The 72,089-nt window shown below is 40.7% G+C and overlaps 1 protein-coding gene and 1 pseudogene across 1 annotated transcript; both read right to left on the reverse strand.

Moving 5' to 3' along the window:
* Positions 1 to 21,432: 21,432 nt before the first annotated feature.
* On the reverse strand, positions 21,433 to 55,606 carry LOC146698167 (uncharacterized; annotated as a pseudogene).
* Positions 21,665 to 27,958, reverse strand: LOC146698168 (uncharacterized). The gene is made up of 4 exons (XM_085472763.1): positions 26,998 to 27,958; positions 26,803 to 26,926; positions 25,522 to 26,741; positions 21,665 to 21,713 (listed from the first exon to the last, which is right to left on the reverse strand). The coding sequence occupies exons 1-4, from the start codon at positions 27,387 to 27,389 to the stop codon at positions 21,665 to 21,667; spliced, it is 1,785 nt and encodes a 594-aa protein (XP_085328889.1). The 5' UTR covers positions 27,390 to 27,958.
* Positions 55,607 to 72,089: the final 16,483 nt, after the last annotated feature.

The following is a 72,089-nucleotide window of genomic DNA, read 5'->3' on the forward strand; positions in this document are numbered from 1 at the left end:
CTCGGTAGTCAGGCGGTAGATAGCATTAGCCGCCTGGCTAACCTCGAAACGGGCGTAGAACCGATTCAGCTCGTTCGTGAATGCAGAGTCGGCGTTGATCGGCGCAGTGTCCCTGGCTTTGTAGTCCATAATGGTGCGTAGTCCGTGCCACATACTCCGTGTGTCGCCCTGGTGGAAGCGGGACTCCACACGTTCCCGGTACCGGCGTTTGGCATCTCTCACCGCGCGCCGCACGCCGTATGAGGCCGCTTTGTAGGCGCTCATATCGCCAGTGGCGAGACCCGCGTTGTAGGAGGCGGTCCTGGCGTTTACTGCAGTGCGGATCGATCTGTCCATCCACGGTTTCTGGTTTGGGAATGTGGTGACTTGTCGGAAGTCAGTTAAATAAAAAAAGAAAAAAGAAAAAAACCAGCGGCTGACAGCGCTGTAAACAATGGTAGACTGGTGGTTAATAAGCAAGCGAATAATGCAGAAAACAGAGATTTTTAGATGGAGTACACAGAGAGACAGAGAAAGAGCTGTACGTGAAGTGTCATTTTATCGTGGTGGAAGCAACAGCAAAAGTAAGAGGGAATTCATGACAATGTTTATGTGAACCGAAATGTGAAGCGCAGTTTGGATCTTCTTTTGCTGCTGGTTCAGTCAATATTGTTTGGAGAGTCTTGAAACCTGGAGCTTCCGAATCTAGTGCAAAAAAGACGTAAACACAAAGCGCAGACCCGGCAACACATCAGAATCTGTGAGCTGTCGGCTTTTAGCCCCGACAGCGTATCCGTGTGAGAAAGCCAACATCTCACTGATGGTGATGCGTCACCGGGTCCGCACTTTGTGTTTATGTCTTTGGTGGTTGTTGGAATTTTGTGAGGTTTGACCTGGTTTCTGTAGATTCTGGAGTTTTGGGCAAAATAATTTTATATTTAAAAATTGATTCAGGATTTTAATGAATCGATATCGAGTTATTCATGCTCAAATCGATTTTGCTTGGTGAATTGGTAAATTATCCAGATATCTGGCAGACTAGTTCAGAACTCAAATTCAGACTCTTCCTCTACAAACAAGAAGTCCTGACATAAAGCCAGATGGTCTATCCTTCAAGCTCAGGTCCTTTACCAGAGGCCCAGGCACTTGAGGGTCCTGTGAAGTTTCTCAGCTGTTCGTAGGACTGCGCTCCTCTGATGTTCGTGGGATCTGCTGGAGCCACTCACCTAGTTTGGGAGTCACTGCACCTAGTGCTCCAATTACCACTGGGACCACTGTTACCTTCACACTCCAGATCTTCTTGAGCTCTTCTCTGAGCCCTTAGTATGTCTCCAGCTTCTCCTGTTCCTTCATCCTGATGTTGCTGTCATTCAGTATCACTACATCTATCACTGCTGCCGTCTTCCTCTGCTTGTCTTTCACTACTATATCTGGTTGGTTAGCCATCACCATTTTATCCGTCTGTATCTGGAAGTCAATTTTAACCACCCTAGGGGGCGTCTCCCATTTTGACCTTGGGATTTCCAGGCAATACTCAGCACAGATATTTCTGTATACTATGGCATTCCATGTATGCCCTGCCTGTTAATATCTTGCACTCTGCTGTTATGTGTTGGATTGTCTCAGGGGCATCTTTACACAGCCTCTATGGATCTTGTGTTCAAAGCTTGTTTCTGTGCTGACATGATTAACACCTCTGTGCTGTCTTTCATTCCAGCTTTGTCCAGCCACTGGTAGGACTTCTGGATATCAGCCACTTCCTCTATCTGCCATTGTTGCATACTGTGCAGGGGCCTGTCCTTCCATGATCATTCCTCCTCTTGCTCCTCTTTCTTGGGTTTCTGTTGCCTGAGGTATTCACTGAGCATGTGGTCAGTTGGGGCCATCTTCCTGATGTATTTGTGGATGTTTGTTCTCTCATCCTGGACCGTAGTGCTGACACTCACCAGTTCCCGGCCTCCTTCCTTATCATACAGCCTCAGGGTGCTGGACTTGGGGTGAAACCCTCCATGCAGGGTCAGAAGCTTCCTGGTCTTGATGTCAGTCACTTCTTTCTCTTTCTTTGGCCAGCTTATTATCCCAGCAGGGTACCTGATCATGGGCAGGGCATGGGTGTTGATACCCCAGATCATGTTCTCACTGTTCAGTTGATTTCTCAGGACTTGCCTGACCCTCTGCAGGTAATTAGTGGTTTTAGCTTTCCTAGCGGCCTCTTCATGGTTCCCATTTGGCTGTGGGATTCCCAGGTACTTGTAGCTGTCCTCTATGTCTCCAGTGTTGCCTTCTGGCAGTGCAATCCCTTCAGTTCTGACTACCTGTATATCTGTATATCCTGGTGGTGTGGATCAGTGAATTGATGTCTAGTTGACTCTTGGCATACAGCTTGATGTCATCCATGTAGAGGAGGTGGCTTGCACAGAATCCATAATCAGTCTTGTCAAAGATCTCACTGAGAGGCTTCAGGCCTATTCAGAACAGCAGTGGGGACAGAGCATCTCCTTGGTATATCCCACACTGGATGGTGATGCATGGCGCATGGGTTGGTGAGCTTGGTATTGCAGTCTCAGACAACAACTGCTATGTCTACCAGGAGATGGTGTTTCAAACCCTTAGCCTTCTCTCAGTGAGCTTCATGATGTTGTCACCTGAAATGGTTTTCACTTCACAGGTTTGCCTTGTCAGGGTTCATTTGCGGAATTTCTTGCCTTGTTAATGGGGCTGGGACCATCGGTTGTGTTGTGCAGAAGTCAGGTTGGTACACAGCTGACAGCCCTATTTGACAACTGTTAGAATTTATATTATGGCAAGAACCAATCAGCTAAGAGAAGTGAAACGACAGTCTATCATTACTTTAAAAACTGAAGGTCGGTTAGTCTGGAAATTTGCTAAAACTTTGAATGTGTCCCCAACTGTAGTTCCAAAAACCACCAAGCGCTACGATAAAACTGGCTCACATGAGGACCACCCCAGGAAAAGAAGACCAAGATTCACCTTTGCTGCTGAGGATAAATTCATCCGAGTCACCAGCCTCAGAAATTTCAAGTTAACAGCACCTCAGATTAGAGCCCCGATAAATGCCACACAGAGTTACAGTAGAGGGCACATCTCTACATCAATTGTCGAGAAGAGACTGCACTTTTGTGGTCAAATACCCGCCAAGAAACCACTACTAAAACCAAGCAACAAGCAGAAGAGATTTGTTTGGGCAAAAAAAAAAAAAAACCCCACAAGGAATGGACATTAGGCCAGTGGAAATCTGTACTTAGGTCTAATGAGTCCAAATTTGAGATCTTCGGTTCTACCCGCCGTGTTTTTGTGTGACGCAGAAAAGGTGAACGATGGTCCCACCGTAAAGCATGGAGGAGGAGGTGATGGTGTGGAAGTGGTTGATGGTTGTACTGTTGGGGATTTTTTCAAAATTGAAGGCACACTGAACCAGCATGGCTACCACAGCATTCTGCACTGACATGCCATCCCATCCGGTTTGAGTTTAGTTTAGTGATTTTTTCATCAGGACAGTGACCCCAAACACACCTCCAGGCTGTGTAAGAGCTGTTTGACCAAGAAGGAGAGTGATGGAGTGCTGCTCCAGATGGCCTGGCCTTCACAGTCACCTCATCATCATCATCATCATCATCATCATCATCATCATCATCATCATCATTTATTTATATTAGCACTTTAAAAACACACCTGGTAGACCAAAGTGCTGTACAATACAAATATGCATATAGTAATAAGATAGCAGAAACCAGACATAGCAATAAAATTAATTTTAAAAAAAAGAGAAAAATGTCAGTTACCCACAGAGTTAAACGCCAAGATCAACATCTGGAGTGTGAGAAAAACGATCCGATCATTAAAATTTAAAAAGTTTTTTGCCATCCATGCTTTAACATCAATAAGGCAGTCAAGCAGAGGTCCAGTTGGGAGACTATCAGAATGACTAAAAGGTAAATGAAGCTGGCAGCAGTCATCTGCATATAGATGGAATGGCACTTTATGTTTTCGGGAATTCGTGCCAAGAGGCAAAAGGTACAGTGTTAAGCAATAATGGCCCAAGAATAGATCCCTGTGGCGCACCCGAAAGCAGAGGGGCCACAGAGGATGAAGACGACTCCAACTTAACACAAAAGGTCCTATTTAAGAGATAGGACTTTAACCACAAAAGTGCCGAACCAGAAATTCCCACACAGTGCTGTAAGCGGGAGATCAGCAAATCGTGATCCATTGTGTCAAATGCAGCGGTCATGTCCAACCAGACCAGCACTGCATATTTACCACGGTCTGTCGCTATCAGGATGTCATTCATAACTTTTACGAGGGCTGTCTCGGTACTGTGAAATGGCTTAAAGCCGGACTGAAAGATTTCTGACAAATTAGAGTCATTCAAGTAGTCCATCAACTGAGTATAAACAATCCTTTCCAGAATCTTACTAAGAAAGGGAAGCTTAGAGATCGGTCTAAAATTTGATATGACTGAACTATCTAAGCCTGGTTTCTTAAGTAAAGGATGTATGACTGCATGCTTAAATTCCCTAGGTACTTGACCAGACAAAAGACTAGTATTAATAATGTTCAAAATTTTTGGTACGATGGTAGGAAATACCTTTTTAAGAAAATGGGGAGGAACAACGTCATTTGGAGAGCCACACAGTTTAGCATTCAACACAAGTTTCTCTAAATCAGATAAAACAATTGGTAGAAAAGCAGAGAACAGACTTGAGCAAGAACCATGCATGGTTGGGTCAGCAATAGATAGAGTCGGAGGTCTCAAACTAGCAACCTTGTCCACAAAATAATTAAGAAACTTATTCCACATAACCGCAGAAGAGTGCAAAAGAATATAGCCTTCCGTATTAAGTACAGAATTTATAGTGTTACATAGAACATGAGGGTTATGCAAGCTGGCAGCAATAAGTTGGGAAAAATAGGAGTGCTTGGCAGCCTTTACTGCTCTCTGATAGACTTTCCAGCTAGTCTTAAGAGCTTCCAGAGAGACATGCAGCCTATCTTTTTTCCACCGTCTTTCACATCTTCTACATTCTTTTCTAGCGGCTCTGGTAAAATCAGTTAGCCAAGGACTAGACTTTGGCTTATACTGTCTGATTCTAAAAGGAGCGACAACGTCGAGGACAGATTTACAAGCAGAATCCAAATAAGAAAGTAATCCATCTGAGGTGGACAACTCAGGAGGATAAGAAATAAGTTGGTCAAACAATATGGAAAACCGCTCGGCAGTATCTGAGCCAAAAGCATGATAGCATCGAGCAGGTACAGCTCGCTTAACAACAGGATTAAAAAGAACAATGTCACATAAAATAGACATATGGTCAGAAAACACAACATCCTCGATGAGTAGGTTACGGACAGATAAACCATGTGATAAAACCAAGTCCAGTGTGTGACCACGTTCTTGAGTGGCACCTTTAGCAGACTGAACAAAATTAAAATAGTTCAGTCCAGAAAGTCCTTAGCCAGGGGCTTCCCGGGCAGCAGACGTGCATTTTAAAATCACCAAGCAAAAGGATCTGGTCATACCGTGATGCACAGTTAGCAAGAAACTCTGAGAACTCGGATAAAAACTCCTTATTATATTTTGGGGGCCGATAAACAATCAAACACAACACCGAAGACGAGTGGCCCAGTTTGCACAAACACAGTTCAAAACTGGTGTGGCGTGTCGATGGGGATAGCTGCTTAAAGTCAAGATGTGCCTTAAAAACAAAAGCTAGCCCTCCTCCGCGACCAGAAACTCTCGGAACACTAAAGAAGGCACAGCCAGCCGGCAATAATTCAGAAAAGGCACTTAACTCACCGGGTGGAATCCAAGTTTTTAGCCAAGCAAAGAAAATCCAGCGCATGGGAAGAGAAAAATTCCTTCAAAATGAATGTCTTATTTGCCACTGGCCATCTGTTATTAATTAAACCCAACCTGAGAGGAATTGGCTTGGGAGCTTCCAAGGCGTTAACAACCAGATCCACAGGTCGGAGGTTTGTTCGGTCCACTCCACGCCAACGCAGATGTCGGAGAGGAGGGGATTTTGCAGAACCCTTCTCGAGAGATCCCACAAGAGGAACCAAGCAGGAGTCCACTGGGTCCAAAGCATGCAACAGCACCAAGAGTTGCGGGCCGGATTGACAAATGGAGCGAAGCTCATGAGGAAAACAAGAAATCTTGAGTCTCAGTTTGACGAGGCAACCTCCACGGTTACCCCGTCTCCTGCGTCGCTTCCGCACATCCAGTGGCAGTGGTAAGGAACGCCAGTGTGGTGGTGTTACTTCCAAATCGGGAGGCAGAAAGCCTTGGTTGTCATTTCCAAACCGAACTAAAGCTTGGGTAGATAAGCCTATTTCCAATAATGTCTGGCAATCATAAAACAATGTAGGGCTGACATGTTGCACAAAATTGACTAAAAGCAATAAAATAAAACAAATAAAAGAGAGCGATAGATGGCATGCCAAACACACAGGTGCCATGTTGGCCACCTGACCTAAGCCTAATCGAGATGGAGAGCAGAGTGAAGGCATGCATTGCATGCAAATAAATAAACATGTTCAGTGTAATATATCTATTTTTCTGTAATATTGTTTAATTTATATAGCAAGACTCTTACCAGGTTGATAGTCTAAATGCTTTACTGCACACTAAGTATACAAAAAAGACTTATATTCACACAAACAGGCACAGAACCATCAGTACTAGGTCAAGGATGACAGCAGGCAGATGAAGAGGCACTTAGGAGACCTTTCTCTTGTCTTTATTCTGTTCCCTTTAAGAGCTCTATACTCAGTGAGCCTATTGATAGGAAATAAATGATGGCTTGCAGTTGTTGGAAAATGAATAATTTGGCTTGATTATAAGTATAAAAGTATTAATAAATACGTTACGGTATAAAATCAGAATCACAAGATTAGTGATGTTGAGTGTCCTTTTAATCAAGTTTAAATTTGAAAATTTAATAAAACATAAAGAAAGAAGAAACGTCATGCAGAAACAAGAGAAAAAGAAAACTGAAAGGCACAATGTGATCTGAATATGTATAAAAAATAAAAAATGCCAGCACATACAGTGCAAAAAATTTAAATGAAAAAACTGAATCATTGTTTAATACCATCATAAAACCAACATCCAATTGCATGCAATGTACATAATATGCACCCAGTGGACAATGAGTATGCAATGAGTCAGAAGTGAATGCTTTATATCATCAGTGCTTAAAGGCAGGTTTGGAGATTCCTTGTCTGTTCAATATTGTTGATTCTGCTCTATGGAGGAGGCCTATCACCTCTAAAAGCCCCAGAGAGCCACTGGTTCAGCACAGATAATAAATATGCATGGCAATCAATACATATTTGGTGGTGGGGGACAGAAAAATAGAGGAAAACACAAGAAAAGAGCAGAGGGTCTGGAATGTTCATCTTCATTTATTCTTCCCTATGCGGCACATGTACACAGGCACACATCACTGCCTTTACAAGCACGCACACAGTCACAGGTTCTGGTATGGAGACACTATGCATGCACAGCAAGAGAGATGAGGAAAGGAATATGCCCTGATCAGCAAATTATCCATTCCTTTCTTTTCAACTGTCCCTGTGGGAATGTGCAGTGTGTAATGGCAAATGCACTCCTCTTATGATTTGCTGGTTCCTATAGTCATTCCATTGACTCCCACCTGAGACATAGGAACAAACTCCTCAATTTATGCTGAATAAGATTATTTATTAAGCTATTGAAATGCAAACTACACAATTTGGGTTAAAATGTATTACAAGTCTTAAACAAGGATGTTTTACCTGCCATATTATCTTCAGTTTCAGCAGTTTCAGGACTGTAATTATGGCAAAATTTCAAGCAACTTCCCACAACAGCTATATACAATGTATATTAGATACATATTTAAAATGTCTAACATGGAATGGCAATCCTCTTAAACTATGTATTTTCTTTCTTCATGCCTAATTAATAGCTAGTGAAGGACTGATTTATTTTCTTAGTCACTTATCCCATTAAGGTTTCCAAGGGAGCCTTTTCCAGCTGTCATACCACTGTACCCTACAGGTCATCACAGGAATAACATAACTTGCTTTTCCAGAGTGCAGATTAGTAGACTGTATGGTAATAAGATGATTTCATAGCTAAGTTGATGCTGGTATTGTTCAAAAGCATATTCCATAATGGAAGAAATAGGCTCAGAACAGAACATCTTCAGTACTTTCTCAGGGCTCTGACTGTAAAATATGGAAAGCAACTGATTCTTTAACTTCGAAATTATTCACCAAAATAATACAAATATATTTATTCTTCTGCACAAATGTGTGCAAAGAGATCTGTGAGCTGTGAAACTGCATTTTGTAGCCATCACTGTGAAATACTGTTGACCCAAAAGGAAACATCTTAGGCTCCTTCATCATTTTTTGGTGCAGACTTGGCTGCATTACAGTTCATCAAATGCCTCAACACATACTCAAAGTACACCCAAATGACCTCCATGTAACATTAACATTTGACAAAACACAGTATAAATGTATGTTGGTGATATTACAACTTATCTTTGTTTAGTAATTGGTGTCACTGGGTGGATATAATATAGCCCAAGGGGTCATTTGACACTGTAATGATAGCAGGTTGTCATAGCAGGTGGATGATTGTCACTCTTTGCTCTCAGTATTTCTTTCATAGTGGAGTAAATGGAACTTCAGACTGTCTCTTCTGAGAATGTTTTTCATGTAGGCAAAAAAAAGACAATTGCGTGTGCACTGTTTCATCGAAAAAGTGATGACACAAATGATCAGTAACTTTCACAACCGCATCCATACAAAATCAAAGGCAATGACCTACAGGCCAAAGATCACTGGTAAATGGAAGAAACTGCAATTTCTAAACCCAAAATTGTCACATAAGGTCTGAGCACAACCAGTACCCTGCTTGTCATTTTTTCAACATTTATGGGGTTTTGCACCATAAAATCATCCCCCACAGGCAGTCAGTTAGGAATTCTACTGTAACATCCCAAGGCATCTGAGGTAGAGGGGAAATAGAGCTATTGTGTGTGCCATCTTGTGCCAGTACACCCTGAAAGGGGCCTTTCAAAAAGAACGTGAAAACAGCAATCCTGGAAACTGTCTAAATGTATACAAGATGACCCTCATGAACAAAAGGTCAAATTTATAAAATAATATGTGTGTTCGAGTCTCTTTTTCCCACTTTTTTCTCTTCTTTCCCATTTTATATTATTCAGTTCTTGCCTCTTTCTTTCAGTTTGTATTTGTCTTTTCCCCTTTCTTTATTTTTCTTGAAGCCCTATTTTCCTCATTTTGGTCTCCTACTATCCACTCGTTTTCTCCTTCTCTGGCATCTTAATAAGCCCTAACATGCAGGCCATTATCAAGTACTCCATATAGACCAAACAGGTGCATCATTAATCTAAGCTTTTTTCACAGCTAGCTGGGTGTAATGGTAACTGGATAACACATTGTTTCCTATGTGAGCCAGGGCATCCATATTATCTAGCATCACTCCCTAATAAATTTTACCTGGAGATGTGGCATTTTGTCTCGTTGTGCCAAGGCATTGTGTTACTGGGTGTCCCTAGTGTATGAGAATGAATATAATACAGTGTTCTCTAATTAGCCCTTCCTCTCTCTTGCTAACACCCACACATTCTCTCTGTTTTCTGTCTTCAGGTTTTTATTTGCTTATAAATGTATAACACATTTGTTAAGATGTGGAAAATGTGCATTTTTGCAAAATGATACATTAAGGAAAACAGGATTCTGTGCAGTCTACAAATATTTATTATTTGGTAAATTAATAAACACAGACAAATAACAAATAATTTCCCAGGATTTTACGAAATATATCCATGTCAGGGTTCCTGGGTCGGTGACCCAGTGTTTTCAGTTTTGTTCATGTTCAGTTTATTTTGCCACTTCCATGTGCTCACTTCCTGCTTTTCCTGTGTCAGCTCGTCTTGTGTCATTAGCCAGATTATGTTCAGCTGTGTACTCACCGGTCTCTCATTATAATCCTCATCAGTCTGTGTATTTAAGCCCTCTGTTTCTACTCGTTCACTGTCGTGTCATTGATGTTATGTTGTCCTTCCCGTGTGTTCCCTCAGTTCAGTCAGCCGTTCAGTTGTCCAGCCAGTCAGTGTCCGTTCACCCTCTGTTCACCCACTCCCTATAATAAACCTTCACCTACCTGCCAGTCCTGCGTTTGGGTTCCTTCTTCCTCGCCTCCACACAACGCCCGACAATCCATCCTTTTCTGCAAGGCACTTTCAGCCAGCACCTGCTGTTTAAAATGTGCCACTGACATACAAATTATTGGACTTAATACTACAGAAAATTATATGACTTGAGTGGTATTATTAATTTTGTACTGTCCAAAATAAAACTTTAGCAATCAGATGCATCTGGCAAACTGTCACCAAATGCCTTCTCATGATGCCATGACACTGTATTAAGATTATTTACAACACATTTAATAAAACAGTAACAACTGCAAGAACAATTGTTTATATTTGAACAAGATCTACTTTCATCATCTGTTGACCTGAAGTATATTGTAGAGTAGAGTGCTGTTAAGGCAAATTCAACATTTCCTGTAAGGATTTCATTTTAAAAGCAACATAGCTCTTAATTTGACAGAAAACCTAGACAGTCTTACACTTTGGGACAAGCTGACACTGCATAACACTGTCTCAAAAAGTGTTGGAGAATTTGGACTCTTTAACAGAAAGCTGCAGAAGACTCCTCAGGCATAGCTGGAGATTCAGCTCTTGCAACAAACAATGATCCTTTACTTGAAATTTTTAATAAAGAAGTTAATGCCTGGATGTGTTTGCCCACAAAATCTTGGGAGTCTGGCACGGCACAGAATGCCCAGTGTGATTTTATCCAAAATACATTTGATATGGTATTTAAAAGAATTGCAACAGAATTAAACAGACTTAAATTCATAATATGTACTTAAAACACATACACAGTGGAATCACAGTAAAACAGTTGTGCTCTGTCAAAAAAATGTATCTTACAATCTATCTTACAAAAAACAAAACTTAATCTGTTTATGAGCAGAGTGTTACTAATGTGTTAAACACTTTCCATGAATCATCTGTGTTTTGGTCAGGTAGGTACATAGAAAGCCACTGGCTCTAGCCTGGTTGTTGAATACTGAACCTCTGATCCATGTCAGTGATACCAAATATAAAGTGTGAAATCTTCTGTTTTTATGTAGTAAAAGCACAGCAGAATTTCTGAGAGTATCTACTTTGGGTAACTTGTATCTTCAGTCTTTACCTCGTTAGAGTTGTTAATTTGTCCCACAAAATATTCTAACCGAGCCTGTCATCTAACAGTATCATACCAGTGAATAAGTAATAATGATAATGATAGATTTTCTATCACTTATCTGCCTTCTCTGAATAAACTTATCTAAATTTCCACTATGCTCAAATTAAAGAACATTGCTGTATTTAAAAGCAAAAGGCACCCTATGCTTTCATTTATATGGGGTTTAATAAAACATTGGATGTATCCATGAGAGATCCAAGATGGCGTTGCTGTTTATTAATCTCTGTCAGATACACAGTTTTCTGAACAAGTTTTTTCAACTGAGAATGAGGAAAACAATTAGCCATTTATCAAAGTTGCTGTATATGTACTACTGATTGACTGATGGTGAGACATAACTGTTCCGCTAGCAAAGTACACACGAGAAAAAGGTTCTATGGTATTTCCATGGCACACACACACACATGCACAACCTCAAGTCAACCATAATATTCCATTCCAGGCAATTATTTTATCTCATGAGCCAGAGCTTACTGTCTGTAAGGCCCTATACCACATACACGCACACGCACGCACGCACGCACGCACACACACACACACACACACACACACACACACACACACACACACACACACACACACACACACAATTTTTTGTACTTGGTCCAAATCCAGGGATAGCCCGAGGGTGGGCACCAGTTGGCTCCCACATTTGGCTGGTTCCACACCGTTAGTCAGATATCGGCTCCATTGTACAGGGGGAATTGTCTTTCAAATGATACCTAGCCCACAGTCTGTTTATGTCTTCACATCTTTGTGCACTCCATTCAAATGTGAAATGCATGCATATGTGCATATGTGTATGTAAAGGACTATGGCAGTGCAAGCATTTGCTTCTGTCATTATTTGATATGTTTTTTTTTCTTCTAAACACAAGCAAGCTGTCCTGTCCAACTGGTCCATTACGCCTTCTAGTGAAAATGTGTGTACTCAAGCAGGCTTAATTTCCTGACTCTCACTTTTTCTCCTTTACCACATATTTTTGTAATTTGTCTGTCTATCTGTGCAAAGAAAATAAAAATGTGTGTTAATGTTTACCGCTTTGCAGCTACCAGCATCATTAGTGAAATCTAATGTGTTGTTAAAACATTGTTAGGCCCACAGCATGCTAACATCATCACATTTTACCTTGCTTGCCTGTCACTACAGTTTTTTTTAAACTGTAGTGACAGGCCAGATGCATCCTTGGTCTTGATCACACTTTATGCTCGTTATTATTTTTATTAATAATAATAATAATAACAATAATAATAAATACTCATTTTATAAATAAATAATGCTATTTTAGCCTCCTTTCTCAGATTATTATTTGACCTTGAATTATTTAAATTGGTATTTTAAAATCACTTGTCATGAGAAATGGTTTACTGCATGCTAAAATAATTCTGCAATTCATAATATTTCACATTTAATATTTACTTAGTGTAATGATATTTTTAAAACATTTTTTTTTAGCATCTCTTCTTTTAAATATATACGTTCACATTCTTTTTTAAATATTCTTTGGGCTATTTATTGCAAAATACTTTAAGAGGAAGGCACTTAATTGTCCCATTTAGAAAGCTTGACCTTGGAAGAATCTAATTAATTAGTGTGGTATGAAGGTTAATTAGTAACAAAGGATGTCCATGCATCATAAAGCCCCTTGTCTTAACCCACAGTGGCAGTCAGGCAGAAAAACAGTCATCAGTCATCCCCTCGGTGAGAGAACTCTGAAGTGATATTCATACCTTTAGTTCATTTCTGACCAGCTCTTGATCGCTGACCCTTTTTGCCATGAAAGGCAAAGGATCCACCTGCTGGGATTCTGTATTTGAATAAGCAATGAGTTAATGGGATGTCCCATTCTCTTTGATGAATGAGATTTGTGATGTAAAAGGTGAACGTTGCAGCCATCTTCACTGCCTCAAGCCATATGAATGCAAATTTTAACAGTAAGAGTTTGGCATTTCTAAATAACTAGGGGATAAAAAACTGAAACTGTTTGTGCTAGAGAGTTGCACTCTGTTTTATTGACATCTATTCAAGTCAGTAATTTCTTTGCTGTTATATGAACTGCAGCCAGGATTTTGTTAGCTCATTGGAGTAGATGTACTTAAAGTGCTGTTAATGTGCAGTGGTGATTCTAGTGTCTGTTGGGGTCCTGACTCTAACTGCTGGCCATGCAGAGCTGGACACACTAAACCCCTCTGCTAGCTAAGTTAACCAATGTAAAAAAAAACAAAGAAAGAAAGAAATGATGTGATTCTAGTGGAAGTTACATTGCTCAAGTGTCACTCCCCTACTGTTAAGGCTAGCAGCATTTAGATATTAACATATTTAATCCTTATCTACTCCACTCACCTTGGTCTTGCTTTATTTATCCTCTCTCTCCCCCCCCCCCCCTTTTTTTTCCTTTCTCTTTTCTCTCCTCTCAAATTTTGCTGAGCTTCAATGTTGTCATTAGGTTTGGTTAAACACTATCATGCAGGGAGGTTAAGTCTCTCCTTTTTTAAAATGGCACTGCTGTAGTTTAAAGTCTGTCAGGCCTTAGGGGTCTCCCAGTGGCCTGGGGCCTATAAGCAGTTGTCTGCTGTGCCTGATGGCAAGCAATGCCTCTGTATATGCAGTATTATTTATCAACTTATTTAAAAAAGCATGGGGAAACATTGACATGGCATTCTCTGACTTATAGAGGAAGATAACCATTCACACCTCCACCTACAACCTATTTAGACTCAAAAAATTAACCCACATTGCATGTCTTGGACTACGGAAAGAAGTGAAGTAGCCACTTCCACACAGAAACACAAAGAAATCAATAAGAAAGTAGTTCATATGACTATGAATTTTTAATTTAAGTTAGCTTTCTATACAATCATTGAGATGACACTGAAATAGAAAATACATTCACAGTATACTTATGTTATACAAAATTATACTGAAGACTGTCTTTCAGGGTGGTAAATATTTATAGACATTGTCAACAACTCACAAGTTGATATGTTTACAATGGCCTCAATAACTTGAATAGTGCTAAATTTAAATAAAAAAAAATCATATGGAAGGAAGGTTCTGTGATTCCAAGTCCCTGGTTCTCTGAGTCTGAACATTAGGAACCTCATAACTCTGCCAGGAAACAAACACTCTCTCAGAGCTCCACTGGGTCGTCTTAAGCATAGGAATAGGCACATTAGAAATTTTGTTCAAGTTACCAGAAACAAAGACTCAAAGAGCGGTCCCACAGACACTACTACAGTTAGCCAACACTGAGGTGTAGACTGAAGGTCAGGTCCGAGCTTAAATAGCAGCCGGCTGATTGCCTTGCGATCCACAGGTGTTTGATTGATTCAGGTGTGGCCAGGAAAGGGTGGAGCTCCACACACACACACACACACACACACATACACACACACACACACACACACACACACACACACACACACTGTAACAGTTGCTATCGTAATGCAGTGTATCACCACATGGCGGCGCCTCCTGTCTCACGACTGGTGTCACCCCCTTTTTTGTTCTTCTTCGCACTCCTCCTGTAATGGATGCTCCCGTGTGTACGCGGACTAGTGTGCTCTTCAGTAATGTGTGGTAGAGGTAGCACTTATTTTTGATATTGTAAATAAATGAGTACTTTTTGGAAAGTCAGAAGCTGTTGCTCATTCGCTATCCACCTGCACACCTCCGCGGCTGGCTTCATCTCCACCGCACGTTACAACACACACACACACACACACACACACACACACACACACACACACACACACACACACACAGAGTAGTCAGCACGTAAACAGAATAAGAGAGAGAGGGAGAGAGAGGGAAAACAAAGGAGAGAGAGAAACGGTGGAGACACAAAGGAGGACTGGAGGACCATGACATGATTTCGTATTTTAATAATGTGAAATGTTCACATGCCACAATTTTAAAGCTAGTAACAAAATACTTTGCTACCCTTAAACCTACCCCTAAATTTTACACATACCAGGCATTTTCACTAGAAGCGAGCCTTTATTAATTTTTCTATTTCTTTTCCATTTAAATCTTAAGTTGAATCAGTCTTTCAGTTCCTGTGTAACAAGCACACATGCTGTTTTTGTGAAACAAATCTTGAAATGTAGTTTCTCTAGCACACAGACACACACACGCACACAGAGCAAAAAAGCAGAGTGAGTGAGAGAGAAAAAGAGCCTTTTCTTTCTTAACTCTCTCTCCTTGTTATGTTCAGTTAGGACTTAAGGGCAGCCATTTGTATGCTCTTATATTCCACAGGGAGCTGTCCTCAAAAGCCACTATCTCAAGCTTTTCATATGATTTTGCAATCAAAACCTTGGGAAATACTTGAGCAGAGGTGGCTCTCAGAGTGCTGAGATGTGCAGTTTTCCATCTATCTGTAGAGTGGTAATTGACAGGAAAGGTAGGTGAGAGGAAAGCAAAAGGAAGGGTGCTGCAGATCAGTCGCTGAGTCTGCACAGGGAGTCTGTGATTGGAGCAATTCCACTTAGGGAATTTGATATTGGAGGCCATATGGATGGATTGTCTGTCTGTCATGGCATCTATGCAGCACTTGCTGGATCTCTGATTGGAGAATTTCAAATAGCACCAAAGATTTAGAATGGTATGACAAGGACAATTTGTCAAGTATCACAACCGAGTGTTCCTTTTGTGTAGCTTGTACATTTGTCTCATATTTTCTGGGTATAGACAGAGGAAATAAAATACCCAGCCCATCCTCAAACTCTCAGCACTCCTGTAAAGTAATTTCAGAGACAACAAATGTGATTTAAATGTGTTTTTTCATTGTGTAAGAGTATCCAAGTGCTATTGTGATTGCACATACAGGTGCACACTTGCACATATTGTAGGCGTCAGTCCTTGTAAATACACAGTGTTTGGGCATATGCATGCACTTACACAAGACATGAAGAAAAGGAGGTATATGTGTTGTCTGTGTAGGTGTAAAATAGAGGTAAGCTGAGAAATTGCAGAGGACTTGCAAGTCTTGCATGGTAATGAGAAAAGGGACACTAATTCTTTCATTTGATGCTCTGTAATTATGGCATCCATGGCCCAGTCTGGCACACCAACTAGATTTATGGTCTCCCTTGGTATGAAACTGTGTGTTCATGTGTGTGTGAGGAAGAAAGACAGTGGAGGTGAGGCAAGATAGAGAGCAGAGAGCGAGAAGCTAACAGGCAATTGGACAAAGGGGAGGGAAGGCAGAGTGAGAAAAAAAATTAAAGAGTGTTATAAAACACAGTCTCCTATCTTAAATCACAAGTTTTGCCCAAGTGAAGTGTAGGCTGTGATTACTATGATAAAAGGTCATGGCTGAATACATTTACATCTTCTCAATGACAAATTGACCTTGTTGGAGTGCAAGCCAAGAGGATGTACCTACATCTGTTTGTATTGTGTATATTTATTTATTTTTTAAATCTCCAATCGAATAAAGATTTTGTTGCAGTTTTTCTGATCTACAACATTTGCCTGTTACGCATAGTATAGGTAATGAGTGTTAGGTGTTAACTTGATGTATGAATCCATGTGTCTCTGTCCCTTCAAATATCAAAATATATTCTATGTAAAGAAAAAACGTGTGCTCCATGACATTTATCCACTTCTATTTTACTGACTTAATCAATTACCTTCTAACAATACGTCACTTCTGAGTTTCAGTGCTTGACAATTACGTTTTTTTTCTCTGTGTTTAATGACACCCATTAAGCCCGCTTTGGTTGGTGTTACCATGGTAAAAAAAAAAAACAATCATAAAAGCTGTCCTTTGGTGTCCTTAATGACTGAGGATATCACAGCCTGTTTGTTAATACTGTAAGTCCTCTTTCTGATGACTTTTAACCCTTTTAAGGATGATTTATTGCAAATACTCATTCTTTTTAATTATCCCTGCAGCAAGGTGTCCAACAGTTTTGTAAATCCATTACTGAAAATCAATACTCAGCTTTTAGGTTATGAATTAATTAATGAAGTGTGAAGTTTACTCTGAGTGAGGGCCCATTGATGAAGAAGGAATGTGACAGTGACATAAAGGTAAAAAGACAGAATGAAGACATAGACCAGGTGACTCCAAATGATCCGATATTGCCTGGTATGGCACATATTAGCATTATGCCTTTAATTGCCTTTAATTTCTGTTGTTCATTTAAGTTAATTTGAGGTCTTGGAAGCAAACATTTATCTGTTGCATATGAGTGAGTAATTTCCCCCCACATGCCTTTGACAGCCAGTCTCCCGGCCTGGCTATCATTATGTTAGGACCAATTTTACAGGAAAAAAAGTGTTGGAAGCTTCACTGATTTTTTTTTTGTTTGTTGTTGTTGTTTTTTGTCGTTTCTGTTTTTCTGTGTGTTTCCAAATGTTGTCCAAATTTTACCAGTAAACACCACTTATTAGCTAACTAGCTAGCCAACTTTCTAAAAATATAACCTTAGGCACTTTAAAGGTTACAACATAAATTGTTACTAAGATAGTTGCTATTAAATGAGGCTATGATTTAATGTTACATTTTGCATAGTTGCACACTTTTAAGCAGAAGAGCATCTGAGAGAAAAACAGGACGGGAGCCTCTAAATTCATTGTGCACCTGTGGGACAGAGACAAGAAACAGGCAAAATATATGTTTTCTGACCTGAAGCATGCTCCACATTCAAGTTGATATTGTATGCAAACCATTTAGCAAACTGTCTCGTTCTATCCCATGTTTAAATTAAATAGCCCTGCAGCTGAAATCACTGCTTTTCTCAGAGTGCACTACCTTGCAACTAATAGTCCCCATTATTCATGGCTCTACAGCAGAGGTCACTGCCATGGGGTTTACTTTTCTCTACCTCACTAAATTGGAAGTCAAGAGAAAATGAATCGAGACACCCACACATGGAATGAGCTATAGGTTTGACTTTGACTTGTCCTCAAACTGCAAAGTGAAAAAATAGTTTTATATACATGTCATATGGATCATCAGAAAGTGTGCTGTAGGTCAATCTGGGTATCGATGTATCAAGAATTTTGAATGAAATATGATTTTGTTTTTTTTGTAACATTTATTTTCTCTCCATTATTATTTAGGCTCAGAGGTATGATATAGATAAACTAAGCCATCCCTTGTGTGTTATTATTTCCTTGGCTCAATAATGATAGGAAATAGAAAAAAAGAAATTCTTAACAGTTTTATAATATTGTGAGGTCAACATGTTCTGCAAAGGTTTTACTGTAAAAAGCTACAGTATCACTACATGCCCTTTGATAACCAGCATACGTAACCATACAAACTATGCTTTTATCCAAAATTTCCTTAACTTGGAATTATCTGTTTTGACTGTATTTAAAGGAACATACTACATAAATACTAGGATACTGACATCAAATTACAAAGCTAAATGAAGTTTTTTGCCTCATTTTTCACTTTGTCTTAAAATCTGATACTTCTGATATCACCTGCAAAAGCTTTTTGAAAATATTATTCACCACAAACAATGCTGGCTGCCAGTCCAGAGCAAGTCTTCAATTTTCCGTGACTGCCACAAGGAAGTCATGGACAAGACCGACATCTGATAAATTGGTGATTTTAAAAACCAACAGTTGAGTTAAGGTGATGGTTTGAAGCCTGAAACTATTTGTCACCTTGCAAGTTCAAGGTCTGACTTTGAAAATTGAGACATTTTGCCATAAGACTGAAAAATCCTCTTCAATTTGCTGAGCTTGACCTTTTCATCATCCCGGCAGAGAAATTATTTTATAACACAGAAGGACTGTGTCATTCAGCAGCCTCTTGCACACACATATGCCTGGTATCCATATATTGCTTAACCCCTGATAATCTCATTTCCAGAAAAGGTTGGGGAAGGTCTTATGGCTGATTGGGCCAACAGGAATAGAGTTTAGACATCCCCAGAAACAAAATGCATCACTCATACAAATTTATCAGGGTCATTAAGAGCCCCATTCATATTCCCTGCATTCGAAGTTATGTGCATTTGCATGTTTCATTATTTTTCTAATTACAGGAGAATGGTGTAGTGTGATAGGATTTAATGTATCTCTCCACCTCCTTTGTACGTCAGGCAAGATGGATCCTCCCTTCCCCCTCTCGATGGGCAACATAATATATCAGCTTTGCAAGTCTTATTTAGCGACACAGTGGTTAAGACCAAGTCTGCCCTGGGTTCAAGTCCATCAGCCAGGGTCTTTTTGAACTTGAATCTGGAAAACTCTCAGGAAGTTCAAATGATGCATGTTTTGCCAGACCTGTATTTTTAAGAAAAGCTAAAAAATGTAATTTGGGTTTTCATACTAAAACATGTGTGCTACATTGATAGCAATAGTTGCAATGCTTTTATAAACTAGTCTAAGATAAACTTACCCTTTGTAACTAGTAACTAGTTGCATGTGAAATGACAGTCACAATGTGTTTGCTTTTTTAAATTGTTATCTTATTATCTATATGCTAGCATTATGTACTGTGTCAGTCATACATCATCTTGCAAGCTAGTGTGCATATCTGGTGTATATATGACTGATACACACAATCATATGTGGAAATGAGAAATAATTCCTATATCCGTGACAGTCGCTTTATCTAGCATAAAGTGACTGGTGTACTGTATGCACATTGTACACTATGGGAAAATATATAAAAGACAAATGCAGAGCTGGTTAGCGATTAGTATGGCAATATCAAACAAATGACACAAAGTAGTTTAATAGTCAGATTTAATGATGGTCTTTGCCATACTCTTAGCAAAAGGTATTGTCTGTATTTAGTAGGGATGGGTACCGGTGTCCGGTGCCATGATGGCACCGGTTCTGACATAAACGGTAGTAACCAGACCGAAAAGCAGCGCACATTTCGGTGCTTTATTTCGGTGCTTTTTTTTTCCTGAGCTGTGATACACTTTTAGCCAATCGTTTTACGTTTCCGAGGATAGTAGGCGGGGCCAGGTACGTACGTTCTGTTAGCGCAGAGCTACAGATTAAAAATGTCCAAGGCGAAGCGGTTAAAAGTCTGGCTATACTTCACAGCAAAATATGCAAACTCAGCAGCCTGCAACAAGTGCTTTAAGCTGATACTGTGATACTGTCAAAGGAGGTAACACCTCGAATCTCATGAAACACCTGGCGACGCATAGCGTTTTTTTAAAAGCCGAGAAATGCGCCGTATTTGATGGCAGCAGTGGCCGTTCTTCTCTGCGTGAGTAGCTTAATGTTGTTCTTGTGTGATTTACGTTGAGTAGGCTAACCACGTTATTACATTAATGCATGTAAGGTGAACTAGCAAACATCATCATAGCTACATGCGGCTGTCTTCTTGTTTGATGGCAGATACTCCCTTCACCCTGGCCAAAAAGGCTAAAATGACCAAAGAAAAAGAGGGAAACTGCTAAACATGAGAGGTTTTTGGACAAAGTTTGTGTTTTTTTCATTGTTTAAGCACTGCTTCCAGCCAAGAGTGATACCATATATGCCCCATAGCTGCAGAAAAGGCTAACATTGTTATCTTTTTACAAAAAAACAGCTGAACATGAGAGGTTTTTGGACCAATTTTGTGTTCTCCATTCTTTAAGCACCGGTTTGAGCACCGTTTGAGCACCGGCACCGTTTCAAAAGTACCGATTTGGCACCGGTATCAGATAAAACCTAAACGGTACCCATCCCTAGTATTTAGGAAGGTGCACCATGCACGTTTTATGACTAACATAGCTTTGTGGCCTTATTGCATAGGTATCTAAGAAGACGTCTCTGAAGGTTCTAAGTCACCCGGGTCATAGTGGTCTTGGAAAGACTTGGAAACTTGGAAAGAAAAGCATCTGGACTTCATTACATTTCTTGAAGACGTTTCACCTCTCATCTGAGAAGCTTCTTCAGTTCTTAGAGCAATTGGTGGAGAGTCCCAGATTTTTAAGCCATTATGGGAGTGTCCCATAGAGGGTTGTGGACCTCCTATTGATCCTCTGCTTAATCACACGTCCCAAGGTATGGAAACGGGTCAGCCAAGGTTTCGGGTGAACCCATTGTGAGACCTTGCCCCACCCTATCATGTGACTTACTGAAATCAAATGACCCAAGATGTGAGTGGGTGTTAAGGCGTCAGGGGAGGGATCTCAAAACTGGATTATAGATGGCAGACAGTTGGTGTCGTAAGCCACGCCCTCTGTTCAAAGATGGTCATTCACAGTAGACATAGATGGCTTCTTTCACTTCTCTTTCAAACCATCTGTCTTCTCTGTCTAAAATGTGAACACTGGCATCCTCAAAAGAGTGACTGTTGTCCTTTAGATGCAGATGTACAGCCAAGTCTTGTGCCGTCGAGGTGGCTCTTCTATGCTGTTGGTTTCTCCAGTGTAGACGTCTGAGCATTCTTTGCTGCACTGCACAGCATATGCTACATTGCTAAGTTTGTGTTTAGGAGTTTTGTCTTTGGGATGAACCAGGATGCACACAGAAATGGCAGCAGAGGTATATTTATAATGTCATGACTCCCCATTGATTTCTGTTTTAAGTCTAGTTTTTTAACTATGTGTCGCACTTTAACTATTCATTCACTCATCACTATATTTTGTAGATTTTCACATCCATGGCCAACTTATAATCACTGGTTAAACAATTAAGCAAATGCAAGTAATCAGCAGGTAGTAAGAAAATAAACTACTAACTCTTTTACGTTAAGTCCACACCTACACGGGTATTTTTGAAAACGCAGCTGTTTCGTCCACACGTAAACGGCATTTCGAATCACTGAAAACGGAGATTTTTTTAAAACTCATTTGTTTGTTTGTTTGTTTTGTGGACGAGGAATACAGAGTTCGTCATGCAACGTTAAAGGTATGTGCCTTTTTTCACGTCACGCTGTGCGCCACGTTATTGTTTACATGAGATGAATTGCAGAATGGCAGATATTCAGATTAACAGTATTTTGTCTCTATCTTCAGGTTTTACACGCTTACATATACAGGGAGTGCAGAATTATTAAGCAAATGAGTATTTTGTCCACTTCATCCTCTTCATGCATGTTGTCTTACTCCAAGCTGTATAGGCTCGAAAGCCTTCTACCAATTAAGCATATTAGGTGATGTGCATCTCTGTAATGAGAAGGGGTGTGGTCTAATGACATCAACACCCTATATCAGGTGTGCATAATTATTAGGCAACGTCCTTTCCTTTGGCAAAATGGGTCAAAAGAAGGACTTGACAGGCTCAGAAAAGTCAAAAATTGTGAGATATCTTGCAGAGGGATGCAGCAGTCTCAAAATTGCAAAGCTTCTGAAGCGTGATCATCGAACAATCAAGCGTTTCATTCAAAATAGTCAACAGGGTCGCAAGAAGCGTGTGGAAAAACCAAGGCGCAAAATAACTGCCCATGAACTGAGAAAAGTCAAGCGTGCAGCTGCCAAGATGCCACTTGCCACCAGTTTGGCCATATTTCAGAGCTGCAACATCACTGGAGTGCCCAAAAGCACAAGGTGTGCAATACTCAGAGACATGGCCAAGGTAAGAAAGGCTGAAAGACGACCACCACTGAACAAGACACACAAGCTGAAACATCAAGACTGGGCCAAGAAATATCTCAAGACTGATTTTTCTAAGGTTTTATGGACTGATGAAAAGAGAGTGAGTCTTGATGGGCCAGATGGATGGGCCCGTGGCTGGATTGGTAAAGAGCAGAGAGCTCCAGTCCGACTCAAACGCCAGCAAGGTGGAGGTGGAGTACTGGTTTGGGCTGGTATCATCAAAGATGAGCTTGTGGGGCCTTTTCGGGTTGAGGATGGAGTCAAGCTCAACTCCCAGTCCTACTCCCAGTTTCTGGAAGACACCTTCTTCAAGCAGTGGTACAGGAAGAAGTCTGCATCCTTCAAGAAAAACATGATTTTCATGCAGGACAATGCTCCATCACACGCGTCCAAGTACTCCACAGCGTGGCTGGCAAGAAAGGGTATAAAAGAAGAAAAACTAATGACATGGCCACCTTGTTCACCTGATCTGAACCCCATTGAGAACCTGTGGTCCATCATCAAATGTGAGATTTACAAGGAGGGAAAACAGTACACCTCTCTGAACAGTGTCTGGGAGGCTGTGGTTGCTGCTGCACCAACCCGTTCTCACTCCCAAAGCGTAACATTTTACGCTAGGTGACAAATCGTCACCATATTACGTTTTCGGCTACCCACCACGTTCCTAAATGACGACCTCGGAAAAAAGAGGAAATATGAGAACCGTCTGGACTGAATCTACACATGTTCGCTCTTTTTCTTCAAATCGCTTAGAAACACGCTATTTAACTTCATTAAAGTCCTGGTTAAGGTCAGGAATAAGGTTATGGTCAGGGCTAGGGATAAGGTTAGGTTTAGGGCTGGAATACAGGGCTGGAACGTCTATTACTGCGAAAGCGTCATTGCACTGGATCCCAGCCATAACCCGCCGCGTACCATAAGAACGCCGAAGGTCTCCTTTCGCGTTCCTCAGGAACGCCGCGGGACGTGACAAAACGTCGACATGTTACGCCTCGGGAGTGAGAACGCTCTGGCTGCACGCAATGTTGATGGTGAACAGATCAAAACACTGACAGAATCCATGGATGGCAGGCTTTTGAGTGTCCTTGCAAAGAAAGGTGGCTATATTGGTCGCTGATTTGTTTTTGTTTTGTTTTTGAATGTCAGAAATGTATATTTGTGAATGTGGAGATGTTATATTGGTTTCACTGGTAAAAATAAATAATTGAAATGGGTATATATTTGTTTTTTGTTAAGTTGCCTAATAATTATGCACAGTAATAGTCACCTGCACACACAGATATTGTCATGAATCGCCGTGCGGCAGGCAGGAGTAGGACCCAAAATGCAGGACTCGCAGGCACGAGGGAATGAACTCAAAACTCAGCTTTATTCGCTGGCAGAACAAATATACAAACTAAACTAAACTGGGAAACCACAAACTAGAGAGACACAGGGAGATCCACACACGGCATGAGGGACGACGTCACGCTGAACAGAGGGAGACGCAGACAGAAATACACAGAGGGTTAACGAGGGGAGTGGGAACACACGGGGAACACAGGTGACACTGATAATCATAACGAGACAGGGCGGGGTGGACTGAACACTGACGGGAGAGGTGAAACAGGAAGTACAGAGGAGAGAGAGCACGAGTAGAACACCAACGTAACGGGCAGGGGAGACACGGAATAAAACATAAGGAGAGACGAGGGCTCACAGATACACAGAGGGGCACACAGGGAGACATGAAGGGCAAGGGATCAAAACTAGAAGCCATAGAATAAATCACACACAAGTACAATAATACGAAAATCACAAAGAACTAAAAACGCTGGGTCAGGAGACCCAGGACCGTGACAGTACCCCCCCCCCTCAAGGGCTGGCTCCAGACAGCCCAAACACAGAAAAACAAAATCAAACAGAAAACAACCCAGGGCGGGCGGCGGGGGCCCAGGACGGAGGGCTCGGAACAGAAAACAAAAGAGCACAGCAAACACCGGAGCCCAAGAAAATAACTCAAACACAGAGCAGTTCAGGGGGCCGGCCGTGCGCGAGGCAACGGCGGCGACGATGACAGCGCTGGTCCGGGGGCCGACCGTGCGGAAGGCGACGGCGGCCACCCAGGAAAGGAGGGTCCGGGGGCCGGCCGTGCGGAAGGCGACGGCGGCCACTCAGGCGATGAAGGTGCAGTTCAGGGGGCCGGCCGCGCGGAAGGCAGCGGCGGCCACTCAGGCGATGAAGGTGCAGTTCAGGGGGCCGGCCGCGCGGAAGGCAGCGGCGGCGGCTCTCCAGTGTCAGGCGTACTGGCCGAGGCCCGGTGGGCACAGGACCAGTCGAGACGGGACCAGTCAAGGCGGGACCAGGCGAAGCACAGGCTGAGGAGGCTGCAGCAGGCGAAGCACAGGCTGAGGAGGCTGCAGCAGGCGAAGCACAGGCTGAGGAGGCTGCAGCAGACGAAGGCTCTGAGGAGGCTGCAGCAGACGAAGGCTCTGAGGAGGCTGCAGCAGACGAAGGCTCTGAGGAGGCTGCAGCAGACGAAGGCTCTGAGGCTGGCCCAGGCGATGACGAAGCGGTCGCAGATGGCGGCTGGACAGGCTCCTCGGGCCCTCCAGCTGATGCGGCGTGAGGCTGGACAGGCTCCTCGGGCCCTCCAGCGGAGACAGGAGGCTGAACGGGCCCCTCGGACCCTCCAGCGGAGACAGGAGGCTGAACGGGCCCCTCGGACCCTCCAGCGGAGACAGGAGGCTGAACGGGCCCCTCGGACCCTCCAGCGGAGACAGGAGGCTGAACGGGCCCCTCGGACCCTCCAGCGGAGACGGGAGGCTGAACGGGCCCCTCGGGCCCTCCAGCGGAGACAGGAGGCTGAACGGGCCCCTCGGACCCTCCAGCGGAGACAGGAGGCTGAACGGGCCCCTCGGACCCTCCAGCGGAGACAGGAGGCTGAACGGGCCCCTCGGACCCTCCAGCGGAGACAGGAGGCTGAACGGGCCCCTCGGACCCTCCAGCGGAGACGGGAGGCTGAACGGGCCCCTCGGACCCTCCAGCGGAGACGAGGAGGTGCTGGCCGGGCTCACTGGAACCCCCAGCGGACGAGGTAGATGGCGGCGTGGGAGCCACGGAGTCCTGGATGAGCTCATCCGAGCTTCCAGCAGGAGCTGATGTAGAGCCAGAGAGGTTTGGGACCCCTGGCTGAATGTTAAGCCGAACAGAAGACCGTATTGCTATCGGGGACTGGGCCAATGGTTCAGGTGCGAGCTGAGCTACTGGAGAGGCGGATGAGAGTGGGAGCTGAGCTACTGATGGTGGTGAAGTAGATAACTGCACGGGGGACTGAACTGAGGGCGTCTGCACTGGCACAGGGGACTGAACTGATGTCTGTTGTAACGGAGGTGGTGAGAGTGGAGTAGGCAGTGGAGTAGATGACTTCACAGGAGAATGAACCAGAGGTGAGTGCGCAGGAGATTGAGCTAGAGGTGGTAGTGATAGTTGAGGGGAAAGTGGAGCTGGTGATTGAGTGGATGACTGTGCTAAGGGATGCTGCACTGGGGACACTGGAGACTGCACTGGGGACACTGGAGACTGCACTGGGGACACTGGAGACTGCAGTGATGGTTGTAATGGAGGTGTAACGGGTGAAGGAGTGGCTGAAGTGGCTGTGGGTCGGACGGCTAGTGGCTCAGCTACAGGGTATGGTAACGGCAGGGCTATGGGTTGAATGACTGACTGAGTAGCAGCCTGAGTGGCTGGGTGTAGTGACGGTTGTGGTGGAAGAGAAACAGGTGGTAGTGTGGATGATGGAGCTAAGGGCGACTGAGTGGCAGACCGAACTGATGACTGAAGCGATGGTAGAGGTGAAAATGGAGCTTGTGGTGGAGTTAATGGCTGAGCTAGCGGGGACACAGGAGACTGAACTGAGGGTGGCTGCGAGGAAGCTAACTGAACTGAGGGTGGCGGCGAGGGAGCTAACTGAACTGAGGGTGGCGGCGAGGGAGCTAACGGAGCTGCGGGTGGCGGCGAGGGAGCTAACTGAGCTGCGGGTGGCGGCGAGGGAGCTAACTGAGCTGCGGGTGGCGGCGAGGGAGCTAACTGAGCTGCGGGTGGCGGCGAGGGAGCTAACGGAGCTGCGGGTGGCGGCGAGGGAGCTAACTGAGCTGGAAGTAGCAGCGAGGGAGCCGACGGAGCTTCTGGCAGCACAGAAGGTGAATTAGAAGGCCGAATGTCCGGCTGTGGGGTGGCGCGTCGGCGGCGTGAATGCCGTTTCTTTTTTGATGATGGCTCTGACGGGCCGAGCGGCTCCACATCCGGCCCTTCAGGCAGGTGGGTAGTAGCAGCTGGGGGATGAAGGTGGAGCTCGTTGCGGATTAAATCCTGTTCGAGTGGGTGGAGCGCACTGAGTAGCCAGGGAAGACCAGAGAACAAGCGCTGTAGTTTGGTTTCCACAGCACGGCGAAATTCCTTCCCCTCATGTTCGAGCCACAGATGCAGGAGTCTTTCCACGGAGTAGATTATGTCCAGACGCAGTTCTTCTGGTGGGTTGAGTGCTGCTGGGTCCATATCTGGTGACGTCGTACTGTCATGAATCGCCGTGCGGCAGGCAGGAGTAGGACCCAAAATGCAGGACTCGCAGGCACGAGGGAATGAACTCAAAACTCAGCTTTATTCGCTGGCAGAACAAATATACAAACTAAACTAAACTGGGAAACCACAAACTAGAGAGACACAGGGAGATCCACACACGGCATGAGGGACGACGTCACGCTGAACAGAGGGAGACGCAGACAGAAATACACAGAGGGTTAACGAGGGGAGTGGGAACACACGGGGAACACAGGTGACACTGATAATCATAACGAGACAGGGCGGGGTGGACTGAACACTGACGGGAGAGGTGAAACAGGAAGTACAGAGGAGAGAGAGCACGAGTAGAACACCAACGTAACGGGCAGGGGAGACACGGAATAAAACATAAGGAGAGACGAGGGCTCACAGATACACAGAGGGGCACACAGGGAGACATGAAGGGCAAGGGATCAAAACTAGAAGCCATAGAATAAATCACACACAAGTACAATAATACGAAAATCACAAAGAACTAAAAACGCTGGGTCAGGAGACCCAGGACCGTGACAGATATCCCCCTGAAATAGCTAAAACTAAAAACAAACTAACAACTACTTCCAAAAACATTCAGCTTTGATATTAATGAGTTTTTTGGGTTCCTTGAGAACATGGTTGTTGTTCAATAATAAAATTATTCCTCAAAAATACAACTTGCCTAATAATTCTGCACTCCCTTTAAACACGCAGTTACTGTCCCTCTATTTAGAAAGGCAGAGGTGTCACGGTGTAATTATTTTACATGTAGTTGTTTTTTTCCTGTGTAATAATATTCAACATTGCTATCAATAAATTTTTCAAAAAAATGCCTCTTTGTGCAAAATGGGTTTAAAAACATCTCCAAAATGTCAGGAGTAGATAGTCATTACAACAAGTGTTTGTGAATTAAAAATCAAGAATGTGGGATACTGTTTGTCCATGATTTGAACAGCCCAGCGGTGCTCCCTACGAAGGGAAAACCAATTTTGCAGGGGAGACCTACCTTGGCACTTGTGCAGGTGAAACCAAAGGGAAGATATGCTTCACCATATTTTCTAGTCTTTGGCTTAGAATGAAGTTGGTTTGGAAACATATTCAGTGATGTTTCATCTCCTGCTTTGCGTTTGTGTGGGAGCCCTGTGCTAGCAGTGTCCAAGCACTGGTTTTTTTTGTTGTTTTTTTTCCCTTTTCATGCCGCGCCTCCCCTGCAATGGCTCTGCGCCCCCCCCTAGGGGGCGAGCCCCACACTTTGGGAAGGTCTGGGTTAAACTAACACACGTCTTTAGACTGAGGGAGGAAGTTAGAGTAGCTGGAGAACACACACTCCAAGTTGTTAGTAGATTCCATGCAGAACTTTACAGGGCCGCTGCAATTGCAGCCACACACTAATTTGTCCCTCTATGTAAATTTGTTGCTTCTGTCTAATATATTATTCTGGTCAACAGTAGTTCCAGATTTGAAAAACGAAACGGTTTTTTTGGCAAGTCCAAACTAAAATGGGTGAATATTTATGTGCCAGTAAAAATGATTCAAAAAATTAATTGGTAACCTAGAAGTGTAACAAAAAAGCAGGTCCCAGGCTGGGTCCCTTAGCCAAACATTTAATAAGCAAACACACAAACTGCTCTCCAAGTGTGATATTAAAGTAAAAATTCATGAATACTACTGCGTTTACCTCCATATAATTATTATTGTTTTAGCCTTGTTATGAATAGTTTTTCTTTTTTCACTTTTGTATATGAAATTCCTTCCCTAAAAAGATTTGTACATTTGGCTAAGGCACTAATTTCCTGGTCAGCATTGCTTTTGAATAAAGACATACTGTAGGCTCCAGGGGATGAGAAACCGACAGACAGGGAGCTGAGAAAATGGATGAAGCCAGATCAGACTGGCCTAGCAAGATCATTCCCTGGGTTATTCCCTCGTTTAATATCAGCTCTGATTCTAATATATATTTATGAAGCTCTCCTGTGCACATTGACATCCTAGTTACCACAGCAGCAGGTGTTCGGTCGATGTAGTATACGGCCTGGGTCTCAGACAAACACACACAGTGGAACACCTGGATGAAGACTAGCATATTATTTAGGACACACAGATTCCCAAACAGACAATAGATTTTATTTATTTATTTTTTCAAGCAAGCTTTTTCCTGGAGGGTGACTGCTTTCACTTTTGGTGCTTCCAAGGTCAAAAAGAACTGTGTCTCATTATAATCTACAGGTGCTTTTGGAATTCCAAATCTAGCGTATGTGTGTGTGTTTGTTATTATGTGCAGTACACGACTATGTTGTGTCTATGTGTGCTTACGTGTGTGTTTGAATGGAAATGAGTATATCTAAAGGGCTCTCACCCTCTCTCACAAGATAGATAGGATCTTAACAAGCATGAGGGCAGAAGGGAAGTGTGTGAGTCTGTGTGTGTTTGCCTTCCGGCTACAGCATTTTTTCCCAGATTGATATTGCATCAAATCACAAAGACAATTCCCTTGATTTTCTGACTCGTGGCATGGCCGGTAGTGAACTATGAGAGCTGTTCCATCAAATATTTACCAGTATATATCCTGACTCACACCACAACAAATTTTATTTATGTTCTTGGCAAAAAGTACTGCAAAGAACTTGCACATTACAGGGACAGTAAGGAAAGGACAGTGCATCTGTTATTTTATGTTTACCTAATGAAATAAGACAAAAATAATAATAAAAAGAAAAATCGACTTGAGTTTATATGGAAATATTGTTATCATACATCTCTGTAAACAATAATGTCTCTGTGCTAACACTTGAATAACACTTGCGTAAGTACTAGATAGAATGATCTGTCATTCTAATGAAGAGCTTGTTTGTCCTACCTGGTTAGACAAGCTTATTCTTGCCTTCTGTGGATCAAATTTCTCAACCACCCCTCAAGAGGCATCAGAATGCTGTCTTGTTCATCTTGTCCAACATCTTCATAATATAGAAATACATTTGACATGTTACATGATCAACAATATGTTTTCTCCAGGATAGCTATTGTTAAAGGTTTTGCATAAACTGTCCTCCTCTAGTTTGTTATCAAAGCATATTCAGCAAAGCTGGCCAAAGCTGGAAGGTATGTTTCATCATATTTTAATTGCATATTTTTGGGGCATATTTGACATAGCATTGCACATTCATTTCATGTTATAGGACATGCACTAGAAAGGATTTCAGAAATTTGATTACAGTGCAATTTAATAATTGCAGGTCATTACTACAGAGGTAGAAAGTTATTATAGTTACATAATCTATACAGTGGATTTACTGCATGTAGTTAAATAGAATTGATTTGCTTTTCCACATCTTAAAACAAATTACATTTTAAAAACTAGTCCAAAAGGCACCAATTTGAAAAGTGGCTGAGGTTTAGCCATTAAAAGGAAGCCTGATATAGAAGCCCAACTAATGGTCTATTTTCTGTTTTGGGTGTTTTTGTTGATGTTTTTTTATGTGCAAGAATAGTGACTTGTGGAGAATGACACCACTCACTGTATATGATGCAATCAAGGAACTGAAATGGAAAATGTATGGTATAGAACGGTTTGTAGGGAAGTAGGTTTTGTTCTCCCTTTTGGAAGGGAAATCAAAAAAGTACTGTGAACATCTGCCCCATACTTTAGCTGGACTTTGGGTGTGACATCAATAAAGAAAGAGAGAAATAGAGAAAGATACAGAGAAAGAAGAGAATGCAAAGAGGACAGGATTAGTAAAAAAGAAGTGATGGCAGCTAAACAAAGGATGACCAGTGGAACAACACTTGGTCCACATCCCACATAGCAAGCAGGTCTGACCCTGATCCGGTATCAAGCCGGCACTGCTGGATGACTTCTGGCATGATAAGACGTATGTCATCCAGATGTGGGCCAGGCCTGGCATAGATGGCACTGTCTATGTGATGGCATGCCATATCTGGCTTGATTGTAGTTTGGTGTATGTGGCCCAGGCCCATAGAAAACAGGTCTGACCCGGATCTGGCATCAAGCTGGCACTTCTGACTGACTCTGTCATGGCAGAGTGTATGTCAACCAGATGTGGGCCAGGTCTGGCAGTGATGGCACTGTTTATGTTCCTATTTTCCTATTTTAGTTATAAAGACCCAAATGCCTTAGGTGTAAGGCATTTGGGTCTGGCTGGCTCAAAACAGTTTCAGCTCTGGCCCCAGATATCAGCCTAATGTGTACATTAATCAAGCCATGTAATAACAACATGTGGCAGAACATAATAGTGCAAAAAGTAACATGACAAAACTCTGTTCAGACAGTGAATGGACTGATTCTTATAAAATGCTTTTTTACTCTCCTGGATTACGCAAAGTGCCACAAGTACAACATGCCACATTCACCCAATCACCCACTTTCTCTAAACTGAGTGCTTCCTAACTACGTTCATGCACGTTTACACTTTTGACATGCAGACTGGAGGAGCCAGGGATCGAACCACTAACGTTGCTATCAGTGTGGGCCACCTCTGGCAAATCTGATCTGGGCCACCAAAGGGCCGTCATTCTTTGCGGTATGTGGGCCATGTGTAAGCACAATGAATGTGCCAGATCTGGGCCATACCAATTTTGCTATGTGGAATGACATACTGTACATATGGAGGTATGGAATTGCCTAGGAGAGAGACCATTGGATGACATACAGGTATCAAATTTAAAGAAGGTCATGTACAGCACTGTTGTAACTCCAGAGGGTTGATAAGTCATACTATGAAGACATGGGAAAAAGTTGTTGTCTTCTAAAGAGGAAGGTGATGAGCAGTAAGCAGCAGTATGGCCTCAGTGTTGATAGAGGAGTAAATAGCAGGTCAGATGGAATTATACTGTGTCTTTTTGGATCTAGAGAAAGCATGTGATTGGGTGCAAAGAGAAAGAACTGTGGTACTGTGTGAGGAAGGTCTGAACATGGTTTGGAGATAGTGGCTCTGACAAAAAAAGATGGGAGATGGAACTGGAAATGGAAAAGTTGAAGATGCTAATATTTTCATTAGGAGGCACCAGGAAATGAGTTTATCAGTGGGACAACTCCTGTTGAGTGGCTTGAGAACAAACTAACAGAGGCAAGGCTGTATGGAGTATACTGAAGATAGTGGAAAAAGAATGCAGAATATGGAGGTGTCAGACATGAAGAAATGAGAAAGACCACTGAGAAAATTTATTGATGTACAGTAGTGAAGGAGGACATGCACAGGGTTGGTGTGACAGAAGAGGATGCCAGAAACAGGGTGAAATGGAAATTATTTGCTGTGGCAACCCCTAAAGGGACCAGAAAAAAAAGATGAACAATTTGTATTTGGTGTCAGTATTAAGATTGAAAATCAAGTATACTTAATGAAAAATGAGAATTTGCATAGGATGCAATTTTTTATTAGAAAATATTTAGTCCGTATTCACACTGATGCAAAACTAAGTCATAATCCTACATTCTTAAAGTGAATTTTCAAAAGGGTTACAATCAAAACAAGTCAGTGCACCGTGAGTTCACTCAAATGACACAACATGTGGGAGGAATAAAATGAGGAAGGGTAGCACTGTATGTAGTAGAGGAGAAGGTGGTGGTAAAGGAGAGGACATTATGTACTCGTCCTTCATTTATCAAGCAAACTCTCACCACCATGCACAAAAGTATGAACATGGAAAATCAATTGACTTGCATGAAGTGATTTCTACAAGCACAGAAAACAGTGCTATGTTTTTGGTATTCTGTCTGCTCTACAAATGTCTTGCTACAGTGCTTGTTGAAATTGTGTTATATTTCCCTAGTGCATTAGCTCCATTTCACATTTTGGAAAACAAAAACCCTTTCTGTGTATGTGATAAAAAGAAAAATCCTTGCTGGTGGTGAAGTGTGGTGTGATGGTAGTGCATTGGTGGTTCACTGCACAGTGAAATAGCAGGGCCAAATGACAGCATAGATTCCAGCTGGCTGGTAACATGCAGCTGCTGACACGTTCTCACATCATTCTATTTGAAATGTCCTCTGCCTCTAACGCCTTGCTAGAGTCGACATTCAGACTAAACTCCTCTTCGAAATGACCACACAGACAAGAGGGTTTGACTTCACTCCCTTTACTTAGGCCAGTTGAAGTAGGGTAAAACTGAGAAAACAACATGAAATGCTCTTAGAAATCAAAGACAAGGACAAATACACAATAACGGTACAAATGACTTGTTTAGCCAAAAGCATTAGCGAATCCTCTCTTTACAAACATTTCTATTAAGCAAACACTGCAATCGCATTTCTTCAAGTAGATTTTGTTCATTATAAAGGATGGAACAGAATTACATACCGACAATGCCCTTACAGACCATCTTAAGGGAGACAATTGTTACTACAGCAGAGAACAGGAGAACAGGAGAAGTCTTTTCCCCAAACAATAGCATGCACTTTCTGATGACATCATAGAACAGAGACAGATTTGCGCATGTTACCCCAGGTCATGCCAGAAGGAGGCACTAAAGAGCAACTTTCTCAGGGAAAATCTATTAAAACAGAACACAGTTACACGGTGACATAACACTATTTGTCATAATATCTTTTGGGGATTTTCTTAAATTACAGGTATACATCCCAAAACACAAGCAATAGTTGAGATAACTAAATGTTATCGCACATAACTAATGGGTTTATATTTATTATTTCTTCTTTTAGGCAGTCAAGAATGTTTTACCAGTGTTTACAAATGTTTTTTTTAAACGTCATTTGCCAGTATTGCTTTTTGCATTCTAACAATCAAGAGATGCAGTCACCGTATGTCTGGAACAGTCACCATCACTTAGTTCCTATTCTGCTGGCACACCATCTAGCCTGGAGAAGGGCCAAAAAAGTGTGAATTCTAAAGATGTATGCAGTATGGCCGAATGCTCCCCTAATCACATCTCTAGAAGGTGTTCAGGAAAAAATATTCTCTTACTCTCTGTTACTTCTTCAGAAAGTAAAGACATCTGTAGGCCCATTTATCTGTGTTCACTGTGTTTGTGGGTTATATAGCCTACATGTAAAAGTAAGGGGCTTCCAGCCAGTCTTCTATTATAGAGGAGTGGGAGGAAGTTCATGTACAGTAGGCTGGTCTGTTACCTGTAGACAGCATTGTGTCTCCAGGAGACAGACTCAGTGATATAGCCTGTGAAGCAGTTCTGTGTATCCACGAGGGGCTGCTGTCATAGGAATGGATTCTTTAAAACATGCTATGACCAGCAACACTTGTACTATAGTAGAAAGTGCCACAGCATGGAATTCACTCATGCAATAGTGAAGTATTTCAGGACTAGGTTAGTGATGTGATAAAAAATTGTCCATCAGCACATCTGTTAGCTGATGGGCACGTTCTTTGAAAGCCCAGCCTGGGATTATATTAGACCTTGCAGCTCTGCAAGGGTTAACACACTGCACACCGCTAACATGAGTCATATATATATTACAGAGTCTTTGCAACTGCTTTGTAGCACTAAAATATATCTACATTTTATTTTGTTTTTCATGCATTTTCAAAGGTCACAGATATATTTCATTTTTAGGATTACTCTTACAAACATACAGTACATAAGAAGCTGGTGAGGTATTAATAGTATGAAAGGAAGCTGTTGTAGCTCTGTTTTTATTATATTTGTGGGATATAGGGGTTTGGGTTTGAATTGGATTCCTTATCAGAATCAGAATCAGAAAACTTTATTGATCCCTAGGGGAAATTATAACATAATTATAATAATATTACTATATAATAATATAATAATAAGTGCTTATTAATGAATTGCAAAACATTTTCACATTAATAAAGACTAGTTATAGTTCACTACAACACCCTACATTTTTTGGTGTTTGGGAAGCTACTGCTTTTTTTTTGTTTTTTTTGTTTTGTTATCATGCGTCTGTGTAACATACTGACACGATTTAATCTTTCCTTGAATTTTTTTGAGTCTCACTGAGTATACAGCACCAGTGGCTAGTTTTCACCTGTGAATTTCTCAATTTTCATAGACTTCCAATCTCTTTGTCTGTCTCTGTCTTTCTCTTTCCCTTCTGTCTTAGAAACACTCATCATGAACAACAGCACACATTCCTATTTTCAATTATTCTGGCTGAGGGCAATATGTTTTAATGATGAGCTGATTCTCCAAGTGCAGTCTCCAGCTTTGCCAGCCTGAGCAGCAATGCCTTTTGCACATGTCAGGGTCGGGGCCTAGTTGTAATCTGAGGCTCATTACAGCTGGTGAGGCCAAGAGCAGAAACGGAACACAACATCTCCCTGCAGCGCTGAATTACTTTTCCACCACCGGGTTCCCCTCTCTCTCGCTCAGTGTTGCTCTCCTTGTCTCAGCTGCTTCACTGTTTGTCTTTGATCTCTCTCTTTCCTGTCTTATTCCCTCCCTCCTCATCTCTCTCAATCTCAATACCTTGTTCTCCCCATCTGCTTCTCCATTTATTTCTCAGTGTCTTTTTCTTGCTCTCTCTCTTTCTCTTTCTCTTTCTCCCTTCGTTCTGTCTCAGCACTCATTGGGGAGTGCAGTGGGTTTTGAGGCTAGTTTTATTGAGTTTACTCAGGTTCCTGGAAAGGACTGTTTACCAATAAGGTCATGATGAGGTATACCAAGTCTATGAGCAAATCCTCAAATCTCTCTCAAACCATCTGGTGTGTGTGTTTTTATGTGGAGTTGCTTGTTTATTATATGTGTTCATTTTTTCTAGTCCTGAATATTAGATTTCTAGATCCTTCACAGAAGAAGGTTTATCTCACATATTGAGAGGTAAGCTTAGTACTGACAGAACTGTGAATAACCTTGTTAAATAGATACTGGACTGCATCTAAATTACAGCACTACAATTTTCATACATTTAGTAAATTGGAGATGTAAATTATTCATTGTGAAACTTTTCTGCAGTCAGGGGATGCATGAAAAAATGAAGCCAATGTGGAAGTGTCAAAAACTACAGTTTGTCGAAAGGCCACTCGAGGCTCGCTCCAAAAGCAAATCAGTCCTCATACACTTCCATATTAAAATGCCCTACTTTATTCTATCAGTAAAATATCAGTAAAAGCATGTTTATATTATTGAAAGCACTATTAGTACAAAGTGTATTTGCACTGAATGATACAAATACAGTTTTGAGTTCCATGGATAATTTCCACATTCATAAAGACTGTGTGGTGGGTAAATGTTTTTTATAATTCAACTATCTGGATACTAATGTTAGAGGTGTGGCTGCTTTGATTACCAGCTCTCCTCAATCATGGCTAGTAAGGTTATCTTTATAAATCTGGTACCATTTATCTGACAAGAACTATGGTTTGCTGTGTTGTACAGACATTTGTGCTTCGGTTTTGGTGAGCAAAACCATAAAAATAGTGTGATTATGTTGGTAAGAAAAACCAAGATTATATTGTAACCACTGTATTTCTGTCCTTATGTAATGCCTTAAAAATAATCAAAGAAATTCAAAATAATCAGTTTAAAGCAATATTTTGAATTACAGAATGAACATATAAAAGGACTTCTTCTGGATAGCTACATTTTAAGAGTTTTGGCCTTTTTGCTTTTTCATTTTCCACCACAAATATTCAAATAAAACTTTCCTCTGTGTCTGACAGATAGATATGTGGGATTATGTTGAAGAGAGAAAACTTTTCCTGACTCCTTAGGGTATATACGGATAATTTATCCTTTACGGGGATTTGTTTCTATCAAACAAGAGTGAAATGTTATATAAGAGAAGTATATCTGGGAGGAATTTATTCAGCTGTAACTGATCCATTCCCTTTCTGAGCCACTTTTTGACGTTCTTTGATATAATAGAAGAGTGGAGGAAGTGACTAGTGTGGGTAGCTTTTGAATGTTTGAATGCATGAACCCCCTGTGTCAGAATAAAGATAGTAGACTTTCTTCAATATTCATGGACTGAAAACATGATGGGCTATTTGAAAATGAAAAGCCGGCCGTGTAGAAAAATATTGAGAGAAAAGCTGAAATATCCTATAAAATGAAACTGTAGCCCTTCGCAAAGACATCACAATAGGTTTTCTTGAGGAATTTCTCTGGCATTATACTGTCCATCGTAAAACTTTAACTCAGACTCGATTGACTTTAATCCAGTCTCTCTGATTTTCTTCCATTAATGCAGCTTGTTCAAAATGTTGCCGAATGTAGCATGTAGAAATGATTTTTATTGTTGCAACCAAAAAGTTATATTGTTGAACAGTGCATATTAAAAAGAGATTACACTGTCAGTAATCCTCTACACTAAAGGTTGAGGACTCAACTATACTATAAAGTGGCTTAAATGTTAAAGCTTGGATCCGACCCAGATGGACTGCAAATGGGTTTTCCCCCCCTCCTATATACGTTATCATAAAACAACATGCACATTGAATCAGTCAATATGAGATGCAAAATGTTATCAAGTTGATGTCTGTTGTTGACACACTGTTGCATGCTAACACAGATTTTATTTGAACAGAACCCTTATAGTTTAATAGTGATCCTATTTGTTTTAAGCAGCAAATTTGTAACTTCAAGGTCAAAAGTTTTCTGTTACTGTCATGGAGACAGTTTCAAATTCATAAATTAATAATCATATTTCTTCTAGTAACTGTTTCATAACAGTAATATGGTAGTTTAAATATATGTACAAAGACATAGACGGCCTACATCAGCTAAATTAGACCTCATTATTAAAAACGTTGTTGTTTAGTGATGTATCAGCCCATTAATACATTTATAGCACAATTTTAAAGAAAAAAAGAAAAAAAAACTTTACTACTTTTGTTGTCTTTTGTTGTCTGTCTTTTACATGTCATTGGACCTGTTTGAAAGGGTGCACAGATAATGTCTGTTTCTGTCTTGCTGAAGTGAACATGAAGTGATTAAACTGTCTTCTTGTCTTTCTGAAGCAGGTCACAATTTGTGCCACAGCTGTCACCCATCTGGCTTGTGTGCTACCTTGCCAGGATATGTCTTTAGCATTACACCAGTACAATATGTAAAACAAAAGCACGTGTCTCCCCCTGTAAAAACATCAAGGAAGCTGGTGATATTTTGAAGAACCCCTATAATGTTATACAGAAGCAATAATTCCTCTGTCAGCGGCAGATTTTTTTTCTTTTTCACTACCAAAGTATTAATACAACTAATAAGCTCATACAGTGGCAAGCATAATCATCAGCAACTACACACACAGTGCTGTTATCACAATCAGCAGCAGTCTCATATTGTGTGCAGGCAGATTGATTACCAGAGCAGCGGGGCCAATATTCAAAATTTTTTCTCAATGCCCCAAAACACTGATTTTTGTGACCACTGCTAATTTTAAGATAATGTCTTCCACTTTTATATGTCCTCAGTTAAATTACATACTTGCAAATGTATATGTGTGTATCTGTTTTGACTCAGCAAGGATGATATTAAACGAGTAAAAAAAAGAAAGCAAAACTGATATTTTAAAGCAATACAGAATGCTTGAGAGTTTTGCTGCATCCTTGGAGGACCACCCAGAGAAGCTTGATTTCTGCTTGAAGAATTGAACAAATTAAGTTTCTTGATCTTACATGCTGTAATTACTATTCTGAAGTGCAATCACATAATACATCATGATTAGGGAAGCAGATGTTGCAGTTGTTTCTATAATGCAGGTTTGTATCTCATTGAAAACCTTCAGCTCAACAGATAAAAAAAAAGGTACATCAGTAAAAATACAGAGGATATGGGAATCCCTCCTGTATGATATATTCTGTGGTTCAGTGTTGATGGCAGGTTTTCCCTGTGTCTCTATTATGCAACTCTGCAGCAAGAGAATTTGAGAAAAAAACACACTCTACTCTTCACAGTCTACTATTGAATATTTAAACCAAATGTTATTTTAAACATTCAAATTTTGAATCTGAAAGAGCCAATAAGATCAAATAAGCAAATATTGTAAATTATACAACGTGTATATTATTTTGGAGAGGAAACTATATATGTAGTACTAATGACCGTGGAAATTTTCTAGTAAAGATTTTCATGGATGAAGAGACCAGAGGCCAAAACAAGATCAGGTCAGAATAAGATAAGATAAGATAAGATAACCTTTATTAGTCCCACACGTGGGAAATTTGTTTTGTCACAGCAGGAAGTGGACAGTGCAAAAGTTATGAGGCAAAAATTAGAATACAATAAGAATAAATACAGTACACAACTGTACAGAATAGAATAAAATAAAATACTATATACAGTAGAATAAAATAAAATAAATATACAATAAGATAAAAATAGAATACAAATACAAATACTATATACAACTGAGTAAAAATACAACGATGACAGAAAGGATTATTGCACTTAGTATTATTGCATATGTATGGATGTGTGTGCTTGATCAGTTAAAGTCTTTATTATGGAGTCTGACAGCAGTGGGGAGGAAAGACCTGCGAAATCTCTCCGTCCCACACCGTGGGTGCCGCAGTCTCCCACTGAAGGAGCTGCTCAGTGCTGTCACAGTCTGCTGCATGGGGTGGGAGATGTTGTCCATCAGGGATGACAGCTTAGCCGCCGTTCTCCTGTCACTCACCACCTCCACTGGGTCCAGAGGGCATCCTAGAACAGAGCTGGCCCTTCGGATCACCCTGTTCAGTCTCTTCCTGTCCCCAGCAGAGATGCTGCCGCCCCAGCAGACCACGCCATAAAAGATAGCAGAAGCCACAACAGAGTCATAGAATTTCTTCAGGAGTGGGCCCTCCACTCCAAACGACCTGAGTCTCCGCAGCAGGTACAGCCTGCTCTGCCCTTTCCTGTAGAGGGCGTCTGAGTTATGAGTCCAGTCCAGTCTATTGTTCAGATGAACACCAAGGCACCTGTAGCTGTCCACAGCCTCAATGTCCATACCTTGGATGTTCAGTGGTTGCAGTGGAGAATGCTTGTGCCTGCGGAAGTCTACCACCAGTTCCTTGGTTTTACTGGCGTTGATCTGGAGGTAGTTCAGCTGGCACCAGTCCACAAAGTCTTGGGTCAGACCTCTGTACTCCTTGTCGTCCCCATCAGTGATGAGGCCGACTATTGCAGAGTCATCAGAGAACTTCTGCAGGAAGCACTGGGTGGAATTGTGGGAGAAGTCTGCAGTGTAGATGGTGAAGAGGAACGGAGCCAGAACCGTTCCCTGTGGGGCCCCCGTACTGCAGACGACCCTGTCCGACACACAGCCCTGAGTCCTCACATACTGTGGTCGGTCGGTGAGGTAGTCCAGGATCCAGGTAGTGAGGTGATGGTCCACTCCAGAGTTCACCAGCTTGTCCTTTAGAACCGAGGGAAGAATGGTGTTGAAGGCACTGGAGAAATCAAAGAACATGATTCTCACAGTGCTTCCAGCGGTCTCCAGGTGAGCGAGGGAACGATGTAGGAGGTGAATGACGGCATCATCCGCTCCAATGCCAGGCTGGTAGGCAAACTGAAGTGGGTCCAGTGATGAGCTTATTAGGCGCCGAAGCTGAGCCAGGACCAACCGCTCCAGGGTCTTCATCAGGTGGGATGTCAGAGCCACCGGCCTGTAGCTGTTGAGGTACTTGGGGCGTGAAGTCTTTGGCACTGGTGGTGGGAAGTTAGCCAGCTATAGTAGTTCCAGGTGTGATAAAAAAAAAAAGAAGAAATGCCCAAGAAGTACAACAAGCTGTCAACATTTGAGGCCTGCCCTTGAAGAGGGTATACCAGAGAGATAGAAGATGGGAGAATAAACCAGGGAACAATACAACAGCAGCAGCAGCCCCAGCAAAGCTGGAGATAAAGCAATATGGGAAAAGCATATGGGAGAAGGATGTAACACATAACAACAGTGGCTAGTAGATCAAGAACAGACCATAGCAACCTCCGTGAACAGGCTCCAGTAACCTTCACAGTGGCAGACATCCAAAAAAGGGTCTCAAGCATGAAGATTTGGACAGCATCAGGCCCAACTGGATCTCTATGCCTACTGACTAAAGAAGCTTATTGCACTTCATGAACATCTGGCACCACAAATAAACTAGCTGGTAATGGATGAGACACCCAGAATGCCTAATTGAAGCCTGGACAGTCCTGATCCCCAAGTATCCCCCCAAAAAGACCAGTCTCATCCAACTACCATCTAATAACCTGCCTCATTGCAACATGGAATCTCCCATCAGGCATCATAGCGGGTAAAATGAACAGGGACTTGACTCAATACATGACACAGAAAGGGCACAGAAAGGAATTAGCAGAAACACCAGAGGAGCAAAACATCGGCTACTGGTAGATAGACCAATCACTCGAGACCATAAGACCACATTGCACACTGCTTGGATTGACTACAAGAAAGCTTACAACTCAGTGTCTTACACATGGATCCTGGAATGCCTAGGATTACACATTAAGAGCCTTCATCTGGAATTCCTTGGGGATGTAGTGAACAACACTAGGGGCCACACGACATTGTTTAACTTATCCACACTTCTAAGATGTATTGCAATGACATCAGTCATGACCGGAGAAGTGTTGTCAGATTCAGATACTAGCAAAGAGGATAGTTAGTCAGAACTTATGGTACTGCACTACCAGAAGGCAAGATTGCAGACATTGAGGACAGCTAGAAGTATGTGGAAATCCCACTGGCAAATCGGAACCATGAAGAGGCTGCTAGGAAAGCTGCAACCCCTAAATATCTTCAGAGAGTAAGGCAAGACCTGAATGCGAAGAACAGAGATCTGACCAATCAACAACTATGTCCTGCTGATCGTTAGAAACCCTGCTGGGTTAATAAGCTGACCAAAGGATGAAATAGAAGCCACTGACATCAAGACAAGAAAACTCCTTAACATGCATGGAGGGTTTCACCCCAAGTCCAGCACCTTGAGACTGTACACTAAGTGGAAGGAAGGTGGCCAAGGACTAGTGTCAGAACCACTACCCAGTATGAAACAAAAAGTTGATACCATAAGTGTAACAACATAAGTACAGATAATGACCGCCCAGGTGGGTGAGTGGGGAAATTATTTGTTATACATGTTAATATATAAATGTCTATGTAAACTGTATTTGATATGATAAGAAAAAGAACAGTCGGGTCATGTGATGATATTTGTCACATTAGACAATCCAGTCCCAGATTTGTATTTTATTTTTTAATAGCTACAATATTTAGCTAGGAGCAACTATTTAGTACATTTATCTGTCTTGTATTGCATCTCTTGTTTATTGAACTGCCAAAGCTGATAATACAATAAATCACTAATTTCATTTTTTAAAAATAAAAAGTACGTAAGAAACAAACAAAAAAATAAAATAAAATCAAGCAACTGCAAGACTTTTAATAGGAGAAATAGTACAACAAGCATCAGAAAAATAAAAGTAGAAAAAATGGTGTGGGTATTTTGGTCATATGACCACTACAAGAAAGGCCACTTTATGGTCTATTTCAGGTGTGCCACTCCCTCTGTGGTAGAGAATGGACCAGAACAAAACAGTTGTCTGGTACTTTGAGCTCCCACCCTGTCCCTGCACGAGACTATATTCCACACAGCAGGCTGTGAAATCATTTTGGTCTCCCTCGGAAGAGAGCCCCCATGCAGAAATCCATAAATTCATGAGCATCTACCATCCACACATGAAACGAAAGGATGTGGTGGAAAAAAGAAAAAGAGTATGACAGAGAGGAAAGAGAGAAATACAGTGAAAGAGGAAAAGAAGGAGAGGCAAACAGACAGGAGGACACTGCAAAAGAGGAGAAGAATAAAAACTGGACAGGCAGAGCAAAAGAGAGGAACAAAAAGGAAAAGAGACAAATGAATGCTGAGGAGCAGGGTAAGTGCTTGGAGGGACCCAGCATGAGTCTAGTGTGAACCCCCGACCGATTCAGCACCGGAAGACACAGTCATAGGAAAATCAAAATTCTTTGGTTGCTTTCACATGCACACAGAAACATGCATACATCCTATGACAGACACTAACACAGAAACACATTATTAAGAGGACCTTTGAGTATGCACTCTGCTTTTGATGATCTTACATATTCTGATGTTCATGTACATGCACAAGCACACTTGCATACACAGCTGCTGTGTTTCTTAATTCAAGCACAATTCTCACTCCCTAACTCCCTGGTAGCCCTCAGCCTGCCTGCCCTTTTAGCTCTCCCATGTCTTTGCACTTCCACTTACTTTCCTGCATTCCAACCCCAAAGTGTACCAAAGCTAACAGATTTGCAAAGATTACTTTAGAAATACAGACAAATAAACTACCCTGTTAAAAAATAGAAGTGCTTTATTACTTCATTAAAATATTGTAGCTTAATAGATTACCTTTAATTACTTTTCTAAAATTTAAATAGGGCAATATGGCAGAAAAGTCAGGCTGTAAATGTTTCCTCAAGATTGTTGTCAGGAATATTGATGTCGGTATTATTCAGTATTGTTCAACTGCCAACTGAATAGAACCTAATGGTGCTGAACTTAAATTAGTCCCAGCGGCTATGCTGACACATATTGCCTGGAAATTTGCCAAAAAGAGAAGAAAAGATGGAAAAAAGATGAAAAGCAACACAATGAATATTAAATTCTTCATATAAAATCCTCTTCATAAGGATCATAGCATATATATGTGTAAATGTCTGTATATACCCCATCTCCAACTTACTGGGTATTTAAATCTGTGTTTTTTAAAACCCCATTTATTACAGATTCTAATTCTGCTGCTTTTCATATATATTATGTTAATTTCATTGTTCCCCTATGAAGAAATCATAGTAGCAGCAATAGCTAGCAATTGCTACTGCTATGATATTGTGAGCAATATTAAGCTCTCTGTTTGCGTTTGACTTTCTTTCCAGTGTTATGCTAAGTGTATGTAACCTGTAAATAGTCACCAAACGGTCAGCAAGATTTGCATCCATGATCCTGTTCCAATCACCACTAAATACAGACTTAAGACTTTGAAAAAGAACCACAAGCCTAACAAAAACTGCTTGTAGGGCAGGTTCTAATACATACAGTTTTTGAAACCAGTATATGCTCATACAATCTCATTCTAACTTTCAGTACCTGCCATTTCTTTTGGTCACTGTGATTGATTAGTTAGATTTATTTACCTTTGTAAGTTAATTATGTATGTATCTAGATGCTACCCTACACAAATTTCTCTTAACAGAGTATATGTAGTTGAAGTGCAGTAAGAACAAAACATTAAGTAGCCTATGTAGATATCGCATCTGCACCCTGGACTGCAAGTTTGATATACCCAGAATACCTGTGTTATCTGGCTTAACCCACCTTAACATTTGTGGTAGTCACACAAAGGTGTTTATCAACTTGAGAAGTTAAAACAGGGTATATCAATCTAGCTAGGAGTATCTTCATGTGACAGGAGTGGTGCTGCCAGCATCTGACCACTCACAAAAAAATGGCTAATGTCTAGCGATTCATTTTACAAAGGAAGTAAACTTTGATGTAACCCCTTCATATTAGAAAAATATGAAGTGGTTAAACACATAACAGGGCTCTAGACTAACTTTTTGCCATGGGCGTACCGGTACGCCTAACTTTAAAAAGTTAGGTGTACCGGCACAAAAGTTAGGCGCACACAAATTTTATAATAATTTATATAATATAATGTGTTTTTCTGGATACACTGTGCTTTTTCAGCATTCAAAGATTGATGACACCGTGTCAGAGCACTGGCTATGAATTTCAGAAGGATCAGGCCTTAACTTAACTGAAAAGTTAGCAATAGTTCTTTTCCTATTACAGCTACATCCACTTCTGTCGGGCCTAGGCTGCTCACTAGGGCTGGGTATCATCACTGATTTCTATAATCCATTCGATTCTGGTTTTCAAAGTCCCGATTCAATTCAACTTAGCCTCAGACAGTCAGAAATATTATAATTCTGATCATTTATCAGTACTGACTTCATCAGAATTGTGAACATCACAGCAGATGCCTTTGTGTGAAAGTAACTGAGAATAAAACACAGAAAAACATGAAGGAGATTTTCCTGGTCTGGCTTTTTATAGCAGATAACCTTAAAAATATTCTACAATGTTCTGCATATAAAGTTTAAATTTCTTCAGTATTGAACAACAGAAAAAATAGGCTTTCTTGTCCGAGGTCATTTAAGTGAAAAAAGAAAAGAAAAAGACAGCAGCCGACAGCGCTGTAAACAACGGTAGACTGGTGGGTAATAAGCGAATGAATACAGGGAGTGCAGAATTATTAGGCAAGTTGTATTTTTGAGGAATAATTTTATTATTGAACAACAACCATGTTCTCAATGAACCCAAAAAACTCATTAATATCAAAGCTGAATGTTTTTGGAAGTAGTTTTTAGTTTTAGCTATTTTAGGGGGATATCTGTGTGGGCAGGTGACTATTAATGTGCATAATTATTAGGCAACTTAACAAAAAACAAATATATACCCATTTCAATTATTTATTTTTACCAGTGAAACCAATATAACATCTCCACATTCACAAATATACATTTCTGACATTCAAAAACAAAACAAAAACAAATCAGCGACCAATATAGCCACCTTTCTTTGCAAGGACACTCAAAAGCCTGCCATCCATGGATTCTGTCAGTGTTTTGATCTGTTCACCATCAACATTGCGTGCAGCAGCAACCACAGCCTCCCAGACACTGTTCAGAGAGGTGTACTGTTTTCCCTCCTTGTAAATCTCACATTTGATGATGGACCACAGGTTCTCAATGGGGTTCAGATCAGGTGAACAAGGAGGCCATGTCATTAGTTTTTCTTCTTTTATACCCTTTCTTGCCAGCCACGCTGTGGAGTACTTGGACGCGTGTGATGGAGCATTGTCCTGCATGAAAATCATGTTTTTCTTGAAGGATGCAGACTTCTTCTTGTACCACTGCTTGAAGAAGGTGTCTTCCAGAAACTGGCAGTAGGACTGGGAGTTGAGCTTGACTCCATCCTCAACCCGAAAAGGCCCCACAAGCTCATCTTTGATGATACCAGCCCAAACCAGTACTCCACCTCCACCTTGCTGGCGTCTGAGTCGGACTGGAGCTCTCTGCCCTTTACCAATCCAGCCACGGGCCCATCCATCTGGCCCATCAAGACTCACTCTCATTTCATCAGTCCATAAAACCTTAGGAAAATCAGTCTCGAGATATTTCTTGGCCCAGTCTTGATGTTTCAGCTTGTGTGTCTTGTTCAGTGGTGGTCGTCTTTCAGCCTTTCTTACCTTGGTCATGTCTCTGAGTATTGTACACCTTGTGCTTTTGGGCACTCCAGTGATGTTGCAGCTCCGAAATATGGCCAAACTGGTGGCAAGTGGCATCTTGGCAGCTGCACGCTTGACTTTTCTCAGTTCATGGGCAGTTATTTGTCGCCTTGGTTTTTCCACACGCTTCTTGCGACCCTGTTGACTATTTTGAATGAAACGCTTGATTGTTCGATGATCACGCTTCAGAAGCTTTGCAATTTTGAGACTGCTGCATCCCTCTGCAAGATATCTCACAATTTTTGACTTTTCTGAGCCTGTCAAGTCCTTCTTTTGACCCGTTTTGCCAAAGGAAAGGACGTTGCCTAATAATTATGAACACCTGATATAGGGTGTTGATGTCATTAGACCACACCCCTTCTCATTACAGAGATGCACATCACCTAATATGCTTAATTGGTAGTAGGCTTTCGAGCCTATACAGCTTGGAGTAAGACAACATGCATGAAGAGGATGATGTGGACAAAATACTCATTTGCCTAATAATTCTGCACTCCCTGTAATACAGAAAACAGAGATTGGAGATGGGAAACTGTTCTTGAAGTACAGAGAGAGATAGAGAGAGAGCTAGCTGTGCATGGAGTGTGATTTTAATAGTCGTGGAAGCAAAACAGCAAAATTCATGACGACATTGATCAAATGTGAAGCGCAGTTTGCTGCTTCTTTTGCTGCTGGCTCAGTGAATTTTGGTTGGAGAGAGACAAAACCTGCAGCTCAGAATCAGCGCAAAAAGACGTGAACACAGCGCGGACCGGACGCATCAGGATCGCTAAGCTCTGACAGCGTGTCCGTCTACGGGCCGTCGGGTGAGAAAGCCGAGAAAGACAAAGCTGATTCTGATACGTCAGGTCCGCTCTGTGTTTACGTCTTTGTGTGGAATCCGTGTACCTGCTCTCATTTGCTGTTTGGTTGTTGTTGAAATGGTTTTGTGAGCTTTAATCTGAGAATCTGGCGTTTCTGGCAAAACACAGTTATATTTAAAAGTCGATTCAGGATTTAATGAATTGATATCGCTTTATTCAAGCTACTCTCCTCCCACTTCCACCTGCACTTTCAACTGGACCACGGCCAATCAGAGAGGTCCCGCCCCTTACTATCTCTGATTGGTTTAGTCCACGATAGGGGCAAAATGTGTGTCTGTTGTTGACCACAGGAAAGGTTGCAGATTTTTTTTTTTCTTTTTTGCTACCCGAACAGTTGGTCGCACAGGTGCAACCAAATATTTTTTTTTAGTCGCACCACTGAAAAATTTGGTCGCACTCTAGAGCCCTGCATAATACGGATATAAATAAACCATGGCACGATATTCATGTAATAAAAGAATAATGAGATAACAAATTTTACTTCAGTTTAAATTGTAATTCTAATACTAAGCTTGAATTACTTAAATTATCAACAGGAACATGAACAGAAGCAGAGAAAAAAAAACCAGCTTCATTTTCTGTTGTCTAAATTGTAGAGAGTGACTTTGCCTCTAAACAGAAAATGAATAGGTAGAAGTGTTAAAGTGGGATGCAGCGTGCAGGGCAGCTCTAAAATCAGTTGTAGTGGCTGAGGAAGGGAAAAAGATTCACAACTCACAATAATTTCTATTGAGAGCTCCAGTAGGTTTTCTTTGTGTATTGGTTGTGATCAGCTGTTCAGGGCTACTGCTGCTCTGACGTTTACTACTCTTTGTGCAGGTGATGCCTGCATTTTAAACGTAATTGTTACACCTGGTAGAGCAGCCACACTGATCATTTTATTAAAGATGAAAGAATTTAGACAGTTTGTAACTCTCAGTGTTCGTTTGACTTTGGGACCTGTAGTGGAGTTTGGACCCGGAAATGGCTAATGACATCAGACTTAATGACTGGATTATGTGGAAAAAAAGAAGAGGGGCAGACATTCCAAAGACAGCAAGTGTAGTGGTACAGGGCAAGTACACAGTTAGACGGGTGAGCCGGATTTAAATGTATCGGGGGAAAAGTGGAGAAACAAGTGGAAATATAAAATGAGCAGCATCTTGGCCGCATTTCAATCATATTAGAAACTGCAAAGCTGAGTGGAGAATCTTTTCAAATTAGAAGCCTGCTAAAGTGATATTCATTTTTATTTTCAAACTTGTCCAGCTTCAATCTCATGTGTGTTCCCCCTAGTAGTATTAAATGCATAAAGGCTTTTATGAAAACACTGATTAAAAAAATTACGTCCTTGAAAAAATGATTGAAAAAGATAACATTTACAGTTCAGTTTTGAATATTACATAATAATATTACATAATAATGATAATAATAACCCTTAAGTCTTTTGATCTGCTGCTCACCACAAGCAATCCCCAGCTGCAATCACAGCCTGGAAGATGGTGAAAGATGTACCCTTAGGCCCCCTCCTCGATTCAGAGATGGTCTTTCCCTTTTCACTTAAAAGGCCTTCTTGACTCCGCTCTCTAACCAGTGTTCCTCCCTGTCCAGGATGTGTACATCCTCATCATTAAAAGAGTGTCCACTGGCCTGTAGGTGTAAATAAACTGCAGAGTCCTGGCCTGACGAGGTAGCTCTTCTGTGTTGTGCCATCCGCTTTGCCAAAGGTTGTTTGGTTTCCCCGATGTATAAATCCTGGCAATCCTCCTGGGCACTTAACAGCGTACACTATGTTACTCTGTTTGTGTCGGGGGACCCGATCCTTGGGTTGGACCAATTTTTGGTGCTTCAAAAGCCACACAGTGTTTAGAAAAAATGCATCTCAGCTGTTCCGATACTCCTGACACATACGGGATCACTACAGGTTTTCGCTTAGGCAGCGGTTGTCCTTCTCTCCTGGATTGCCTGGAGCTTTCTTTTGCCTCCTTCCCAGCTTTGACAAAAGTCCGGCTGGGATAACCACATTTACTCAGGGCCTTCTTGATGTGATGTTCTTCTGCTTCCCTGGCCGCTGTGTCTGTGGGAATGGTGTTCGCTCTGTTGTAGTGTAGGTGGTGTTCCAGTGTAGGATAACAACGCCCTCTTTTCTTCTTCTTCCATATACAAATTAGCCACGATCAGTGTTGGTCAAGTTACTTGAAAAAAGTAATCAGTAACTAATTACTGATTACATCCCCCCAAAAGTAATCCCGTTACTTTACTTATTACTTATTTTCAAAAGTAATTAATTACTTAGTTACTTTTTAAAAACACGATTTACAACCTGAATAGGTGATAAAGCGATAGATCTTTCAGCCCAATTCTACTGTTTCTGCATAATCCATCATACAAAATGTAATCAAATGGAAAAGTCTCTTTTTTTTAAACTTGTTTTATCAGTTTTAATCTTTTAACTTTATGCATCAAGCAAAAATTTAATTATATGCAACATTCTCTGACTTGAAGAAATTAGTTTAACATTTAAACCTATTGTCTGCACATTCCAGCACATAAAATAAAATATTTTTTGTGTTTACACTCAGTCTTTCAAATACATGCAAGTAAAACACAGCAGAAAATAAATAAAATCAAAGATTAGCGGTCCTGTTGCTCTATTTTCACCTGTAAAGCAGGACTAGGGTAGGTGGAGGTGTGCTCTGGTGCAGGTGTGCCGCAGCAGTCAGTGGAAGAATCCGTGAGTTTCTCTGTAAATTTCCCATTATGTCGTTGCGCACTCGGTGCTTGTTTAGGGTTTTTTTTTCGCTGTAAAAAGAAGTTTTCTTCCCACGCACAACGGACACTAATGTTTTTGTCACTTTTTATGGAATCAAACATAAAGTAAGGTCAGTACTTCCACGCTTTAAACGCTGCATGCTCATACTCTCTCCCGCACTCGATATATTATCCATTGTTAATCTGCACACAGCTGTTGTCACGAACGTCGCACTCGCTTATGTGTCATGAGACATTCCCGCAAAAAAATCACAGTTTTAGTAACGCAGTAACGCAGCGTTCCTATGGGAAAGTAACGGTAATCTGATTACCGTTTTACAATAGTAATCCCTTACTTTACTCGTTACTAGAAAAAAGTAATCAGATTAACAAGTAACGCGTTACTGCCCATCTCTGGCCACGATGAATGAAACTGGGGAAACCATGGCACACCCATGTTTCTGCCTATAGAACTGACCCTTGTATGTGAAGTAGGTGGAATGAAGACACAGTTCCAAAAGCAAAAACACTTGGTCAATGCTGAGAGTGGTCCTGTTGCTGAGATTGGGGTCATCCTGTAATCTCTTACGAACTACCTCCAACGCTTCCGACCAAGTTGATCATACAGACAATCTGTCTTAAAGGTGTAACCTGTTTATATATCTTCAGTAAAGCATACAGACTTGGTGTAGATTCCCCTGGGTATAGCCTGTTGTATGAGGTCTGGTCGATAGCCTTGTCTTGTTCTAACTGCTTCAGGCAGTCTATCATCCTCTTCCTGTAGTCACTTCCTGGGTCTTGTTTCAGGGGCTCATAAGTATTTTCGTCACTGAGTAGTGACAAAATTTTCTCATGATAGACTTTCTGGTTTAGCAATACTGTGCACCTACCCTTGTCTGCAGGAAGGATGATAATGTTGTTGTCATTACTAAGGCACTCTCCTCACCATGGAGGAGAGTGCCTTCCCCTCCTCCATGGTGATGTTGGATGCTGGGGGCTTTGCATTGCTGAGACAGGCCAACACTTTTGTCCGTAGTTGCACTGCTTCCACTTCTGCAATATTGTTGTTTCGAATTGCTGTTTCTGTGGCTGTGATCAGTTCCACTAGCGGGATTTGTCTCGGCGTGACAGCAAAATTCAACCCTTTAGCAAGGATGTTTTTCTCTGTTTGGGTGAGCTGTCTGTCAGACAAATTCTTCACCCACTTGTCCACATCCTCGATGTCGCATCCTTCTCTCTTCTGGCCGCTGAGGACACTCAACGTAATGTGCTGTGGTTTCCGACGTACAACAAGTAAGTCAAACTTACTTGTTGTACGTCCTTAGCAGCAGTGTTGGGTAAGTTACTTTAAATTAGTAACTTAGTTACATTACTAGTTACTTCTATCAAAAGTAACTCAATTACTTCAAGTTACTCGTTACTTTCAGAGTAACTAGTTACTAGGGAAAGTAACTTTGGTTTTACTCAGAATTCTCTTGTTAATGTGTTGCTTCCGTAACTGGATACCCGGCAAGATTGCCAGTCTTCTAGCTTGCTTACTTGCCACAAGTGCACTGTGCCACCTACCAATAGAAAGGAAAAAATAATGTGCACATTTCCACAAGAGAAATCCCACGCCTGATTCTATTCTAGCCTGCTTTTTACATCCAACACGAAAACTGCAGTCGTGGTGCTTTCGATTGTACTCAGAACTCGGAAATTCTGCCTTCTGAATAGGAAGATGTAGGTAACACCAGACTGCAGATGAGCTGCATACAGGGCTGGACTGGGACAAAAAAATCGTCCCGGGCATTTTGACTAGAGACCGGCCCACCATTATAGGAAAAATCATAAAGCCTTTGAATGAAAATAAACACTGTTGTGACTGTGATGTACACTGTTCTGATGGTATATATGTATCAATCTATCAATTGTTTGTGGCAACACTTTGCTAGACCCGCCCCTGCACAGTTACCAGCTGTCAGCTGCTTAGAAAAGGATCCTGATGTTATTAGTCTCTCAGAAACAGTTCATAACTTCCCTTCAACTCATTCATGTCACCTAAAAGGTAAACCTGTTTCTCCATCACAGCTCTGATGATTTAGTAAGGACATCTCCTGGTTTCATCTTCATGTTTCCCTCTCATCACATAACCAAACCAATATCATAACCAGCAGGTTTACAGCTGTGGCTCCAGCCAACATCAGCTGATACTAGAAATTAATATTAAATAAATTCTAACAACAACTGATCAAGCTTAAAAGTGCTGCTGTTGTTTACCGCGACATCCGCTGGTTTCCTCTTTCTGGAACAAAGTGGGCGATAAATAAACAAGAGAGAAAAGCCGATCAGCTGATCATTGATCAGTTTCATGATTGAAGTAGAAACAGGAGAGGGAGGGTGAGAGGATGAGAGAAGAAGAGGCAGCTGTGCGGCGTAAACACAGAATAACTCCAGCTTTGTGTCTTTGTCATTGTAGCTGAAGTCCGGGACAAACTGTTCCTTTTCACCTCAATACGAAACCCGTAATATTTTCTCTGAATACGAGACGATTCCGTTTTTTACATGGCGGTTGGCAACTCTAATAATTAACCTTATGAACAAAATAAAGTTCAACATCAGTAACATAGCACCCACCCAGCTGTATAGAAACTCCGTCATGCTAGCTAGCACGCAGTACGAAAAAGTCAGCATAACGAAAATAAACTCCACCTAAACTTGGTTCATATCTGACCCAGATGGACTGCAGGTTATAACTTCTTACCTGAAGTTCAGTTCACCTGACACTCTCGGACCGGCGGCCGCTTCGGGTCTCTCCTCTTGCCTCCCTTTTTCTTCATCCACCTGCTGGCTTCCACCACTTGCTAATGTTATTGAATCTGTGGAAGCTCCGCGATAGCCACCACACGAAGTAACGAATAACGAGCCTATCTAAATCCCAGTAACGAGTAACGCGTTCCCGGTTTTGGCATAATAACTAGTTACCGTGCTCGTTACCACAATAATAATGTAGTTACTGTAATGCGTTACTTAATAACGCGTTAGTCCCAACACTGGTTAGCAGTGATGTGAACAACGGCGTTACTAGTGGTGTTACTTTTTTCAGTAACGAGTAAACGAACTAATTGCTACTTCTATCATTACAACGCCGTTACTGTTACTAACAAGAAAATGCGGTGCGGTCGCGTTACTATTTTTCAACAAACAGACGGTTGAAGCTGTCTTCAGCTTACCACATCTTATATCAGTTGCACGGAAGTAGCTGTAAGTAATCTGGGCGCTACAGCTTTAAGCAGCTGTGCGCACTCCCGCGGGCGGCAATCACTTTCTAGCAGACAATCACTTTTTGGCACAACACCTGGAGCTAAGGGGCAAACAATCGCAAGAGTGCTGCTGTTTGACTGAGGAAGAATAAAGTAGTCGTGGTAAGCCAATCACATGACCACTTCAAGATGACAAAGCAACAAAGTGATATATACCAGTTTTTAAATTGTGTTGATAGGCCACGTAAAACCAGAGTCATGATAAACAATATATACGCGACGTTTTTTCCTCAATATTTCGTCACGTCTAACATCTAAGGACAGCGCTAGCAAGCACTCTCTGCTTATGACCAAAAAACAAAAAAACCTGCCCTTTGTTGGTGGAAAAATTTACCATGTCAACCAATCAAAAATGATATGGCAACATGACATTTGGTTGTTTAAGAAGAGGGGGAAGTTTGAGGCGTGACAGCGAGAAAGCGAGAGAGAGAGAGAGAAAGACAGCAGAAAAAGAGAGAGAGCGAGTTTTGAGATGTGAGAGATTTGTGACGTTTAGCATGTTTGGAGTGTGTAGTTAATGTGTTGTCTTGTGTAGGTAGTGTGTAGTGTTGTGGACAGTTTTGTGTTGTGTGTCAGAACAATGAGGCAACTGCTGTCTCCAGGTAAAAAACAGGAGTGATGCGCCTCCTGCTGTCAGACCTGCAGGTATCAGGCTGTGATGTTCTCCTTTATAGTGGACAGAATATTTTTTCAATGGCACAAATAATTTGTGTGGCATCTTATTGAATGCAGAACACCTGATTGTTATGTAAATAGTTTGAAATGGTTATTAAAAAAGGGGTAAAAGGTAAAGGGCTGCAAATAACTTTGTTGTTTGCAAATGTTGTGAAATATGATTCATTAATGTTTGTGGTTGTTACAGTAAAAAATATAACTTTTTCTACTCTGATTTTGTGTTTTTTGTCTAATTTTAGATCAATTGTGTTAATACAGTATGTCAAAATAAAAACATAACTGTAAATTCAGACTCGTGAGGTTGTGCTGAAAAGGATGACACCAAACATGGCAAAGTAAATAGTTTTTAAAGATGAAATGTAGAGGTAAAATCAAAAGTAGTTAAAAATGGCGAATTATACCCTGGACCCCAGAGAGTTAAACATTTTTTTAAAAAGTAACCCAATAGTTACTATTCAAGTAATTAATTACTTTTATAATCTTGTAACTCAATTACTAACTGTTACTTTTTTGAAGAAGTAACTAGTAACTATAAGTAATTACTTTTTCAAAGTAACTTGCCCAACACTGGTCGTTAGTATGAAGGAACTGACCTCCCTGCCCACTGTTCCTTAAGTGGGCTGGTTTCATTCATTATGCAAATGTACTGTTTATAAGATTGGGGAAACCTGCTGTCAGCTGGGACTGAAGAAGTCACTTGGATGAGTGACGAAAGGTTTCTCCCACTGAAAACGCTACATCCAGATGAACAGAATCAACTTTTGGAGATTTACAGCTTTTCCTACCAATAAATACCTCACTTATGGCCATTCATACTACACAAAGCAAATAAGCAATGTACAATTAAATGATAAAAAAGTTTCTATTTTTCAATTGCTTCTATAGAAATTTCTTTTTTATGACTACACTCTTAAATATTCTATGTGAAAAAAACGCTTGCCCCCTTCCCGGATCCCTATTTCTTTTGTATGTTTGTCACACATAAATGTTTCAGATCATCAAAATTTTTTTAATTTTTAAGACTTTTAAGATTTTAATATTAGACAAAGATGCAGGTTCTAAGTGAAGGTGATTATTACTAAGAGCAAAAAACTGGTTGCCCCCTAAACTTAATAAGTGGTTGGGCCACCCTTAGCAGCAACAACTACAATCATGTGTTTGCGATAATTGGCAATCAGTCTTTTCCAGGAATTTTTGCCCACTCATCTTTGCAGACTTGTTGCTAAGTGTCAGGGTTCTGTGTGGCTGGTCGGGTTGTTGTACTCACCTTCTTCGCCTTGGGGGATGTCTGGATACCTGTGCCTCCTCGGACCCCTCACCATCTACTTACCTGATGCTCCTTCTGGCTGATTGCCCCTGACACCATTTAAGGTCTTGGTGGAATGCTATTCCTCGTTGGATTGTTGTACTATTCTCAGTTAGTGTAGCCTGGTTCTCTATTGTATTCCTCTTTGTGCCACCTGGTTCTCTGGCTAATCGTTGTTTTTCCGTCTCCCCTGCACAGACCTCCCTGGACCCCAGCCTGCCTTCCGTGGACACAGGGAAGGCAGTAAAGACGAGTGTGAGGAGTGTCTTTTCCCCAGCCCTGGACCTACCCTAGGAATCCCTGGACCCCAATTCCCCCTCTCAGTGTACATATGTAAATATTCCACCTGGTTTTTTGAATAATCCCTGTTCTGTTTGCACAGTTCTGAGTCCTGCACTTGAGTCCAGCCTTGTAATCCTGGCATTACGGTCATGCAACAGAATTTCAATCAGACTGAGGTCAGGACTTTGACTAGACAACTCCAAAGTCTTCTTTTTGTTTATCTTAAGCCATTCATTGGTGGATTTGCTGGTGTGTTTTAGATCATTGTCCTGCTACAGAACCCAAGTGCGCTTCAGCCTGAAATCATGAACAGATGGCCGGACATTCTCCTTCAGGATGTTTTGGTAGGGAGCAGAATTCATGGTTCCATTTAGCAGAGCAAGTCTTCCAGGTCCTGAAGTGACAAAACAGTCCCAGGCCATCACACTGCCACCATCATATTTTACTGTTGGTATGATGTTCCCTTTTTTGAAATGCTGTGTTAGTTTTATGCCAAATGTAATGGGACACACCTCTTCCAAAAAGTCTTGTCAGTCCACACTGTCAGGGCCAGTGTGGCTGCCAGGCAGAGTGGACCCAAAGTGCAGATTCGAACAAAGATATTCAAAGCGTGAAGTGAAATAATTTATTTACAATGACTAGAGAGCACAGGCACTAATGAGATGTGCGGGGAGTTATTTACAGGGGAGTGCGTGGGGGGCTATATACAACAGTACGACAATACTATTTAGAAAACGTAGAAACTATGGCTAAACAGAGAAAATTATAAATAAGAACTAGAGCAGGGATCTATGACTGTGAATACAGACTCCAAGCACTTGGGGGTCATGGAGATGATTATGCAACAGGGTTCCAGGAAGCAATTCATGATGCTGACATGATTAGGCAGATTGAGAGCCGGAAGACAGAAACTTTGGTTGCAGATGGAGGCATGTCACGAGAGGGAGGGCAAGACAGTGTTGGTCCAGGTGAGGGTTAAGGATAGGATCCGATTTCATAAGTCCAAATGTGTTGGCAGAGAGGCAGGCAGGTCAGAATGAGACTGGAGTCTGTGGCGGAGGTTTTGCGAGCAGACCAGCGACCAGGTTATGAAAAGCCACGGGCACAGGTGAGTAATGATTCATGGACTTGAACTGGGTAGCAGACGATCTGGTAAGGAGTAGTAGTCAGCGCTGGCCTTAAGTACTGCCACGATAATGAGATCCAGGTGTGGCTCCAGGGAGGAAACTAGGTCAACTCCACCCAGGAGACGAAACATGAACCTGTCGGAAAAACACTGCCATACACAGTGACACACACAGTATTTTCTCAAAAGTCTTGGGAATCATCAAGGTGTTTTCTGGCAAAACACCTTGATGATTCCTTTGGATCTTGGCATGATGTCTGGCTTTTAACAAGCGTTTTCTGTTCCTTTTCCTCAGCAGTGGTTTTCGTCTTGGAACTCCATCATGCAGGCCATTTTTGCCCAGTCTCTTTCTTATGGTGGAGTCATGAACACTGACTTTAACTGAGGAAAGTGAGGCATGCAGTTGTTTGGATGTTTTTCTGTGGTCTTTTGTGAACTTGGAAGATTTTTTGCTGTGCTCTTAGGGAGATTTTGTTCGGCCAGTTACTCCTGGGAAGGTTCACCACTGTTCCATGTTTCCACCATTCGTGGATAATGGTTCTCACTGGGGTTCTGATGCTGTACTCCCACAGCATTAGAAATGGCTGTATAACCAGATCTATCCAGACTGACAGATCTCAATTACTTTGCTTCTCAATTGTTCCTGAATTCCTTTGGATCTTGGCATGATGTCTGGCTTTTAAGGATCTTTTGGTCTACTCATCTTTGTCAGGCCGGTCCTATCTAAATGATTTTGTGATTGAGAACAGGTGTGGCAGTAATTAGGCCTGGGTGTGGCTAGGGAAATTAAAGTCAGCTTTTCAAAAGATGTGATACATCACAGTTAATTTATCTTATAACTCACGAACGTATAATTTATCTTATTGCTTTTTCAGTAAGGCCCATGTCGGTTATAATCTTTTCCCCTTAATAATAAGTACCTTCATTTAGAAAACTGCATTTTGTATTTATTAGTGTTATCTTTGTATAATATCTTTGTCAAATTAAATTTGTTTGATGATCTGAAACATGAAAGTGTGACATACACACACAAAAAAAGGAAATCTGGACAGTAGCCAAAAATGTTTCACACCACACATGTCTGCAGCATAAGTTACCATGGCAGTGCATTGTGCTAAGAAGTAAAGCACTATTGAAAAAACCCACTGTCACATTCAGGTTTAGTAACCATGATCTACACCTAAATACACAACTTTTTCATGGGCAATAGAAAATTATTGTCCCCAGAGGATTAGACTTAATCACTCAATCATTGATTGAACAGTGGCATTGATTAGTATGGAACAGAATGTATGAGGCAGGGATTATTAATATTATGAACTACTTCAGTGGGTTGAACTATTCATTTACTTTGTCAAATATTTCTAGGTTGATTGGATGGAATCTCCATGTTTGTTAGAGGCAGAGGCATTTAAACCAATATAGATAGATACACTTGATGGTACAAAAGCAACCCATCACAGGAATAAAATGTAATCGCTTTGATTTTCCCCAAAGTTCTTATTCGACATGCAACACCATTGAGCAGAAATCAATTTCAACTGGTTCCTTGGTTGACAATCAAATACCAACAAAGTTTCAGTAATGACATTCAGTCTCAACTATATTTCACCAATTTATCACTACAGTTTGTGTAATTAAATGCTAAATTAATCAAGTTAATATCATATCAACTTTAGTTCAAAGAATGATATAATACACTTTTTAGTCATATCTCTTAATAAAAATGATAATATATGTTAAACTCATTTGATATTACATCATTGTATGATTTTTCCCCTTTGTTTTATACAACACTGAAGAGAACAGTACTCTGCAACTTAGGCTGGTGCCCTTTAGATACCAGTGTGACCACACACACACACACACACACACACACACACACACACACACACACACACACACACACACACACACACAGTCACCCATTGACAAAAGGTTAACAGATCTACACAGATGCAACAGGAAGTGTAATCACCTCAATTATTCCACCACAGGTGCCTATTGGGCAAATCATATGACATTTCCACAGTCTTTTCATTTTGTGAAATGGACATGACAGATCAATAATTATAATAGAAGGAAAAGAAAGTCTCTGCTTCTTTGATGACTGTCTAACTGGTAAAAGCATAGTTGAAGAGGTGGCAAGAACTATTATTCTGAGGAGGGAGAATAAAAGTGACGTCACTAACATGGAATTAGTGAGAGCATTTAAGAACATGTGCTGGCTGAACAGCCTAAAGAACAAAACTGTATAATTTCAAAATATGAATTGCAAAATATTTATTTGATCACAATGGCTATATCTGTGTTGGGTGATAAATAGAATTTGATGACTGCTTCACTGTATAAACAAAGGGAGGAAGGATTGTTCATAACAATTACTGATGCAGTATATACACATACATATTTACATGTCCAGAACAATTTCCTTTCTGTGTTTAAAAAAAGAAAAACTACATATAACATAAATTACTGTATATGACATAACAGTTAAAAAATAAATATTGTAACTCACTGATGAGGCTGTGTGTTTTGGTGATTTTATTTATGTGTTTACTTGTTAAATTAGAGCAGGATAGTATAAATAAGCGATAAATTAATAAATTAGAACTCTTTTTCCTGCATCTAACATAAAATACTGAAATAATTACTTTCTAGTCTGCATGCTTCAAAAGATCTTGCCTGCCCCCATCAGGCTATTAATGAAATAACAACAAATTTAAAAGTTATCAAATCAAATCAAATCAAATCAAATCAAATCACTTTTATTGTCACATCACATGTGCAGGCACACTGGCACAGCACATGCGAGTGAAATTCTTGTGTGCGAGCCCCACAAGCAACAGAGATGTGCAAACACAACAACACAAACGAGCAAAATACAAGAATGGCCAACCTGAAACTAATAAATATATGTACAATATATAATAGTGTATGCATTTCTGGATGTGTATACTAAATATTTTCCTACGTGTGTGTGTGTGTGTGTGTGTGTGTGTGTGTGTGTGTGTATACACATTTTTACAAATTAAATAGTAAAAAATTAAAATAAAATAATAATAATAATAATAATAATAAAATATATAAAATATACAGAGTTGAATATGTGCAAAACAAGTGGCATTTATATACAGTGTGGAGTGCATAATGTTGAAGTTCCAGTAGTGAAGCTGAGGTGTCTATGACGTGTTCAGCAGTCTGATGGCCTGATGGAAAAAGCTGTCTCTCAGTCTGCTGGTACGGGACCGGATGCTGCAGAACCTCCTTCCTGATGGAAGCAGTCTGAACAGTTTATGGCTGGGGTGACTGGAGTCCTTGATGATCCTCCCCGCTTTCCTCAGGCACCGCTTCCTGTAGATGTCTTGGAGGGAGGGAAGCTCACCTCCAGGGAGGGAAGCTCACCTACAGTGTCTGGCTTGAACACCACCATTATGTCATGGTCAATGAGTTGGAGACTGGAGACTTTTTATTTATTTGTCTGTTCTGATTTAAAGCCTTCCCTTGGCTATTGTTGTAAGTCACTACATCATAGAAATAGACCACGAGATGAGAAAAAAGAATTTAAAAAAATCTCTCTAGTTTTTTTTTACAAGCTTTTATTGGATTTTTTTTATTAAAATAAAGTCACTACCTACCTATCATTGTCAATGATAATATTTAAATCTAATTTTTACTCCCTTTCCCCTTGTTTTTTTCTTGTGTTGATCCTCTAATGCATGTTTCTGTCCTAAAATGACAACGGGTCTTTAAATTTCCATGTATATTGTTTTCATGTTTCCATGTATATAATTGGCTTCTACTTTTAGGATTTAACCTTCAGTTACATTTATGACATTCACCTATGAGACAACATATTTATGGATGACCGGTACTGCTATTTGTCGCCACCCTTTTGTATTTACTCAATGGATTTTTAGGCAGTCACTACCCTTTTAGATATGAATCAGAAGCTATGAATGGGATTCACTGCACTGCACAAAAGCAACTGACAAGGATTGAAAATCAGGGAAACAGAATTCATATAACTTTGTTTACTGTATGTGTTATTATTTGAAAGAAACAAAAAATGACTACCTCTTTTCTTTCTTTTGCTATTTAAAGCACTTGCATTTTTTTGTTCATTTGCTTTTTTTGTAATAATAAAACACTTCTAAACTCATAAGGTAAAGCACACAATATAAATTGGACACAGCTTACATTCTGGAGAATTGAAATGACACAGTGGACAACTACAAAACTGTTTTTCCAACTTAGTTATTGTCCTTTTACATGAGGTGTCCACAAATTGATGGCACCTTTATCACAGATTTATTGCCTGTGTCCTGGCTAAAACCCATGGGTGTAAAGAAATACTGGAAAAATAATGCTTGCTAATGGGAGGGGAATGCTAATTTATGCAAATCAATCTATCAGCCATTAATGGACATTTTTTATACATATAAATCTGAGGTTATCTTTTTCTCTCCTCTGTTAAAAGGAGTTTTCACCTTGAATCTGTAGGGGAGGTGTGTTTAAATTAATTGCGTCTCTTGTTCATGTTATTGTGGGCTGTTTAGGTTCCAGTGAGAAATACGTTACTGCAAACTTCTGGGTATGTTAATAGGGGACAATAAAATACATTGGGGACATAGCATCTGATGTGACAGAGCAATTAGGGCTATGTTTTATGAGTGTCTTGCTGTCTTAAAATGTGGCCTACACTGTGGAGGATTGCTAATTTGGAAACATCCTTAGCCATATCCTAAGCATTGGAGCTCCTAAGAACATAAATTGCTGGCAGTCTTGTTATTCTCTTTAACATTTTGCTGGAACATGCATTTCAGGGCATGTTTGGTAAGATTATTTCATATTTTTTCTATTCAAGAATAATGCATTTTTTGCAGGAAAGTGTGTTGTTTGCTGTTGTTGTACTGTCAAAAGTTTTTTTTTGTTTCATTTTTGTACAATTTGTGCAGCAGCAGCTGCACATAGTGTGCTGATTATAAGCTGATGTTTTACCATCTACAGAACCGTGGACTGAAGCCTCACAAGATGTGTTCTCCTATGAAAGTGATCTTGGCAGACTCCCATAAAATACAGGTATCTCTCAAGATTAAAGTACTTTTTAAAAATGCAGTTTCCATTATTTGGGATTTTATTAATAAAAAGGGAAACATTAGGAAAAATCTGTGAAGAAGCAAAAGCAGGAATTTTCATAGTAAAGTTTGTTAAACCTTTTACAGTGTGTGAGATAATGTGAGAAACTACATCCTGGCATTCATGTAGATGATATGTAACTACATGTAATATTGCTTCAGATCAAGTAAACACCTCCATGGAAAAGGCACTTCCAGCAGCAACTGCCTCTACCAGCAAAATTAGGTCAGGAAACTCTCAAGGAACATGGCAACAATGCCTAGCAGGGAGTTTATGCTCAGTGTTATTGCCCCAGCAATCGGTTAGGTCTGCCAGAAATGACATCACAAGTACTGGCACCCAGTGTGCATTGGTGTCTTTTCAGCTTACGTAGCATGGATGGTGCGGCTGGCACGGCTGAGCTTCAGGCTTGAATGTGAGATTGGGTAGGTCCCTAGAGGCTTTTTAAATTATATATCAATGAAGAAGTATAGGGATTTCCAGATCGCATACAGAGAGGTTGCTGCAAAAGTTGTAAAAGACAAGCTGTATTACAGAAAACTGTTTCCTGTTTGGGGTTCTACTATTCTCACTTCAACACGAAGCACTGTTTTGTTTTTGTTTGTGAGACCTGTCTTTTAGAAACAGATATAGGGTTGAAGCATCAGTAATTGTTACTAGGCTATGTTAGGCAATGACCAACATGTCAAACATAACTGTGGCATGAGGCTTTCAAACTGTTGCTTTGTGCCAGGGCAAGCCTGATTCCTAGAGGCTTGAGCCAATATCCTGATGCCAGATATCACAGGACAAACTTAATGCTCTTATATCAGTGCCCTGATGTGTTGTGGCTTTTTTGGTGAAACCTACATAGCTTGAGATGGGAGATTTTAATCTAGTGGCTGATGGATTAATCCTGTTTCGTTTAGTCACACCAAACTTGGAGTATGGAAGTGATCTTGCCTTCTGAGGTTTGACAAAAAAAAATCAGTGTGGCTTTTCCTGAAATGTTTTTACGTATGCAGTGAAATATATATTTGATATATCATCATAGATATTTTGTGCGGTTTAGCATTTGCCTTATGTGTGCTTTTCCCAGTTTACTACCTTTTGCTGTCATTTGATATGTGATGAATTTCACTCTGTAATCTTGTCATGGCAGAAGAAACCCAAATAATCTGTAGGAGGCAGACAAGACTGTAATCCTCTACCCAAGAGGCAATCAATCCCTCTACTGCCCGTTGGATGACTCTACAAAATCATTATAAACATTACTTGCATATAAGACTGAACTTTTTTTTACAACCCAAGGAACATTTTAAGATATAAATAGATGCTTCGTTCTGTTTTGTTTATATATATATATATATATATATATGTCCTTTTTTGCATGTATAATTATTTGTCTTCTTGCTTTTTAAAGGTAATCACAGTATCACATTTAGTGTCAAGAACTAAGACAGAGAGTAAACTGTTTGGGTTTCTAAGATGCTAATGACAGTTGACATTTCACTGACATATCAGTCCACAATAACTGCAGTCTTTTGTGAATGAAAACTCAGTTTAAAATGGGTTTTGAGCTTCAGGGAACATACCAGATTAGGTGAAGGTCAATTTTTCCACTAAGGAGCTGAAAGTAAATTTCACTCTGCCATTTCTGGTATTGGTCTGCCTTTGGATGCTATTTTATTCACAAAATTTTGTTTGTGTGGTGCAACTCCCCAGGCATTTTGAATAACCAACAAATACATGTTTAATAACTTTGCAGGATTTTCGTGTTGGTGTGTAAAGGTGTTTGGAGTTCTGGTTTTCTCCAGTGCATACAGTGCAAATGGTCCATCTATTTTTCTCATAATCCTGAACTCTCTGAAACCTTTAAACACATGTTTATAACAAAAATGTCTGGTGAGTACCTGATGATGCATAGAGGGAACATTTTGTAGCTAAACTTCAAAACAGATTGTACACCAGAAAATTTATTAGTCTTCTGTTAGTTTTGCAACTAAGGGTTCATTGCATTTACAATTACCTGCCAGAAAACAAACAAACAAAAACACAAAAAACTGTTTTTACATCTACCTCATGAAGGCATCTCAAGGATGAGACAAAAAAGGATAATGTTTTAAAGGTTTTAAAAGGCCATGGGATGCCATTATTTTCTTATTACTGGGCAAGTATCTCCATGCCATTACAATAAGTTACGTCAGACTGTAGCACAAAAAAAAAAAAAAAATTGAATCATTTGACAGTAATATGCATAACCTGCCTACCAGATCAGAAGTATTATAAAGTGAAGGTGCAGACTGCTATCATGCTGGCCAATTTAACCCCTGCCTGTCTGGAAAACTTGTTCTTTTCCCGTTATTGCCTAATGGAGCATATTTAAGTATCAAGTTGAACATCCACAGACACACAAAAATACCTCTATGCAGAAAGGATGTATTTTGCCTTGGCAGATGAATCCTCCAACCATGATCATATCTGAATGAGTTTATATCCCCAAATCATCTGAAAGAAAGTAGGATGCAAAACAGCTGTAGTCATCTGTTATGTACCACTAAAAGCAATACCAATCCCCATTTCAAAAAGGAGCGAGTTTACTTGGAAGAATGGAATATGATTTATTGAATTAGAGAAGTTAATGTATTTGAGGATTAGACTCTGATGACCCATCATGGCAAAAAGGAATCCCATTGATGATAGGATGTAGGACAGGAAGCCCCAAATTATAGAACCTGATGGTGGTGGTGAAGATGAAGACTAAGACTTGAACACAGCTCTGGCTGAGGTGTTTGAGGTGGAGATAGGGACAAGGCAGGTTGCACAAGAGAGTGTGAAAGGGAGAATAATGGACAGCACAGTTCTAAACCATGTGAAGCGGAGGTTAATTGGTTCAAGTGTGTGTGTGTGTGGGGGGGGGGATGACTGGACTAGAATAATGTCAATTTTGAGACTGACAGCGTGGGAAAGTGGTAGACATGTAAACAGGAAAGCAGCTGAACACCCAAGAAAGCAGGCAGATGAGTGATTACAGATCTTCCTCGTTGAAGCTACGCATAAGCTTCATTTTAAAATATCAAAAAAAGTTGAATCTACAAAAACTTCAAATTGGAATACTTTTGTTGTTGTTGTTGTTGTTGTTGTTGATTGTTTGACTGATTGGTAGTCCTATCTTTTCATGACTTTCTCTGCCTGCTCCATAAGCAGTATCTACATTTAATTCTTCCATCTTTGGACAAAGTAAATGCCTTGGCTACAACAGTACTTAGTATAGCAGTAATTGAATCTTTACAATCTTTACAGAAGTCTTGGGTACTTTCTAGTTGTTTTTTAGAGAATACATTTGCATGAAGACTCATAGTTTAATGGAATGAAAAACTCAAAGTTTGAGCAGCCATTTGTGTCATGTACTGTTACAAAGGATTTACTTTTTATTTGAAAAATACAATAAAATTAAAAATACAAATCAAATGTATGTATGTATCATATATTTCATCTCTGTGTGTTAAATATAACATGTTTAACTAAAAGATAAGAGTACAACTTCAAATAATGTGGTTTACACAATGCAGAATATTTTAAAGTGAAGAGTGAATGAGAACGGTTTAACTGGATTCAGCTGAATTGAACATTCAATATATATTAGCCTAAAATCTAAATATAAAAAAAACTAATTATAACTATGAATGTTAGATGTACATTTTTGATCTAAAGGACTGTTTAAAAATTTCTAAGACAGCTGTAACCAAAAAGTCTGGATGTTCAACTATCTGAATTAACCTGTTTCATTGATCACAGCAGCATCAACAAAGAAAAAGGCACTTTTGTAATTCACAATGATTTCTTTTCTGTAAGATCAATTTAGGCTATTTACTAATTGTAACGGAAATGAGTTGACCACTATTGTCATAAGCATCCATTGAGGCACAGTTCCAATCTCACTGTTTTTATGCTGATGGCTAATTGTTGGTCTGATTGCTTGGCCTTCCAGTGCTGTGGTTTCCATGCTAATAAGCTAATTATTGAACAACAATGTAGTCTCAGATAATTCAATCACACTAGCCACTAATGAACATGGTGTCCAATAAGAACTTGATTTTTTAATTCTACGTGCTTCTGTACTTGACAAGATTCACTGCTCATTTGAGTGTAGATGTAATTTTATGGTGAGGTTAAAAAACATGCCCTGTAGTCAAATGAAATTTTAACATTTCAGAATTTGGCTTTGGAAAAGAGCTTGGATTTTATCCATGTAGTGTATTAAATTTATATATTACTATGCATTGTTTTTTAATACTGAGGCAAAAACGATTTGTTATGATTTGAAGAATAGAAAAAGAACTTTGGGAACAATATATATTTAAGTAAGTGTATTTTAAATACTTTCATTGGGATCATACAGGAAAGATTTTAGCTTGAACTCAAACAGTAAATTAGAGTTATATACGTGAAATGAATCGCTATCTTAGCATGATGAAAGGATCCTAGGGGCTATGTTGTCGGGGGGATTAGCCCCCGGTAGGGTCTCCCCTGGCAAATTGTTCCTGGGTGAGGGACCAGACAAAGAGCGATTCAAAAAACCCCTATAAACAAAAGATCCAGGGAACAGTTCACCATGCTTAGGATAGGGTAATTGGGGCCCCGCCCGGGAGCCAGGCCGAGAGAGGGTGGCCGAGGGTGAGCACCTAAGGCCAGGGCTTAGTCGATGGGCCCCAGCTGGGCAAAGCAGGAAAAAGGGACATGGACCTACCCTCCTGCACACCCACCACCCGCAGGAAGCGCCATAAAGCTCAGGTCCAGTGTGTGCTGGGCAGCAGCCAGGGGAGGAAACCCAGGCGCACTAATCCTCAGATACCAAGACTAGCAACTGGGACATGGAAACGTCACCTCTTTGGTGGGGAAGGAGCCTTAGCTAATGTGTGAGGTTAAAAGGTGCCGGCTAGATATAGTCAGGCTCACCCAAAAGCATTGCTTGGGCTCTGGAACCAGTCTCCTGGAGAAGGGCTGGACTCTGTCTCAGTCTGGAGTTGCCCTTGGGGAGAGGTAGTGGGCTGGGGTGGGTATCTTGGTATCCTCTCGGGTTGCTGCCTGAATGTTGGAGTTTTTCACAGTGGACGAGAGGGTTGCTCCTTACAAAAGACAGTTCAAAGTACCCAGCCTTTCTGGAATCCACACAATGTTCAAACATAAGGGTGTCCATAAGTGCACATTGCACCTGGACACCATAGGCTGCAGTTCAATGACTGCTTTTGTAATCATATTATCAGATCGGCAGCTGTATGTTCTGGACAGTGGGGTGAGCTGTCAATTGATCACCATCTGGTGGTGAGTTAGATTAGGTGGCAGGCAGGATATTGGATGGGCCTGGGGCCATTAAACGTATAGTTAGGGTGTGCTGGGAACGCCTAACAGAGGACCCTGTCCACAACATCTTAACTCCGGCAGAGCTTAATGGACCATGTTCAGCATCTCCATTGCTTAAGCTGCTGCATTGAGCTGCGGCCGCAAGGTGGTTGGTGCCTGTTGTGGTGGTAATCCCAGAACCAGATGGTGGACACCAGAGGTGAAGGCAACCATCAGGCTGAAGAAGGAGTCCTATCGGGCTTGGCTAGCCTGCAAGACTTTGGGGGCAGCCAGTAGGTACCAACAGGCCAAGCAGGACGTGCTTGGGCAGTGGCTGAAGCAAAAACTCGAGTGGTTGGTGGTTCGATCCCTGACTTTCCCCAGTCTGCATGCCAAATATCCCTGGGCAAGATACTAACCCCAAGTTGCCTCTGATGCATTCATCGGAGTATGAATGTTAGTTGGAAAACACTTAAAAGTATAGAAGAAAGTGCTTGTGTGAATGGGTGAATGTGGCATGTTGTATAAAGAGCATTAAGTGCCCTGGGAGAGTAGACTAGCACTATTTAAGAATCAGTCCATTTACCATTTCAGAGAGGCCATGGAAAAAGACTTTCAGACTGCCTTGAAGACATTCTCGCAAACCGCCAGGCCGCTCAAGAGGGGAAATTTGGTGTTCTACCTGCACTGTGTAATTTGCGGGTGGAGCGCTTCAGACTTCAACTGAGGATATTTTGGGGTGGTGGAAGGAATACTTCGAGGACCTCCTTAATCCCACTGACACGTCTTCTGAACTGTTCCCTCGGACAAGCTAGGGGAGGGGCCAAGGGAAGGTCTGGGCTTCTTTTCTTAGGCTGGAAGAAGAAGGATCGATGCATATACGAACTACCAAGACATAGGCAACTTTTTAATATGTTAAGTTACAGTCAAAGTAGTGCTCTACACTCTAAAAAGCTCTTGAAATATATACTTTGCTTTTAGATTGAGGTTGAATGACTTGATAACTTAATGAAAAACTATAGATTTCAGTTGTTTACTTTGTTGGTATTTGGTGTGTTAAGAAACACAGTTTTTAACATTCAACAATAATGTCTATGCATTATTCAACACTGTTCCGTGAGAACGAGTTTATTTAATGCAGATATGTAGTAACTTGATTATTGTTGAGGCAAACTCTAAAGCTGCCACATTTGCCTCGTAATAAAGCTGAATGGGTCATACCGGGGTTTGAAAAGGATAAAGATTCGGGGCCTATCAAAAAAGAAACTCATCCTCTGACTCTACAAAGCAGAGTGCTGCAAAGAGAACAAAAAAAGGGATTTGGGGTCTGGGGATGTGTTCTAAAAGCTCCTGTTAATATTAAATACATTTAGTTCCAATTTCCTAGCACAGAGGGATTTAGTGTCACAGGGGTTCATTTCATTGGCCTTTTGACATGACTAAATCAAATGCTGAAAAATTCATTTTACTATTATTTGATGGGCAGGCATGATTCAGACTGGTGGCTGCTGGCAAAGGCATGCTAAAGCTTTATCCACTATTTCATGTATTTTATTTGATATTGGAAAAAGAGAGAGAAACAAGAACAAAGGAATGAAAGAGAAGAAGAAAGAAAAAAGTTTAGAACTAGAGAGTGAGAAAGAACTTCTCCAAAGAAATACACCAAACCAAAGACCAATGGCAATGGCATATTTATAATGAAAGCAAAGGAAAGCAAGCATGAGAGACTTTTTGGCTTTAGATGATGTCCCACCTCGCTGCTGGAAGCCAAATGAACATTCTGCTTTTTTTAACCATAAAATGGCTGATTCTGAAGCTTTACTCTGACACAGAGAGAATTAAGTTGGTTTGACTGGGCTTAGGCTGAGTTATCACATCCCCCAGCCGGACACTACACATACAGGCTGAGACCAGTAGAGAGGAGAGGGGAAGAAGTCTTAAAAGCAGGTGCATGATTCCTATGGCATAATGCTGAGTTGAAAAGGACTAGCTGTCTGTACTTTAGGCTTTATGGGTCTCTGTCATACAAAGCGCAGCCAGAGGCCGTGTATCAGAGGTATGAGGTGGAAGGGTTGTGGTTTCAATACTTACTGTAATATAACTTGGAAGTTGTTGGTTGGCATCCGTGATCTTACTTAAACTAAAGGTGCTTTTAATTTCATGTGCACAATACAGTTTTTCAAGCACTGAGACAATTAAATCCCCTCCCCCCCACACACAAAAAAAAAAACAAAGCATTAGTCTATTTTTTACTCAACTACACTTAAATAGTCGAAAAATACCTTTGACCAGGCAAAAAACCCAAATTATAAGCATGCATGCATATCCACGAGTAAAACAAACAATTTTGACATTATAGACATAGTCAGTCATTCTGTTGAGGTTATTTAAGAAAAAAGGAATGATTAGCATTGATTAGCTTGTAATTACAAATTCAGAGCAGGCTTGAATGGTCTCTTTTACTAAAAAAAAGTGAACATGCAAAGGAAAGAGACAACAAGGCCAGTATCTTAATAAAATGTCATCCTCTTCCTCCTCACCTCAACCCTCATCTCCTGAAGTGATGTCAGGGCTCTTTCACAAGAAAACGTGCACAAACATGTTTATTTATTCCTGATATTGTCAGAGTTACTTACTGTCAGATTAGACATGCGACCCTCCCGTCTTTGGACAGCTGACAAAGAGCTGGCTACACAACAACAACAACAGAAAGTCACACTTTCTCTCTGATATACTACAGATGAATGACGGAGTCTGTGAGTCTGTGAGGTAACTCGGGGATAAAAACATAAAATACCACAAATATTAAATTACATATCTGTTTTTGAGGTAAGAAACAGAATCCACTTGACCAAAATCTACTGATATCTAGCAGCATTATTTTATACCCTTAATGCAAACACCAACACTGTGCTGGACACAGTAAGACAGTGTATTTAGTCACTGGCACTGGGTTATATCAGTCAGAGATGGTTACTTTTCCTCAGGCCACTGATTAGACATTAATAAATGATACTGACGCACAAAACTACACACTGTGCCTCCTGAGGCACATGTCATAACCATAATCTATTTAAGAACAAACCTTGCCATTTTTTTCTTTTATCTCAACAATGTTGATGCTTTGTCCTGCAAAACCCAAATATCTGTATTTTGCACTTTATATATCAACTCATCATTCACACAGGCCCAGCACATTTTCCCTTCAAAATGAAGACAGTATAATCAGTTAGGTTTGATGGATTTCGTTATGGTCTTTCATGTGCAAATTCTAGTATTTCTTAAAGGTCCTGTGAAAAACTCCTATGAAATCCTTTTTCATTATGGTCAATGTCCACAACCATTAAGTTTACACAGATCACAAATGGCTCAGTGAAAGTATGGGAATTGTGTGCACTTTAAAATCCTATTTGGACCAATTTAGCTTTTCCTCTTCTCCACCTCTGATGCTCTTATGATTGTGTTTTTGTCTGTGGAAAAAGCATTTGCAACCACAGAGTCACATATTTGTGTCCTGCGGGAATGCTTCTGTGGAATATTAACATTTTTTTTTCTCTGTAGGCTGGTTTACTGTAATGGAAAACTCTGTTGACCATGAAACTATATTCACAACTTTACATCAAATGCTTCTATATATTTTTTGTTGGAAGATACAAACTATACAAATGAGTATCTGTTTTGACTGTGAGTTTCTGTGTCCAAGTCTGCAAAAAATGCCAATCTAAGTTGTTTAAATTTAGAGTTTATGAAATAGTTGTGTTTGTTTGTGACGTGAATGAGATCATATAATTGTCATTTTTCCTGATTTTTCTGTGCATTCTTCTATAGGAAGCTGTAATGGGTAAGAACAACATGAAGAGTTCTCTTTCATTGGAGGTTTTATATTTTTACTGTATTTATGTATTGACCTCAACTAGTTCACCACTATATCATGAATGGGTAAAAAGAAAGTGTCCTTTCTAATTTGAGATAGATTATAATTGTGCACAATATTAATTTAGCATGAGAAAAGACATCGTAAGTTGTTTTACCTAATGACTTTATAGTGTCATGTTATTTGCATATTTTCATATCAGATGAAGCTTTTCACTATTCCTGCTTGGTGTCGTGTAAATTATTAGATGTTTTTCAGGCCAGCCTGAAAGTCATAGTCATATAAATCATAAACAAACCAAGAATTATTATTCAGAGTGTATGTCTCACTAATAACGTGCAATGGGAAATTATGTTTCCTTTTATTATAACCACATATATTTGATTAGGTTATAAACATTATTTCTATGTGCTTCTAGGTCCAGAAATGATTAACTTCCATTGGGGAGCATTAATCACACCATTAAAAACAGTAATAAATATTGCAGAACAACAATAAAGAAACAGAAGCTAACGACGTATAATGTGGTATATGACGGATTATGTGTCTTTTGTTTTTTAAATGATATTCTAAAGCTAAATCTCTGCATGTAATTGTACTGTATTAGTCAGAGCACACATAACACCAACAGTACTGTCACACAGAATGAAAGTCCAAATTGACTTTTTTTTGACAGGAAATAAACCTTAATATTTTCATGAAATTGAGCAAAATGACTGAATGAATCTATCAATAAAAAATAAGCAGTGATACAAAAGGATGAATATGCAGGTAAGCTGAATCTAGAGATATAGCAGTAC

This window comes from Copadichromis virginalis, linkage group LG11 (genome assembly GCF_057382275.1).
Source record: "Copadichromis virginalis isolate Kocher_CV1m ecotype Utaka linkage group LG11, C_Virginalis_male_GT1.1, whole genome shotgun sequence".
Taxonomy (NCBI): domain Eukaryota; kingdom Metazoa; phylum Chordata; class Actinopteri; order Cichliformes; family Cichlidae; genus Copadichromis; species Copadichromis virginalis.

Coding starts and splice junctions, on each gene's coding strand:
- LOC146698168 (XM_085472763.1), bottom strand. CDS start 27,389: ATGGACCCAGCAGCACTCAACCCACCAGAAGAACTGCGTCTGGACATA. Junction 26,927..26,997: donor GCTCCGTCGGCTCCCTCGCT/GCTACTTCCAGC, acceptor CGCCACCCGCAG/CTCAGTTAGCTCCCTCGCCG. Junction 21,714..25,521: donor CCTCCTGTCTCCGCTGGAGG/GTCCGAGGGGCC, acceptor TATGCTGTGCAG/TGCAGCAAAGAATGCTCAGA.